General features: G+C 36.0%; 1 protein-coding gene across 1 annotated transcript; it reads left to right on the top strand.

Annotated features, from left to right (window-relative positions):
* Nucleotides 1-33,074: 33,074 nt before the first annotated feature.
* On the top strand, nt 33,075-70,188 carry CRISP1 (cysteine rich secretory protein 1). The gene is made up of 8 exons (XM_049092603.1): nt 33,075-33,141; nt 37,121-37,188; nt 43,734-43,862; nt 52,982-53,072; nt 54,191-54,345; nt 57,296-57,393; nt 59,524-59,612; nt 70,061-70,188. Exons 1-8 carry the CDS (start codon nt 33,075-33,077, stop codon nt 70,186-70,188), a joined length of 825 nt encoding a protein of 274 aa, XP_048948560.1.
* The last annotated feature ends 1,901 nt before the right edge of the window (nt 70,189-72,089 follow it).

The raw sequence follows: 72,089 nt of genomic DNA, 5'->3' as shown, positions 1-72,089 counted from the left end.
GAGGTCCATTTAGTATGCTATCTTATGTGATTTCACATAATATGTATTTCTCACTTTTTATTTTGAAAAAAAATTTGCCTTGCAGAAAACTGCAAAATTACAGTAAGTTCCCAGACACCTTTCTCCAGATAGGCTAATTGCAAACTCTTTGCCACATAATGTTTTTCCACTTCCACTCTCTCTTAATAGATATACAATGTATTCATATACTATTTTATTTATTTATTTATTGAATGAGCCATTTGACAGTGTTGCAAATCTAAAAATTTCTAAATATTTCAGCATATATCCTCATTGAACAAAGACATTATCTTACATAGTCACAGTATGCTTATACAATTAAAGAAATCTAAAATCGATGCAATGCTATTGTTAAATATAAAATCCATATTCAAGTTTTACCAAAAAGTGTCTCAATAATAATTTCACAGCAATTTACCCCAACAAGAATCCACTACACTACATTGTATTAGTTTCATATCTTCTTTGTCTCGTTTAATCTGACACCATTCCTAGGCCATTCGTTGATGCTCCCGACATATATTTTTAAAGAATTTTCAAAATTATTTAGGAATAAAGTTATAGTGTTTTCCTCAATTTCTGCTGTTTTCTTCCTGATGAATATCTGATACTTAAGTCTTCAGTTTTATACAAGAATACTGCATTAACTGTCCTTCTTAACACATCTCATCAAGAGGCACATAAATATCAGTTTTCCCCATCACTAATGATACTAACTTTAGAATCAAAATCTCCTTTAAAAAAAATCTCCTTTTAGAAAATCAGGATAAATGCAGAAAAGCAACAGGTATAACTCAGATTGCCAGAAACCTAACTTTGAGGATAGTCTTGATTGATTATGAATCCGCATACTAAATATTTTTTTAAGATTTTATTTATTTATTCATGAGAAACACACATAGAGAAGCAGAGACAGGGATCCCTGGGTGGTGCAGCGGTTTAGAGCCTGCCTTTGGCCCAGGGCGCGATCCTGGAGACCCGGGATCGAATCCCACGTCGGGCTCCCGGTGCATGAAGCCTGCTTCTCTCTCTGCCTATGTCTCCGCCTCTCTCTCTCTCTCTCAATGTGTGACTATCATAAATAAATAAAAATTAAAAAAAAAAAAAAGAAGAAGCAGAGACATAGGCAGAGGGAGAAGCAGGCTTCATGCAAAGGAGCCTGATGTGGGACTCAATCCCAGGGCCCTAGGATCACGACCTGAGCCAAAGGCAGACGCTCAACCACTGAGCCACCCAGGTGACCCATCCACGTACTAAATATTAAACACTTATGCTTGGAGTGGAAATAAGATAAGAGAAACTCATTATAGCAAATCTAATGATACATATGGCAAATTGCTTAATGTGGGGATTTCTTAAAGAAGTGTACTACCTGCATTGTGGATAGTTATATGTTACAACTTTGATAGGCAAAAGGCTTTCATATCAGTATACTGTCTTCTATATGTTGCTTAAAAAACAGGTATGATTCCTCTGTAGCCTTGAGTGACGACGGTGACTGACAGCTACTCTTAAAAGATGAGCACATATTTCTTTCTTAAGAGTCTCTTTTCAAGGAGCTGCCACATAATTTTAATACAATTTAATCAGAAAAGGGCTATCTGGGTTGACTTCATTATACATTCACACATTCAATCACACCAACATCACTTTTCAAATACCATCTCTTACAAATGAATGCCGTTAACTTTCTCCACAGTAAAGGCACGGCATGTGATTTCCACCCATCAGTAGAGACTTAATAAATCACCCAACATATTACAGTTTCACGCCAAGTTAGCACCTTCATCAGGGAATGAAATTAGCAGAGCAAATCCTGGCTAATTGTGAAAGATGCTAATTACCCACTCACCCTGTAAAATAAGGCATGAGTGATGTGTGGTGAGCCCTGCACAAAGTCATGAACACTTGGAAGTGCAACACTTAAATAAAGCCTAAAACTGCTTATGCAGAGAGAAAAGGAGACCAGACAGAGAGTAAAAATATACAGCCAGCAAAGGAAAAAAGAATTTGCAGGGATTTTTTTTTTTTCAGGGATTTTTAAGATCCTGTTTTCAAACTGTAGCAAGACTAGTGGGAATTCAGATAACTCCAGGGATGCATTATGGAGCCTTAACTTCTAGGTCCAATGCAAATCCCTGCTGGATCATTACTGGCACAAGTCCGCACTGGATAATAACTCTTCACAGCTGGGATATGGGGTAGCTGTGAAAGAGGTGACCTCAGTTCAACTACTCCTGGGTGGGAAGGGTCCACCCTACAGACTTGCAGTAATTAGCTCCCCTGATGGTGGTCTCTGCAGAGAGGCCAGTTGCTGAACAGGCACGGGATGTGAATCATGAGCAGGCATTTCTGAGGCTGCCAGCTTCTGCCTGGCCGAGATGAGCTGGTGTTTGTGAGGTGGGAGGTTTAGCCTTGTCATCGTCAATCTGGTACCCCCAGCTCTGGATGGAAGACTCTTTTCCCCAAAGTTGCCAATTTGTCATCTTTCACCAACACAGAGTTCACATGAAGAAGGAGAACATGCTCTTTCTGAATAATGCTGTTTAGGTGTATGACTTTAAAAACAAAAATGCTATGACATGTACCATCTTTTTCTACTCTTTCTAGCTCCTCTAAAAATCTAATCACTTAAGACTTCAATACCTCCAAACCCAAATAAACAAAACAAATACTCTTATTTTTCAGTCTGTCTGTTAGGTCTCACACACTGAATTTGCTTATGTTTGTGAAAGACAATTCTCACTTTACATTTAATTAAAATGTCCCTAATGACTTGTGCAAACCAGTAAAGCAGTTATACCATTTACAGTTTGCAAAGGTAACCCGCAGAAGGAGATTGTTTTGTGGTTAATTTGTGTAATGATGCAAAGGTGATAAATTATTAAATCCTCAAAGAAGCAATATAGAAATTCCCAAAAGATCTTTGTGACATAATTTCAAGCATCATCATGACAAAAAAAAAAAAAATGAAGAAAAAGAAAAGAAAAAGAACACGTTAAATGCTCAGGAACTTCCAAGTCATCTCTTTTAACAGAAAATGAAGAAGTAATAACAAAAATGTGTTCATGTCATCATTTATAGGACTTCTATGTGATTTATTTAGCTGCAGAAAAACCAAAAAGTAGAATTCTTCTTCCATTTAAAGTTTCTTTTTGGTAGTTATAAGTAACAACAAAATTCATGACAAGATAAAGCCAATTGCTCAGTCAATGCATTTCTCTGACCACTGCTCCTAGAATGGTAGACATTTTCTGATGTATTCCATACTGTGTTCAAGTGCTTCAATTTCAAGCCTGAATATCTGCTCCCCAGCACAGAAAGAACAGCACAAAGAAACTCTAGATAAAAACTAATCTACATAAGTGATAACCTTGCCCATTATTTTGTATGAAAAATAATAACTTGATCACTTAAGAATACAATAAAAATTGTGACTTATTCTGTTTCACCAGTTTTTCTTTGTCAACAATGTGTTCCTCTAAAAATAAAAAAAGGCTTAAAATGACAATTTTTATAAAGTTTTCTCTACCTACCTCAACATTCAAAATAGGCCCTGCACAACCTCTGATTTCAGAAAAAAAAAAATGAATCTTCTTTGTAAAATGTCCTGAGTTTTACAAACTGTGATACATTAGCAACACTTTCACTGCTCTAGAAATAGCTTCTACATAAATTTTCCATTTGTTGGAATTCGGCTATTCCTTTAACTCAAGATCATGAAGCAGATTCTAATTCTCCTCCAGTCTCAACCATTCTTTACTTATTAAAGTCATTTTGACTTGTTGTGAAACTTCAAGAGAATTTACTTTTACGTTTTAAATTAGATTTCAGTTGTTTCTACATGTGTCTTCTTCTTCTAACAATTCTTAACTTAGAAGCTTAAACCCTGTCAAGACTTACCACACTACCTCATAAAGAATGAGTACTCAAAAGTTATAGGATAAATATATCCTTATGTTCAGGGATTTAGTTGAGAATAATCTCATCTCAAATAATGATTCAGCTATTCTTACAAATAATATTCATATAGATTAAGGTCATAGAATCATGGATTTCAGGACAAGAAGGAGGTTTGATCATTTATTACAGTGACATCATTTTGTAAATGGAAAAATGAAGTCCAAAGAAAAAGAGAGGGTAGCTGGTAAGCCTGGATTTGAAATGATAAGTATTGCCAGTTTCTAGTTATAGTTTAAATGAGAATTTTCATTCTTATTTTTGTTTCATACAAACTCTAAGAAACTTGCTAACTACGTTTTTTTGCCTATCCTCTATTTGATAAGAACAGGGTAAAGTTTAATCTGTCTTTCTTCATTTGTTATTTATGTCCCCCTGGAATGAATCTCTCTTATCTTTAGCATCTGTTACATCTATATGAGATACAGGTATCAAGCTGCCAGTTTTCAGCCAGGTTTGTCTAAAGATAGGCAAGCATAAATACAAGTCCTCAGACACTTTAATAAGCCATTCCTCCCCACTTTTGTACACCCTGTTATGCTTTACTTTATAAGTTCTTGTCATTTACATAACTAAATTCATTGATGAACTCTAGAAAAATAATGATTTTTGAGGCTTACTATTACAGTGTATCATAAAAATTGATAATATATGGATTCTTATTGCTTCAAAAAGCATCTCAGTCACCTAAATATAATAGGAGGAGAAAATGATATATATATATATATTTTCCACCCATAATATGTCCAGAAATACAGAAACAAAGAATATAAACTCACATTTCCCTAATATAAGAAATAATATAAGAAATAATCATCTCAACAATCTAAACCTAGAACATCTAAATGGGATAAGCTTCTACATCAGGCATTGCTAATGCTGAGAGTCATTGGCACCTTTTAAGCAACAGTGCCATAGGACTTGAGACCAATAATTATAGATGACAACAAAGTACATGATCCTTCCTCCAGAATCAGCACACATTCCTTGTATGCTTTCATGTACCTTTTGGTATACTCTCTGTCAGCACATTATACTTCTTTCTTCCTTTATTTTGAATGTTTCTTATATTGTTTTACAGGTAACTAGGTACTAGAGAGAAGTAATTAATTTAGCAGTGTAAAACTGAACATGATGGTTATTCATCTTGATATAGTCTTTATTCACATACTTGAAAAGACCTCTAGAGCTTAAGTCAAATATTTTCAAATATACAAATTGTTGAAAATGGTTTGCACTGGGATGTACTCTGTATAGAATCTCTTCCCTCCTTGGAAGCTAGCCATCCTTCTTGTTCTAACTTATATACCACTGTGAGTAGTCCACTTTCTGATGTCAGAATCTACTATATAACACTTCTTTTATAGGTATATTCTTTTTCTTAACTCCTTGATGTATATATATTTGGGGTGGGAATTTAATTGCTAATTGCTGCAATAATACCTGGTCTTTTGAACCCTTCTGTTGTATTTACACCACACATCTGTTGAAAATATCAATCTTGGGGTGCCTAGGTGTAATCTGGCTTCCGTCACTACTAATTAAAATCACTCACTCTTGGGGGCACCTGAGTGGCTCAGTCAGTTAAGTGTCATCTGCCTTTGGCTCAGGTCATGGTCCTGGAGTCCTAGGATCGAGGCCCTGCATCAGATTTCTTGCTTAGCAGGGAGTCTGCTTCTCCCTGTGCCCACTCATGCTCATGCTCTCTCTCTCTCAAATAAATAAATAAATAAAATATATTTAAAAAGAGTCTCTCTTGATGTCTAGCTATATCTTCACAATTTAATAATTCATAGAAAACAAATATACAAACCAAAAATATTCGCTAAATAGTAATATATATTGTTGAATAAGTTAATTTGTATTGATACCTTCATATCATTATCAGAACACTACAGTTCTATTCTATAATACACATGAATTGGAGATACCAAAACATATATACAAGTATTTGAGTATTTACATGTGTCAGAAACTGTCCTAAAGTTTTTATATGCATTTTCTTGCCAGGCACCACGGCCATCTATGAGTTAGGCAATATTATCCCAGTTTATAGAGGATGAAGCTGGAAAGAGGCTCAAGATCTTGCCAGTAATCAGCCAGGTAGTTATACTATGGGTGGATTAGATTAGATTAGGATTAGAACCCTAATAGCCTGATTCCAAATCCCATGTCCTATATGCCACACCCCTTTGACCCCTCGTTTGTTACTTGACAAGCTCAGGCTGAATCTTGTGGATGTGTTTTCTCATCAGATAAGGATCCTTAAGTTTCCAGAACAGGTTCAAATCTGCATTTTTAGGAATCAAGCACTGACTAAAACAAATGTAGACTTTTTAAGATCCAATGGTGCACAGAGTTACGACATAAGAATATGTATAAATAATACAAGACTGGATTGTCTATGTGTCTAGTGAGCAAGTATTTAAATAATGTTAAAAGAATTGTCTTGAGGAAAACTATCAACAGTTTTACTCAAATTCTTTATGTCAGAATTGAATGTATTAGAACTTTGGACAGCTGGTACAAAAAATATATATGGGTCGCAGGGGGCAGGGTGTTGAGAAACATAAATCCCAAGGGTGAAATAATAAATCATGAGCACTTAACAGTGCATTCCCATGAAAAGAATCTGTTGATCAGACTAGACTGTACAATTTCTTAGCAATGAAAATATTTGCTCTATGTTCTGCAAACTACCTCCAGAACACAGTAAGTTTTCAGTAAATCATTATTAGCATGTGCTTAATCTCATTAGGATGGCAAAGAAATAAAAACACTCCCTCAAGAAAATTCTTCATTTTTAATTTAACAGTCTTAATACTCCTTACAATAAAAAGAAAGAAAACACATTCTACTGTGGGCACACCATATTGCCAGTTATTGCTCAATATGCCAACTACTCCCCTCAGCAACCCAGAGGGTTGGTACATATATGAATTCATACATCCACAGGTGATAGATAGAGCTGCTCTTTTGTGTGTGTGTGTGTGTGTGTGTGTGTGTGTGTGAGATAGATAGATAGATAGATAGATAGATAGATAGATAGATAATTTAAAATCTGCCCAAGACATTAGGTCACACAGGTACTGCAAAAACAGAAATTCTTTTGACATTAAAAAAGCATTTTCAGAACCTTATTAATTTCATGATTTGTGTTCCTTATGGTAGATTTTGTTGTTAACATATAAGCAAACAAATGATATCTAACCTACAATCTTAATAAGGAAAACAAATTGCAAAACATGTCCTCATAATACTATATGAACTATGTCATCACAAAATTAAAGAATATCAATTGCATTCAGTAGTCATTTTCATAATTGATTGATTACTTAATAATCATTTATAATGTTCTTGTTGATGAATGCCTGCCTTGACAGAATATTGTCACTTCTAATAGAACAGATTGAGTCAGATTTGGTTGGTTCCTTAATTATCCTTTACTTATATCTTTGGGATTTTTTTTCCCTTTCCTTGACTATAAGCATTGAATATTGGCATAAACTCCAAAGCTATCTGACCTTACATTTGTACTGGGTAGCTACAGAAATAATTTAGTGGTAGAATTGGAAATACAATTTTGTGAGCTAAGCAGAAGGCTGAATCTCTTCTCAAATCCACATTAATCTCATTTACCAGTAGAAAGAAATATAGCTGTGGAAGATAAAGCATTGTCTCTACCATATTTAGTTGTAGTCGTCAGCCTGCCTCTGATCCCCCTCTGTCTCACACAAGCTAAGAATGTTTTCTATTTGGTTCCTAGAAGATACTGCAAGGCTGTTTCAAATAGACCTACTTGTGATTCCTTGTTCTGACAAGGACCAGAACAACAGCCGTGGTGTCCTTCTCATCATCAGTATCACTGTCAGGGAAAGAAGAGTGCCAGCACTGAGCAGGCTGCTCAGGCCTCTCTTGGCATCAGCAGCCGTGGTGCTGACAGCTTCTTGGCTCACTGAACATTTCCAACATACCACACAATCCAGACCCTGAGGGCCTAAATGGGCTGTACTTAATGTTTTTCTTCTTATTTAGCATTAAGTAGAGTCATGTATGCACAAATGATTTAACAAATGTTCTGTAACCATTTAATCTATTGCAATAAATACATTCTTTAATGAAAAAATAGTGTTCCAATGGTCATCTATCAGCTGACTTTCTTTCCCTAGAAATATTTTCTGGGTGGAATGGTAGTGGCCCAGTTAGCATGGAGGGCCCTGCAGGTAACAATGGATGGCCCTAGTTAGGCAGAAGGCTGAGATGCATGGCTATTTCAAGTAGACGACTGTGGAGATCTTAGATATTAGAAAACCCAAGTGCATGGCCATTTTACTTGACATTGAAATAAATCCTTGAGATATATGCTGCTCTTCTTTTCCTCTTAGCTCTGGTCTTCATAGAATAGCTCATACCAATGCAGGCTTTTAAAAAATATATTTAAATACAATTTAATTGACATATAGTGTATTAGTTTCAGAGGTAAAATTTAGTGATTTATCAGTTGCATATAGCACCCAGTGCTCATTATTACATCAAGTGCTCTCCCTAATGCCCATCACCCAGTTAACCCATCCTCCCATCCACCCCCCTGCAGTGACTCTCAGTTGGTTTTCTACAGTTAAGAGTCTCTTATGGTTTGTCTTCCTCTCTGGTTTCATCTTATTTTATTTTTTCCAATGCAGGCTTTTCAGAGCATTGATATATTAAGGGGTGTTAGTCTGGATTGGGAGGAATTACTTCACTGATATAGGAAATCTTGACATATAATCTTAGTGGTTTATTTTTTTTATTTTTTGTTCTACCAGGCAGAGTCAAAGCTTTATTAAGGGTGTTTCAAATTGAGGGTTGTTTAGTGCATAATAACATTGTGAATCCTTGGCCCTTTCATGATAAAATCAACTCCATCCATTTAATCTTGAATGAGCTGAAGATTCCTTATGCAAGTGAGGGATCATGCATTTGAGTGACTATATTTCCTTGTTTTTGAGATTACTAATGTGTTCTTTTTCAAATTTCCAACAGTTCTTGATACATATCCAACTGTTTTTGTTTCATAGCCTTCTGTTTATTTTTAGAATGCTAGTCATATTTTTGAGAAGCTTATTTAGCTTTATTTTAATTCTTTTTTAGATTACTCTTTTATTTATGTTACCTCAGGAGTAATTTCTTATTGGGATCTTTTCCATTAAATTAATTTTTCTTATGACAGCCATATTTTGGGAAGAAATTTCTTGGCCGACTGGTTGTTTTCTCTCCACACTTACTCCTCCATGTTTGTTTGCTCTGCACTTGTTTTTTCCAGAGCCCCAGAGTTCTTATATGAAAACCAGATTTTATATTTCTGATTCTGTGTTGTCATTTTACAGAAATACAAACAATCCATTTCCAGAGTTAGTAAGTCATTTGGCCCAGTTCATGATTGTGGTATTGTCACTGCCCTTCCTTGACATTCCAGAGATGTTGCTTATCATAGGTTACCCATCCTAACTAGAGTCAAAGCTACTTCCAGTCTCCACTTACAAACCCATGTTCTGTGCCTTTATAGTGGTAGAACATTGTTAAATCTGCTCCTTGTAGGAGTTGAACACAAAGCTGCTGCACATTATTATGATGTCCTGTAAGCTTGCCTCTTTGAGTTGCTATTTTGTGTTTTTTTCATACTATTTCTGTCCCCCAGATAAAGTTAACTGCTTTTGACCACAAGTGTGCTTTTTAAAATGTGTATTAATAATGTTTCATCTTCATGTGTGTTTTTTAGTATTGGGATTCAGTGCATTATCTCAAACATATTTATCAGAAGACCTTTCAAAAGTATTTTCTAAAATATATATTTATGTAACCTTGGGCAGGTTTATAATCAATTATGTTCACTACAAAATCCAAAGGTCAGAAAAAATACAGAATATATTAGGTCTCAAATAAAAGCAGGATATGTATTTGAGCATGAGGTTCTAGACACAAGTGTGGAGAGACCTAGATTACTTTTAAGAGTGGTATACAGAATATTTTATAGTTTTAATATATTTAGTCCATGGATACAAAATTCAATATGTCAAAACATACCTATTAGGATCTATTAATGTATAAATTGTTTTAGTCTTCAACAAAATACATGCTCAGAATACTATCAATACATACAATTGACTTTATCTTGTACAAATCTTACTTCATAAAATATCTTAAAGTATCATCAATTAGTATTTGAGACAAAAGGTTTTTTTAAAAAATCTAATATCTCATTAAATGACCTTATTGCCTCAGTACAAAAATATACTTAAATTGGTAATATGAATATTCAGAATAAACATAGCATAAATCAAATTTCTTATTAGTTTATTCAATTTAAAACTGCAGAAACAAAATGAGGAAATATACATGCTATTCAGAAATGGATAGAATAGTTTTTTCCTCCATTGGAAAGAAATGATTTCTTACAAATATTTATGTATTAATTTTACCAATGCTAGTAACACTAGCATTATGCCCAAATTTAGCATTGTGTCAAAATTTAATTGTGCCCAAACTCTCAAAAATTTCTGTTCTAGTCTTCCTATGAAAATGGGGCAATATATAAAAAATAAATAAACTTGAACCATTCTTTCACTTAGCCAAAAGTATTTGGGGGCAAATACTACTCTGTATAGAGCATGGCTAAGTTCTATGTGGAACACAAAATAAATCACACTTTTTATCTCTTATTTTTATTTACGCCACATCGTCTTCTTTGAGGGATTTTCTAGCCCATAGTGCATTTGAACCTGGAATGTTATCTTTCAATGAGTAGGGTTCTATCAAGATTTACTAAATTATAACATAAAGATTCATTCTTACAGTGTGATTTAAGTCAGATGACAAATGTAAAGAACAAGAATTTGAACATGTAAGAAAAATATATACTTTATGGAGAGAAGAAAGCCATGAAAATAATTACATTATATCTGATATTTTAAAAATAGTTGGCCACGATAGCCAAACTGTGGAAGGAGCCTCGGTGTCCAACGAAAGATGAATGGATAAAGAAGATGTGGTTTATGTATACAATGGAATATTACTCAGCTATTAGAAATGACAAATACCCACCATTTGCTTCAGCGTGGATGGAACTGGAGGGTATTATGCTGAGTGAAGTAAGTCAATCGGAGAAGGACAAACAGTGTATGTTCTCATTCATTTGGGGAATATAAATAATAGTGAAAGGGAATATAAGGGAAGGGAGAAGAAATGTGTGGGAAATATCAGAAAGGGAGACAGAACGTAAAGACTGCTAACTCTGGGAAACGAACTAGGGGTGGTAGAAGGGGAGGAGGGCGGGGGGTGGGAGTGAATGGGTGATGGGCACTGGGGGTTATTCTGTATGTTAGTAAATTGAACACCAATAAAAAATTAAAAAATAAAAATAAAAATAGTTTTCTAAGAGTGAACATAAGAAACAAGCTTTTACATTAGAAACGACAAATACCAACCATTTGCTTCAACGTGGATGGAACTGGAGGGTATTATGCTGAGTGAAATAAGTCAATCGGAGAAGGACAAACATTATATGGTCTCATTCATTTGGGGAATATAAAAAATAGTGAAAGGGAATAAAAGGGAAAGGGGATAAATGAGTGGGAAAGATCAGAAAGGAAGACAGAACATGAGAGACTCCTAACTCTGGGAAATGAACAAGGGGTGGTGGAAAGGGAGGTGGGCAGGGGATGGGGGTGACTGGGTGACGGGCACTGAGGGGGGCACTTGATGGGATGAACACTGGGTAATATGCTATATGTTGGCAAATTGAATTAAAAAAATACATAAATTTAAAAAATAAAGGGTGTACAGATTTTTTAAAAAATAAAAATAAAAAATAAAAATAAAAATAAAATAAATAAAATTAACTTTGGTAATATTAGCTTAAGGCCTGGCTGTTTAGTAGATTTCAATAAATACTTGTTGACTTCTGGATGAATATATAAGTAAAATCCTAATTAGTTTTTCTGTATCATTTCATGTTCAAATAAATAATTTGATTTATTTTGGCAAAATATTCCAGGTATTTGTAAGCATGAAATAAAACTAGACCAATGATTACTAGCTAATAAATAAGACTTAGTTTGGAAATAAAAAAAAAAAGAAACAGGCTTTTATATATATAAAAGCCAGTGGTAAGAAATTGTCAGGCATTCAATAAATGCTTTTTGAATTTAACGGACTACATTCTGTAATATTCCATTTTGGGGAATCTTAGTATTCTATTTTAGGACAATCAGCCACCAGGTCCTCACTTCTCTTCTATTTTCTCTCTTCTAAATTTCTGTGCTCTATCCTTAATAACAACTTTGAAGTATGTATATAACTTAAAGATATATACTGTGTTTTGTTTCCGTTTTTTTATTATTTTTTTAAATTTTTATTTATTTATGATAGTCACAGAGAGAGAGAGAGAGGCAGAAACACAGGCAGAGGGAGAAGCAGGCTCCATGCACCGGGAGCCCGACGTGGGATTCGATCCCGGGTCTCCAGGTTCGCGCCCTGGGCCAAAGGCAGGCGCTAAACCGCTGCGCCACCCAGGGATCCCTTTTTTTTTTTATTATGTAGCATCTGCCATCACTCCATATTTGTGTAAGGCAGTGTCCTCCTAAGATTGACTCTGACATTTTTTTTTTTTTTTTTTTCCAAATAAGTTCTAAGCCTAATGCAGGGCTTGAACTCACCACCCTGCAATCAAGAGTTGAATACTATACCAAATGTGTCCCTGACAGGGACTTTTTTATGTCAGTATTTCTCCTGGTTGCCCCAAATTTTATCCTTTTCATTATGTTTACTTAAAAACAAGACATATATTTATAAAGGGGGTTGTGTTGAGATTTCTAAGCATATTAGAAGTCTGTTCTTTTCTTGAAAATACCAAGGTATACACATCTGCATTTAGTTTTACCTCCTTGCTTTCATTATCCCAAACTTTCACATATCAATAAAGCTGGTTCCCATTCTAAAATGAAAGGTAAATGTGGATGGCAAGAAATAAAAGACACCATTGAGTTGATCAGCATTTTGTTGGCTACTAAAGGCTATATACTACTTTGTGGAGATGTTTTAAAAAAGAAGAGGACTCAGAAGTCAAATGGAATTCATTTTTAATGCTTTACAAGATTATATCTTTTTATAAATATTTATCTTTCTCAAACAACACTCATAATAAAAACTTCCTATACCCAACCTCTTATTAATTCATTATCCTGCCATTTCTTTCCCTTTTATTGTCAGGCTGAAGGAAGAGTTAAAATTACATGCAAATGTGTCACTGCAGTAACCAAATTTCAAATACCGTGTTGGGAGATAATGTGATTTGATTAGTACACTAATAGTGAAACCTAAATCAAAAAACAGTAGAAGCTTTCTGTGCAATCTGATCCATAAAATGACGTGAAAAGTTGGTGCTCACTAGTCAATCTGGGCACTATTAATAACCAATGTTACTACATAGAGGTTAAATATTTTAGGTATTAATGCGCTTTATAAACTTGCTTTAAAATAGGAAGAATAGGACAGCCCGGGTGGTTCAGTGGTTTAGCTCCGCCTTCAGCCCAGGGCCTGGTCTTGAAGACCCAGGATCAAGTCCCACATCAGGCTCCCTGTAGGGAGCCTGCTTTTCCCTCTGCCTGTGTCTCTGCCTCTTTCTCTCCTCTCTGTGTATTCTCATGAATAAATAAATAAAATATTTTTAAAAATAAATAAAATAAGAGAATAAATCTCATTAGGTGAAAGAAATCCAACATGCTTGCAGTGAACAAAATTAACTATACATTTCTGGACACCTGGGTGGCTCAGCAGTTGAGTGTCTGCCATCAGCCTAGGACGGATCCTGGAATCCTGGGATTGGGTCCGCATCGGGCTCCCTGCAGGGAGCCTGATTCTCTCTCTGCCTGTGTCTCTGCCTCTGTGTGTCTCTGTGTCTCTCATGAATAAATAAATAAAAACTTTTTAAAAAATTAACTACGCACTTCCAATACTATATGTTTTGATGTCTATGTCAATTCTTAATTTATTAGTGGAAAGCATGGCTCTTTGACTTTCATGAAAATATTGGTATCTAGACCAAAAAGCCTAATATGAGAAAAATGTCCATAAGATCAGATCAGTGTCATGCCCTGGAAAGATCATGAGCAGAGAAATACAAAACTCTGGATTAGAATCCTAGTTCAAAATTTACACAGCTATGTCTTTGGATAAGAACATAATCTCTTTGTCTTCTGTACAGTGAACACACTCCAGGGTTGTTGTTAAAGTGGCTAGCTGAGCATTTGGCAGTAAAGATACAAAATGAGAGATGACATCATAGTCACTATTATCTTAAAAACTACTCTAACAGTATATGTTATTTCTTTATTCCTTCATTCAAAATTCAGACAATGAGGTATTCTGAATATATATTTTGTTCACAAAACATTTTGCAAAGTGCTTGCATATTCAAGACTGAAGACTAAAACCTTTGCATTGTAGGTATACTCATAAAGACAGGTTTGTTTTTGCTTTTTGTTTTGTTTTTAGACAAAAGGGAGAATGGGAACAAGGGGTGAAGCAAGTGGAGAGGAAGAGAGAATTTTAAGCAGGCTCTATGCTGAATGAAGAGTCCCACACAGGGCTCAATCTCATCACCCTGAGATCATGACCTGAGCCGAAATCATGAGTTTAACACTTAACTGAGCCACTCAGGTGCCCCTAAGACAGGTTCTTAACACTAAATGTAAACTAATGAGTCTTCATCTTACCACCTAAGTTCAGACATGGTGAACATGTTTTTTGAGTTACCTATAATGAAGAGTAAGAAACATATTAGAAAGTTGGTAAATAAGAAAATCCTTCTGAATAGATAGGGAAAGTTTGGTTGATTACAAGAACAAATGTCATGTAATTTTTTTTTCTTAAGGCTTTCTTAAAAATAAGTCTACAATGTCATCTGTGGACTTACTCATTAGATATGAGTAGATTAGTTTCAGTTCTTTTACTTTATTAAAAAGTAAATATCTGTAGCAAATTATGGATGTTTTTACTAGTGAATTGAATCCATTTTGCAAGCATAATCTCATATTTTATGAAAAGTACTTTAGAATGGGTTCCCCTAAAGTAAGTGAGCTTCTTATAACCATACCTATATGTCTATAAGTAGAAACAAGTTTAACTTATCAAAATAATGGCACAGATCCACCAGATGTAAAAGGACCAAATAAAATATAAAATTAAGAATTTAATATTCTGTTTAGAATAAACTTCACCTTCATCAAGTCAAATGGCTCCTCTTTATCTGTAAATCCTCTTAAGAGATGGCTTACACATAACATAGGTGTTAAATACAGCCTATTCTTTTGGTTATTTACTTTTAGGGTTAGATATAGTCATTGGCCTAAGAAGCCTTGACACCTTATTGGTTAGTGAAGAACAGGAATTTTAGAGGGATATTTTAGCCTAAGCCAAGATTAGCATGCCTTGGCTTCTATTACTCAAAGGACTGCCAAATCTATTTGGGGATATGACCTGCCATTGTGTCATCACCTCACATCTGCTAGATGCTGACAATAACCCATTTTGGGGCTAATATCCTGACAAACAGCACTCTCTCATGATTATTTTTGGCATATTTGAAAGTATTCATGAACATTGCCAGGAAAATAAGTTATTCCTAAAGGAATTCCTAGAATTAAAATTAATTATTTCCTTGGTTATGATTATCATATACTGATAGAAAGTTATGAAGCAAGAAATTTTGTGGGCAAAATAAGCTCTTAATCAAATCAATTACATATTTATAAAATATTAGCCATATTTTCATAATGTGCCCCTGAAATCATAAGAAAAGCTCAGAATTTTATAAGAAGCAAGGAATACATTCTCATGAATGTGTTTTATGTAGAGTGTTTAATAATTATAAATAAAAAGTGACTCTTTGCTATTCTTTATTTAGACTCTGCATGAGAAAGAGGGATTCTGCTGGAATTTTGCTAATTATGGATCCTGATATGACTAAAACCTGGTTCTTAGAAGCAAAGGAGACAGAAATTTCCACCATCTAACTTGGCTGTTTCAATTGTTTGTATTTTAAAACCAGGAATATAAAGTCTCATTGTGTTAAGAGAAAAGCAGAGTAATTTACAATTACCTATAAAAATAAAGATATATAAATGTCAGAAGTATTTCCTTAAAAATCTGTGATTTGAAGACCATTTATTAAGTGAGAATCCTTATAAAAAACTAAAATAGGGGATCCCTGGGTGGCGCAGTGGTTTGGCGCCTGCCTTTGGCCCAGGGCGTGATCCTGGAGACCCGGAATCGAATCCCACGTCAGGCTCCCGGTGCATGGAGCCTGCTTCTCCCTCTGCCTATGTCTCTGCCTCTCTCTCTCTCTCTGTGACTATCATAAATAAATAAATAAAAATTAAAAAAATTAAAAAAAACTAAAATAGATTATAAAAGATGAAATTATATACCTTAAAGTGTTTGAAAATTAGGTCAAAATTTCCCCTTCCGCTTAAATACTTCCTATAATTACATGACATTTTAGGCAAATTATATCATGACAATATTCTTGAAATCAAAACATGATTTTGTTGGATGTATTTCACTGAGTAACACTAAATACTCATCTATTTCCCCATACTTCTCAGCCCTCATTCATCTCTAGCCATTATACTGTGAACAAATACAAAATGAATTACTTCTGATCCTAAGAACATAAACATACTAGCAAGCAATACTCCAACTGTTTCTTCCAAAGGCACAGTGATTCAAGAATTCACACATTGCAAACGATAAGCTTAAATTATCGTCTTTACCATTTTGTGCGCATGTGTGTTTCATTTAATATTCTCAGGTATAACACTATGGGGTAATGTCATATACATTTTATGAATTAGGAAATTGAAGATAAAATCTGTTGCCACTGGCCATGATGGCCATAGTGATTAAGAACATGGAAGACTCCTAACTCTGGGAAACGAACTAGGTAGGGGTGGTGGAAGGGGAGGAGGGCGGGGGGTGGGGGTGACTGGGTGGCGGGCACTGCGGGGGGCACTTGACGGGATGAGTACTGGGTGTTATTCTGTATGTTGGCAAATTGAACACCAATAAAAATAAATTTATTATTAAAAAAATCTTTAGAAAATAATAAAAAATAAAAGATTACTGTAAAAACAAAACAAAACAAAAAATTTATGTGTTAGTCTCCAGAGTTGAGAAATCACTGTTCCTGGCTTAGAAGGTCAAACTTTAACATTTTAACTACTGCGTTTTTAATAATAAAATCATAGAAATGAAAAAAAAGAATTTATGTGTTGACGAAAAACTTTCAAGTCCTTTCTTTGCCACTTACTTCTTACATGATCTTGGCCAGGATATTTAATATTTTATATTCTCAGATTCTTCATCTGAAAAATGGAAATTATTTTAGGACCTCCTTGTAGAATTGTAGTGAGAATCAAGTGACATTACATGTTAAGTTCTTAAACATTTACTTACGGAGAACTATTTTTCTTATCACAAATTCCCAAATTTGACAACTTTTAATCTTTATATAAAATATATATATAGTTTAATATATATTTATATATATTAAATATATATAAATATATATTTTATTTATTTAATCTTTATATTTAATATAACATATTGTATATAATCATAAAATATTATAATATATATTTAGGTAAGAATATTGAGAAAATCAGTTTTTTATTTTTTTTAAGATTTTATTTACTTGAGCAAGAGAGAACACAGGCAGGGGAAGGGGCAGAGACAGAGTGAGAAGCAGACTTCCCACTGAGCGAGGAGCCAGACATGGGGCTGTTTTCCAGGACCCAGAGATAATGACCTGAGCTGAAGGCAGACACTTAAACTGACAGAATTACCCAGGAACTCCAGAGAAAATCAGGGACATTTCAGATAGGACATTTTCATATCACAGAGAATCAAATACAATCAAGTTTGCCAGCATGGCACAAAGATATAAATTCCTTACATGAATAACATTTTTCTTTGCTTCTTCTTCTTCTCCTTCTTCTTCTACTCTAATGTGGACAAAACACTTAACTACTCTTGTCCTAGGAATAAAACACTGCAGAAATACAAATTATGGGTCCCATAGTAAGTTCTTTTAAAAATATTTATTTTTTATACTTTTATCAATCTTAAAAGGAGCACATTTTGAGGTAGGAAGATGGAGATGTGAGAAGAGATCCATTGTTAGGATTCCTTTGTTCAGATTTCAGGAGTCTGAACAATATTTATATGTAAGAATATCATGAATGATAAAGGTGATCTTTCTAAAGTGATTGCCTAAAGCTGTCAATTGCCTGAGTAAACCTTTCAGTGTTTTAATTTCTTCAATAATAAGATTTAAACTTTTTAGCATTTGGCTATTTTGACTTGCCCTAGGTTGATATTTATTTATTTATTTATTTATTTATTTATTTATTTATTTATGAGAGACACAGAGAAAGGCAGAGACACAGGCAGAGGGAGAAGCAGGCTCCATGCAGGAAGCCCAATGTGGGACTCAATTCCGGGACTCGTTCTGGGACTCCTGGACCACTCCCTGGGCCGAAGACAGGCGCCAAACTGCGGAGCCACCGAGGGATACCACACTCTGTTGATTTTTCAGGCCCATCCTCATCTTGGCTGAAGTTAAAAGTTCAATCAAGCTATGTTCAATTTCTCAAATGATCCATACACATTTCTCCCACCATTGCCAGCCAATGAAAAAGTCCCTATTGCAGACCTGGGGATGATCGTTTTCCAGGAGAATATAACCTGTTGGAAGAGTCATTAGTAAAGAAATTATTTGGAAGGTAAAGCTTCCTGCTTTCTAGAGAGAGGCTCAATGAAGACAAGCGAACCTGAGAAACGGAAAGAGAAGGAGAAAAGGCATCAGAGCTTCTGGATCTAGCCATATATAACCTCAAAACCATCCCATCTGACTTCCAATCTGCAGACAATGAATATATTTCTTTCATTTGCAATTATACTTTATTTCACTCATATTTTCATCGTTTCTAATTCTCCCCAACTATCCTTAAGATGAGGACCCTAAATTTAGTATGAATAAGAATCCCTGGAGAAGCTTGTTATTGACAGAAACCGGTCTATGTCTTCACTCCTAGAATTCCTGATGTAACTATTTCAGGAAAGAACTCAGGAATTTGCATTTTTAAAGTCAATATCCTGTGCGTTTCTTATACATCTGAAGGTTTTTATGCCTTAAGGAAAACTAGTTTTAAGGATTAAGAAATTACATGTTTTGGTAGTGCTTGAGAAACATCAACAATGCTCCCTAGTGCCAATATTAGGTCTCTTTATCCTGAAAGGATACATGCAATGAATCAGTGGCTTTAGTCAATCAGATTACTGAAAATATGAAATCAATGACTATTTTTACAGAGGTATCCTCTGATCAATGACCATTAGTGGTCTTCACCTAAACTTCCATACCAGTGCACACAAATAAATGATCATTGAAATTAATGACTTCATATTGTACGACGTTCAGGACAGCTGTTGTAGAATTTTCCAAAGTGAACTTGTACTTCTCACTGCTGATAGCTGCCATGGCCTATGTCAGTGTACCATCTGCTCTGTGCTCATGCCCCAGCAGCTGCCGTTCTTGCTTTGGCACCATCTGCCTGGCTATCTTGGTATCCCATCTGTACCACTCTTTGGTGCTGCTAAAATTACAGCACATTTCCCCTCTACTCCTAAACAGAGGAATTCCTGAGTCATTTCTCTGTTTAGACTCAGGGAAGCCCTTTGTAGAACATGTAGAGGGCTCCCTTTAAATATCCTTTTTTTCTCACACTTAAAAAGTTTGTACTATTAATGATGTTTTCAAATTCAGAGAGGAACTCAGTCTGGTTTGCCACAGTAGAAATGCAAAGCTCAACAAATGCAAGTATAAAAATACTTGAATGATGATGCCTGTCCTTAAAATAATAATAATAATAATAATAATAATAATAATAAATAATTTTAAAAACTCAAAATATCTTACTATATATAAAAGAAGATAACAAGCTCTTAGAGATTTTTGCAGTTTATAGGTATAAACCAATATGGTGACTATAAGCTTATCACATATTTGATCAACAAACAAATATGCCTACAAGTCTTATTGCTACAATCAGTGAGAAATATAATATTTTTAAAATGTAAATTTATAGCCTAGTCTGGAAAACACAAATATATATAAATATTTGATATACAAGAAATAGAATAATTGATGAAAGCCTTTATTTAGAAGAGCAAAACCTCTCCAGCCCTTCTTCGGTGTTCTTTGTCTCTACAGCCAGATCCCCCACACACACTGAAAATGAGAGATTTATAGGTTGGAGAAATTGAACAAAAAAGCTTGGGATTCAGGAATGCAAAATGAAGCACAGAGCAAGAATAAATTATAAGAAAAAATAAAAAGATGTTACACAGTAATCTCTATGTACTAAGTCAGAATTCTAAATTCTAATCTTCCTCCTTGCTTCTAGAATACCAGCAGCCAATTCTATCACTTACTCTTTAAATTAAAAGATTTTTCCCTTGGGGAGGAAGGCTTGTCATATTTTGACATTTGTGGTGTTTAAATTTTTTTGAGAGAAAATTATGGCTCTTATACAAATGTAATTATGTCAAATCAGTAACAAATCTGGGCTTAACAAAAACAGATTCAAAAAGATTATTATAAGGAAGAGGGAGAGATTTTTGCAATGGGGGAGAGACTAGAACAAAGGCAACTGATTTACTCTGAAGTGGAGAGCTGTAGGATTTTTAAGGTCCAAGGTGAGCTAGAAGAAAAGTAATGGACAAGATTAGAGGGAGGTCATATGTTGCCTCAGTTTGCTAATTGTTTTTTTCCAAAATAAAAATAAACTTCTCAAATCTTTATAACAGGTAATTTTATAATGTGGAGCAATGCACCCTGTCACAATTAGGCTCCTACGTCTCACAGAGACAGAGAGCTAAGTATGTTAATTCCTTCAAAATAATTAAAAATATTTCTGGTAAGAAAAGGAATCTTCATTATCTAGGCATATTACATAGAAGGTGAATAATAATCTTTCCTAATGGAGAGGAAGGCATTTACCAATAAAACAAAGAAGGAAGCCCATTGAAACCAAGAAAACTTTGTAAAAACATTAATCTATGTCATGGCTTCTTCTCCAATTCAACTGTGATAAAATAGTTTTGCCTTCTTTGTATATTTCCGTCAGTGTTGCTCCTCATATAAACTTCACTAACAATATTATTTATAACTTTTAATCAAAATAACCTTACTTCTATTGTACAGAGAGGAACATGGAAGGTATAAAGAAGAATTGAGTGTCATACACAAACATGTTGAGAGATTAAGTGAACACATGTAATTGTGAATGTTGAATTTTATCTGAGCACTGTTTTCCTAGAACAACAGTCAAGGAACCCCCCAATCTGTGTGTTCCGAGAAAAGCCTCATCACAAAGGACCATCCTGCTCTCATATTTAGAGATATGACAATTTTCCTTCCTTCTTCACGACTCTCATACACTGATGACTCCTTTATTTACCTGCTTCTAAAACCCCAGACTCATCCTTTTCTTTGAGATGTTCCCCATCCCTCTTTCCTTATTGCAATAGACTGAATAAAATTATTTCTTTAATTGTTCTGTGACCTTCTTTTTCACATAGCACACTTTGTACAGTCATGCACATCCCTTTTTTAAGAATTTACTAATAATTTTTGGAGGTAGGGACACATTCCATAATCACACAATGCAAATCAATGCTTTTCTTGATTATAGACATATAGACTCACAGATGTGCAAATACATCCAGAGCTTATAGCTTCAGTGCTACAACTTCAGCCAGAGGTCACAAGTAAACAAACACAAAAACTCACACATTCCTTCACTAGAAGGCATGTAATTATTCATCTATCTGAGCTTGCAAAATGACAAATAAATGAAAATAACTAACAAACTGGATTCTCCATCATCTCTCACCCAGTAGACAACAGATTTCTATTCTCCATCAACCAAGAACACCAAATGATCAGGAGAGAAAATTTAATTCTCAATTATTGTTACCACCCACCAATGTGGAATAATTTACTGACTGTGCATGAATCAGAAACAAAAAAAATCAAGGGAGCCTGGGTGGCTCAGTCGGTTAAGCATCTGCCTTCAGCTCAGGTTATAATCTTGGGATCCTGGGGTAGAGCCCTTCGTAGGACTCCCTGCTCAGCTGGGAGTCTGCTTCTCCCTTTCCCTCAGTCCTTCCCCACTGTGCTTTCTACTCTCTCTCATGCTCTCTCAAATAAATAAACAAAATCTTGAAAGAAAGAAAGAAAGAAAGAAAGAAAGAAAGAAAGAAAGAAAGAAAGAAAGAAAGAAAGAAAGAAAGAAAGAAACAGAAGAGAGGAGGAAAACAGCAAGAGTAAAAAGTCATAAGCATTAAAATTTCATTGTTGATTGGAATTCACTTTGGAAACCAAGAGAAGCCATACCTGGACTTAAGCATCCCATAAGATATCCTTCTCCATCAACACAGTTTACCTAACTCTGACAGGTAAATTGCTCAGTATCTCAGGGTGACCTCCAAAATAAAAGCCCTTCTGAAGTGTGATTACTCTATGGTCGTTTAAGGACTGCTAACCCCCCACACACACACATACTATGCTTCCAGTCAGCATTTGCATGGCTTCATTCTCAAATATGAGCTGACAGCCATAGATCAGCAAATATTTTGGCATAAAATAAAAGGTACCAAAGTCAAAAACAGGAAAAGTAATTATACAGTAAAAAGAGCCAATTAAGTTTACAGGTTTTTTTTTTTTTTTAATGGAGTAAAATGACTATATGTTAAGTAAACATGCTCCTTGTGTTATCTCATCCACCCCTACCAGAAGCAGCTAGGAAATGATTTACTCAACAAACAAAAGCAGAGATTTCCAAATGAGGTTTAAGAAGTTACAAAAGCGGGATCCCTGGGTGGCGCAGCGGTTTGGCGCCTGCCTTTGGCCCAGGGCGCGATCCTGGAGACCCGGGATCGAATCCCACATCGGGCCCCCGGTGCATGGAGCCTGCTTCTCCCTCTGCCTGTGTCTCTGCCTCTCTCTCTCTCTCTCTGTGACTATCATGAATAAATAAATAAAAATCTTTAAAAAAAAAAGAAGTTACAAGAGCAAATTGGAGCAAAGAGGTAGGCAGGTCCAAATTTTGAAGGAAGTAATTTATTAACTAATGATATAAAATATATCATAAAATCTATGAAGACACACTGGGGGATTCCACTGGGACACAATAGCATAGGAAGTGTATTCAGAAGTTTTGACATTATTGAGTCAAATACATTACAGTTTTACTTCATGATTTTGTAGTGCACATCCTGAGAAAAACCAAATGCTTAAAACAAGGCACAATTTACCTCTAAGTCATTTTTTTTGTAGAAGTTAGAACCCATATTTTCTTCTAGAATCTAGATTTTTAAGATGTAGGAGTACTGATACTTGTGCTATGTAATCCATGTGGGAATGATCTTTCCACTTGCCAGGCTTAGTTAGTAAAGGCTGATGGAAGACGGGCCTCAGGAGAAGTACAAGGGAGCAAAAAGCAATTCTGTAAAGGCCAAACACAAGAGATGAATTAGGAAAAGACTCAATCTGTTTAATTGAAAGTGCAGAAAAACTGGAAGGTTTTTTTTCTTACATTTCTAGTTAAAATCAAATGTCACTACTCTTAGAAGGTTATCATTTACAGTTTGAACTTTTCTGGCAGAACACAAAGAAAAAATGTAATTCTTTTGAGTGTCTTCAGTTATCTGAAATCAGATGGGTTTATTAAAAAAAGAATTTATAGCATTGAGCATTAATATCTGCCTTAAGAAACTAAATATTTTTTTTAGTTTTTTTTAAAGAATTTAATTTATTTATTCATGAGAGACACACACAGAGAGAGGCAGAGACAGGCAGAGAGAGAAGCAGGTCCCCTGTGGGGAGCCCGATGTGGGACTCGAAACCAGGATCCTGGAATCATGACCTGAGTGGAAGGCAGATGCTCAACCCCTGAGCCACCCAGGGATCCCAATTTTTTTAGTTCTAACATTATGAATTGCCACGTTTATTTTTCAAGAACTGCTGAAAAATAATCAGATAATCCGTCATTGGTAGGAAAACATATACATTAGTTTCGGGTTTGCTAAAGCTCTATCATTGACTAGAAGTGTGCCCCTCTCATATAGTTATTTTTTCCTAACAAGACAACTTCGGGACTGTGGGGAAATGCTAAAAATTCAACATGACGTATTTTCAAGCAGAACACTCTTGTGGAGCATATATTCCAATTTCTTTATTTTAAAAATAAGGAAACCAAAGTCTATTTAGGCCAACCAACTAATTAGTTATAATTAGTCATAAATAGGTATTTGCTTGTGGCTACCAGTCTGAAAACCTTTAAAATATATTAGTAGCTCACATTAATGGTTCAGTCCACTAAAATTAAATTATTTAGAGAAATGAAATCTGGAGATGAAGGGGGTTTCCATTTATATTTTGTCACCTGTGTCTGCTAAGCTTTAAAAACAACTTTAAATCTTCCATCTACTGTTAGGATAATTTCATTACAAATCAAAACTTTAATAACAGTATAAGTCGGACATATTAGGAAAAAGAACACTCTTATATTTAACATAACTGAGTTCTCAGTACATTGTCCCTACTCATTTCTCTTTTTGCTGTTGAATAATATAAACTTCATCCTGAAATATCATAAGTCTGACCACACATATATAAGAACAAATTTAAATAGTGTATTCCCTACATACAGAAAACAGCTCAACATGAGGATATAGGAGGAATTTTCAAGCTCACTATTTAGGATGCTCTCACAATGTCCTGGTGACCTATTTCTAGTTCATGTTCTTCAACATGGATTATCACCTATCTTATTGACTTCTTGTGTAGCATCCTTCTTTTTGTTATCATTATTGTATCTGTTTCCTGAAGCCATGAAATCACTGTAATGTAGTCTCCATTCTCAAAGGGTGGCTATTTGGTGCACAACCATGTCTTCATCATTTTGTAGGCTACCTGGTATGGAATTGTCACTCAGTGTTCATTAAATCAATGAATGCATCATGTTGGAAGGAAAACACCAAATTCTGTTTCTACATAGTAAATACACATGTCATGTTTCCCAATTCATGATATTTAATCGTTATTTCAAAATAAAGTTTCCTGTATTTTTCTTGCTATCTTTCTTCTCTCAGGTTGTAGGCCCTCTCACGGATATTAGATTTATGGTAATGATGACAATCAGAATAACTAATACTTAATGCTTGAAACTCATCATGGTGCTTCAGGTATGTTAAAATAATCACTAGAGAAACCCTGAGAGATGGGCATTGTGATTACGTGTTTATGGAAATAAGGACATTGGAGCACAGAGATGTTGAGTGATAATCATCCTAGTAAGAAGCAGCCACAGGATTTGGACCCAGCCATCCTCACTCCATAATTGACTTCTCATCCACTCTACCCTACAGCCTTTAAGCACTTGGACCTACTTCAGGCAACCCTTTAATTTCAGGTTGAACTCTACCTTTAACTCTTCTTCTCTCCCAAACTTTCATTCTTTGGCAAAACAAAGCTCTTTTCTGCCTGGTTATTAATGCAGTCTTAGAGTTTTCTGTCACACACAGTAAGCTTTGCAACTTTCCTCACCAACTCAAATGATAAACATACACTTTAGGTCCTATTTCAGTCCTTGTTCCACATGAGTGAAATATATCTGTATGCAGTGTGAGTCATAGTAAAAGAATGGATGTTGACATATGTCTATGCAAACATGTGGGTGTTGGGAACACAAACTAAGGTTTGCATAGACTACCTAAAGCACAATTTGGGAATTGATTTGAAGCAGAACACAATTCCCTTCAAAACCTAAGAACAGGAAATGTGATTGGGTCTCACAGGGAACTAAAGTTAAGAAAGTAAAACACACATGTTTGCATAATTCCGGTATCCGCAGTTTTTCTTGAATTGGGCCTCAGGTTGAGTTGGCCAAGGTTGGGGTGTTTATTCCTTCACCTCCCTCTCTGAAGGATTTTCACACCTGGTTGTGTTCCTATACCCAAGAGTACAACTCCCTGTCAGGCAGCCCTTTTCCAAAGACTCTCTTTCTCCCTTTCTGGCTTCCTATAACTCCACTTTTCCCTAATCCATTCAGGCTCAGTGTGATAAATTTACTTACCATTACTGGCTATTGCATTGTCCATAGTGGTCTCTTTACAGCCTACCCAGACCTTCAGAAATTCTCTTTATTAAGCTCTCTTCAAATTACCCTACTTGGAAATGCCTTTTGTTTCCTGTTGGCCCCCTGACTGATACAAATTAACATATCTCAATCTCTATAGTAATCTTTTAGAGAGATCTATACAATTTTGGCACTTTGCATTGCTTAGGAAGTTTTTCAGTGGGTTATGGGTACATTTCATCTATCTGTCCTTCCTCTGCCATTTAAGTTAAAGGCATAATGTTAAGGACTTAACTTCTGAGAAAGAAGACACAGACTTTTATACCTCTAACTTCCTACTGATGTCTATCTGAAAACTGGAAAGAAATTACAAACCTTTAAGTTGGAGACAGAAAAACTGGATATAGAAGTAGAAAGAGCATGGAATTAGGGGTTTGCTGCAGTTACTTCCAAAATGGCTCCAGCAATCCTGTTACCTACATCTTTGTGTGATCTTGACTGAATCAGGGCTAGTCTCTGAGACCAATAGAATACCATTTTTTTTTTTTTTTTAGGAAGGAAACTGAGACATGATTCTTGTCAGCAAAGACCCAACAGTTTGAGAGAACAACTTTTTAAAGGTCACAGTTTGAGTATTTTTTTAAGATTTTATTTATTTATTCATGAGAGATACAGAGATACAGAGAGATACACGCAGAAGGAGAAGCAGGCTCCATGCAAGGAGCTGGATGTAGGACTCGATCCCGGGACTCCAGGATCACGCCCTGGGCCAAAGGCAGGCGCCAAACTGCTGAGGCACCCACGATGTATATGAGCCACCCAATACCATAGTGTGTGACTTCCAAGCCCATCATACAAATTATTGCAGCTTCCCCCTGAAGCTGTAAGGGCTTTCTTTTTCTTTTTCTTTTTTTTTTAATTTATTTTTTATTTTTTATTTTTTTTATTCGTGAGAGACACCCAGAGAGAGAGGCAGAGACAGAGGCAGAGGGAGAAGCAGGCTCCATGCAGGGAGCCCGACGTGGGACTCCATCCCTGGTCTTTAGGATCAGGCCCTGGGCTGAAGGCGGCGCTAAACCGTTGGTTGAGCCACCGGGCTGGCCCTGTAAGGACTTTCGCCAATCCATAGAACTACCAAAGTTTCCCACCAACAATCAGAAGCAACCTGAAAGTCATATGAATGAGTCAACTTGGAAGCAGGGAAGCCACCAGAGAGATAAATGCCTACAACCTGTAGATAATTGCATCTGACTATAATCAATGGGACACCCCAAGCTAAAACTGTTCAGTGAATCTGTTCTCAAATTTCGGATCCCCCAAAACTGTGAGGGGTCATATTTATTATTTTAAGCCACTTACCTTTGGGGTAATTTATTATAAGGGTAAAGAACTAAAATGAAGCTGAATAGAAGAGTGTATGCAAACTTTCATTCCAGATTACGGAATTGAGGGAGGTCGAATATATGACTCCAAAATGTGTTTTGTCATGTGGTTTTGAGCTGAAGGCAATTAAGGCCCAGCAGACTCAGGAAAACATTTTGTCTCTCTTAACTGCCTAAAGGAATTTAGATAGGGGACCTCTAGCAGGAAAACAGCTATTACCATAGATAACTTTTTATATCAGAAAGACTTATTTGCATGGGCAGGGCAAACATCTGTTTACCAAATATTGCTTTTGTGATGTTTCCGTGACTTTTCTTCCCCTTTGAAGCCCCAGACACCTACCTCCTTGCCATTAGCTCCAGATGGCATCTAAAACCTCAATTGCCTATGAGGCTCATATTTTTATGGGACTCAGTACACAGAAATTTGTTTTTCTCCTGTTAATCTGTCTTATGTCAACTTAGTTATTAGACTAACTAAAGAAACAGGGGAAGAAGGGAAAAATTTTCCACCCCTAAGAAGCTAAAATTATTGGACAAGAAGGGGAAAGTTCAAAGGCTGTGACATCCAAGAGGTTGCTTAGAATAAAATTCAAAAAATTAACTTGAGTTTATTCTGTATGACACATATTTGGATTTCAGAGTCTAGAGAATTTCAAGTGGTTGGGCCCAAGATTCCAGGTAAGTCTAGAGTTGTTGAGGCCTTGCAACAGAAAAGACTTTGAAGCCTAAGTACAATTTTCTTGAATGATGTGAAAAAGGAATTAGCCTCATAAGATTTCAGCCACAGTAGAAGAGAAAAGAGAGGAAATCTGGGGCCAGTGAAAAATGAGAGTGAAACCTCTGAATTGGAAATGATGTGTGTGTGTGTGTGTGTGTGTGCGTGCTCGCGTGTGCACGTGCATAACAGCATAAATCCCACACAGGAGATATTACCAGGTAGTCTCTTGCCCTTAGGGTGTTATAGCCATAATATATGTAACTGTTCTTGTACAGGCTTCATTTTCAAATCATGTTTAACACATAGATCTTGGTTTCTTCCTTCTCTGTGGTTATCTGTTTTATGTTTTCTAAGTAAATAATTGATTTTTTAAAGTTTTTCTTAAATGCATATATTTTCACAAACATCATGTGCTTACAAACACATTAGTCTTCATCTATCTCTTGAGAGTTTTCTGGGATAGTTCCAATTAAAAATATTCCATCATGTTGTTATATCATATGTTAGACCAATGTGTCTTGATTTTTTGTTTTAGAAAAAAAGTCATTGCAGATCATTTCTTACTATGCTAAGAAGCTTAAACAGAAAAAGAACAATGTATGAAAATAGGAGAGATGTGAACAGAAGCAGCCAACTGGCATCCATGCTTGGGGCTCACATGCAAATCAAGTTATTCTTTGCTTTCCAACACTTCCCAAATTCCTTTAAAACCATATTTGAAGCTGGTTAGCAACTCTATATGAAGACATCAGTGATATAAATATGGGCAGCATTGTGTTGGGTAGAGCAATGCCAGGAATTGACAGGACCAGCAGATAAAACCAAAGCAATTAAGTTTCCATAAACACTTGCTATTGAATCAACAGTCTTCTTTATAAACAACAGCACAGCAAGAAGTCAATGACAAATTATACATTTCCAATACATAGACCATACTGGTTTGATGAAGCAACAGAATCCTTTTCAATTTTTCTTTTTAAGATGTGGGAGGAAAAAAAAAATTGCTCAGACATTTGTGAGCTTTACTTCAGAAGTCAAGTTTTCTGTCTGCAAAATGTTAAATCTCTTACCAACAGCAACAGAAATATTCGTATGAAACAGTGAGCAATTTTTGAGTGATATTTAATCCTCCTTTCCCATAGACCATTTTCCAGGTACTCATTATGAACTCTTTGATGAGACCAGAAAATTCTGTCTCCAGAGCCTCCAACTTCTGTTATTTTTTATTTCATATCTCCCACCTCAACACATAATACAAAATAGCATATGATTATACACTTTTTACCTTATTTTGTTCCCTGTAGATATTCAACTGACCTTTCTCAGGAAGGATCCGAGGAAAACTTTATTATTAAATAACAATGTCTTCTTTCTTCCAGAGAACAAAGAAAAAATCTGCAATGGGGAAAAAGAGAGAAAAAGAAAAAGATGCTGGTTAGTCATGTAGATAGAGACTTCAACATAAAATGGCCACGCACTCATAAATACAGACGTTTCCCAAGTTTTTAGAATAATAAATCAAAAACATCTGATGATACTTAATTTTAGAGTGGCTTTTCTACTACCATAGCTGATTTCTGTTTGTGCCATTCTTCTTTGCTGTTAAGGTCCTATTTATTTATTGTCATCTTGCTCAAATAACATCTGGAGTATTTCATATTTTACTATTTAGTATGTAGTATAATATGATTTAGTATATCCAGATTTTTCAGTTAGTTGTTTCCACATAACTTCTGGACAAATTTCTGATACAATGCTCCCATATTACAGGCAGTTTTCCTATTGGACAAGAAGTTCCCAAGGAAAATAGATTATCTTTTCATTTCTAGAACCTCAAAGTGCCTGGCATTCATAATACATTTGCCATAAACACACTGACGGTACAGTATGCAGGGAGTGGAGTGCAAACTTCATAGGATTGTGAAGTTTAAATTTGGTTGTTCAATGTGTCTCCAATGTCTACAAGAAGGCACAGTTCCTAGTAATACCTCAATAAATATTTATTGAATGATTACATGCATGCATGTAATAAAGCTGATAAATCGTTTCTCTTATCTGGGCCACGGGGCCACTTTCCCTTTCAGTGTTCTGGTTATCTGATTGCGGCTCCACTGAATCATGCAGTTAATCTTTGCAACTTGTTCCATGTGTGGAAGTTTAAGACTGGTGAGGTCCATTGATGATGTGGTCTAGATCCTAAACTTGAAATGCATACACAATCATGACTTGCAATCTTCACAGTCTTTAGATTTGTTCTCATTACTATGCACTCATGTTCTTTTTCTGCTGTAAATTCCTGGATCTCTTATAAGCATTTTCTTTGCACTGACTTCCTCATAGAGCAAATCTTTCCTGCAGGGTATTGTTTAAAAGCCAGAGCACACCATATAGCCAAATATCTGGTTCTCATTCAGGACACTGAATTTTACACACTGTATGAACTTGGTAAGTTGTATACTGTCTTTAAGTGTCAGTTTACTTATTTGAAAAGTGAGGTTAATGACAAATGAGTATGTAATCACATTGTCACAATGTAAAATAAGAGAGCATACGTGGTCTTATTTTAACACCATCCATTAAATCTAAAAGTAAATGCTTGTTATTTCCATGCTTTTAGTAAGGGATTAATAAACTTACACATACATACAAAGGTAAGGTAATATTAGTAATTCAGATTATTCCCATAAATTTCTTGTAGTAGATTGAAGAAAAACTATTTTTCATGTAGGGCCAATTACCATGTAGTTACACAGATCCTAATGTATGAAGGTAGGTCTCTTCTATTTCAGAAATTAGATGACACTGCTGCCAAAATAACCCGCCAGTCAAACTCAAATAAGCAATGACCCTCTGTCTCTCTTTTAATTAAAGGTAGGCTGTTTTCACATTTTACCTTGGGGAGCCACCAGGTATTTCATGAGTTGTCATAAATCAGGTAAGTGTATAAATGAATCTGTTTATGTATTCCATTGTATTGCCTTGGTCCATGTCCATACTTGTGCCTCTAGTACTTGGTCTTAATTACTACAGTATTATAGTAAATCTTAATATCTTACAGTAGAAGTCTCCAACATTTTCATCAGTGTTGAATCAAGTTTCTAGAAGAAAATAGTTTCATGACTCATGACTTTGGGATGATGGAAATTTCTTAAATAGGATCTCTCTTACTCTCTCTCTTTCTCCCATATGTGCACACACACACATGCACACACACACACACACACACATTAACCATAAAAAAAGAAAGACAAACCAGACATACTTAAATTAATATCTTTTGTTTAACAAAAGATACAATTAAGAGTTCAAAAAATAAGGCACAGACTAACAAGATATTTGCAACACATACATTTGACAAATACTTCATATCAAAAACATATGGAGAATCCCTACAAATCAGTTATAATAGTAAAAAAGACAATCTAATTATAATAACAGGCAACGGATTTGACAGAGACTTCACAAAAGGTAATATATAAAAGTTTATATCAAAGTGGCTAATAAACATATAAAGATACATTCAATAACATTAGTAATTAGACAAATATAAATTAAAAACTATGATGAAATACTATTACAAAAACATAAGGGATAAATTTTAAAAAAAAGCTGAGAATACAGAGTATGGGTGAGGATGTAAAGTTGATAAAAGTATAAATTTCTAGAATTCCTTTGGAAAAGTATTTAATAATACCTACTAAAGGAAAACTCATGTATATCATTTAATCCAGTAATTTCACTTTTGGGTATCTATCCCCCCCCTAAAAAAGTGAATAATAATATGCACCAAAATCGGCAAAATGTTTATGTAAGTTTTATTCATAATAGATCTAAACTGAAAATGAATGAACCTTCCATTAACAATAGAATGGGTAAATAAATTGTATTGTCTACACACAGTAGGATACTGCACAACTATTAACAAAAATAAACATTGCATGCAACATGAGTGAATCTCCCAGGTATAATATTAAGGAGAAGGGGTTAAACACCAAAAATATATATACTCTACCTACATGAAATTTCAAATTGATAAAATTAACCCACAGTTATGGAACCAGAATGATTTTTACTCTTGGAACTTAACTGAGTAAAAAGGGGAATGAAGGATCCTCCTAGTTGCTTTGATTGTGGTTGCACAGGTATATACATATTCACAAATTTGTCAATTTGTACACTTAAAATTTAGGTACTTTACTAAATGAAATTTTTACCTTATTAATTTTTTTAAATTGACAAATTCACAGAAGCAAAGAGGATAAAAAATATTGATGTTGTATTCCTTATAGAGTTTATTCATATGACTTCTTTGGTTCTGACAATGAAGGGACTTCATGTAAATGCTTTTTGGGAAGGTCATGATCTAAAAGTTAATATGTGAGAAGGCATTCCCAAGGGCATGTTAGAAGGCCATAATCCATTCTCCTCAGTCTTTCCTTCATTCTTGATCTTTCCTCTAAAAATTTGCAAATATCCATGTTCTAGTTATATATTAAGAAGAAATACAATCAGAAAACAGAAATATAAGGAAAACAAATTTAAATGATCAGTGTATCAAGTTTCTGGTATTATTATCTGAAAATATTTTAAGAGTTTTGGCTTAACATTGCCTACTGCATGTGAAATGATTGTGTTAAGTAGGTACTGATACTGAAGTCAGGGAGGTGATATATCTGCTGTTCCCGTAATACTTCTGTTCAGAAAAACTGCCCTTCCCTGAGTCTATGCATCTAAAATTCCTTGGTTAAAATGACCCACTTGGTTCCTAGGTTTGCAGTCCTTCAAGCAATGGACAATCATTCAGACCGTTCTGGAGGTATAGCCCTGGTCCAGGCCATAGGACCAATCCTGTTATAATACTCTAGTGAATATGCCTCAGTCTTGATCCCCAAAACCTCTCACTCTGGATGCACTTACTTTTCCCACCCCTACAACCTCTACTTTACCTCTGAGACGTGCTCTCCAATTCTAACCTCTCTGTCTACACCTTTGTACAGGATTACTTCTGCAGGATTCCCTGTTTGCCAAAATCTCTGCCTGTTGCCTGTGGTTTACATCCCTTCAGCTTGACCCTCAAATTCTGTCTCTACAGACCCCAAATCTGTACTTCATAATAATTCTTGGCCAACAGAATTACCTTCATAGTTACCTGCATTCAATCCTCATCCAAAAATGCTTCACATACTACTGATGCCCAAATGTAAACCTTACCTTCATGTTTTGATTCAGTTGCTCCAAGTGTATGTCTGACTCTTAAACAAAGGTATCCTCCTCCTTTCCTTGTAGCCTCTGTTCTCTGAGGAGTTTTTGGTTGAGTGTGCACATTTTACCTATTCATAAACCTCAAGCCAAAACTTGGACTCAAAGACCTGAGGGTTCTGTTTTAGCACTTACCCTCTGGCTTAGTCCCCTGAATTTTGAGTTTGCTTTTGTTTGCCCTTACCTTTGCTAAGCGAAATAAGTCAGATGAAGAAGGACAAATACTTCATGATTTCACTTTTACACAAAATCTAAAAACCAAAACAAACAAAACAAAACCTAGAGTTGTAGATATAGAAAACAGATTGATAGTGGCCAAAGGGGAGGTCGTGAGGGGTGAGTGGGGATGGTGAAATGGGTGAAGGAGATTAAGAAGTACAAATTTCTAGCTGTGAAATGAACAAGTCTTAGGGATTAAAGCATAGGGAATATAGTTAACATTGTGTTAACTTTGTAAGATGACTTTTTGTAGTGACCATTTTATACTGTATACAGATGTCAAATCACTATGTTGTATACCTGAAACTGATATAATATTGCATGTCAATTATATATCAATAAGAAAATGAAGGATGTTTTACACAGCCACCAAGGAAGCTATAGCTAGTAATTAATAAATTATATGCTACTGAAATAAAAAGTCAGAGTTCCTTGGAGGAGCTAAAAATGCTAAGGTAACTGATTTCCATCGACACTAATTTTCCCATAATTATTCTCAAGAGTCCTGATAGTTATCTTGTGATTGCTTTCAATTCTTGCTTAGGATACAGATCCTGGCATTAAATCATCCCTATACAGGATTGTATCAAATTCCTTATGCATCTTATACCATTAAATAATGATTTTTTAATTTGTTTATCACAGAAGAAAGATAAAATATTTGAATATAAAATATCTTAGGTGTATTTATATATTTACAAGTAACGTGGGCAGTACTGTATGTTTTCAAAGACCTTCTGTCATAATTAATTAGAATCTGCTTATAAAATATGATATACTCTTAAACTTGGATTATGAAGCCCATTAAGCAGATTGCAGCATTCTGAAAAAAAAAATTTTAAACTCTAAAGAGCTGATTGTTTTATATAGTCCTGATATGCCATCTGTATTTCCATCATATTGGATTTCATTCTAAACAAAAGGAAATTGATTTTCAGAGAATTCGTGTTATTTGCCAGCATCATAAGTAATAGGAGATCCTAGGATAAAACTGTAGTATTTTAGCTCCAGGACCAGTATAAGTTTTATTATATTGCACTATAGTGAATTATTAGATTGTGTGTGTGTGTGTCTGAATTAGCCAGTTATTTCAACTGTGCAAAACTAATTTATTAAATATCTATTAAACACTATTATGTATCAGGTACACTTAGAAAAAAAATTAGATTTATGTCATCTTTAAAAAAACTCTAAAAAATTCAGTTGATTTCAAATTTGGAGTGCAAATCCTGTAATTATTCTTTAAAAAAATCCTAAAAATGGCTTGATATTTGTTTTAAAATATGCATAAGGTATAATAACAATGAAGTACAGTATAATAATTGAAATTCTGGGAAAAAGAGGATACAATATTTTATATAAATTTTTCTATGTGTAAATCTAAGTACTAAATTTGTACATAAGGAAAAAAATACTTGAAAGATAAAATCTAAATTATTAATGCCAATTGTTCAATTGGTGTGAAACAAGTAACTTTTTTTTAGTTCTTAAACCTTTTATAACAGCTTTTTTGAGGTATAATTAAGGTACATGTTAGTGTATACTCAAGAAAAAATTATAACTATTAAGACAATGAGAATATACACACCATCACATCATATTTCCCCTCAGAAAACAGAACAGAAGTTATAGACAGCTTCATTATGGGGATCAACTTGAATAATAACACTTAAGTGTGGGTGGGGTATAAATATTAATGTGTTTGTGAAATATATATCAATCTATATTGCAGAAGCTCTTTTTAAATTTTTTTTCAGTTAATTCAGAGGGAAAATGTCTGTTTTACTGGATGTTTTGAGGATTAAGTAAAAGAATGGAATTCATATTTCATGATTTATATTGCTATATTACTATGAATCTAAAAGTTTTGAGGGTATATGACATTTTAGAAGGAGAAAGTGAAGAAGGGAAAGAAAGAGTTGAAAAAAAAAGAGTGATAAAGAGGAGACTGCGTGTTCATGTTTCCTGAAAGAACTGATTTACAGAATCCCCCTCTTTGGCAGTGGGCAGGAGAAGCTTGAGGACAACAGCAAATCACATCATGTGTATTATTCTGCACAAGTCATTCCATCTGTTTTTTTGTTTTGTTTTGTTTTGTTTTGGTTTTTAGTTTTACCTTAAAATATGAACTAAACTATTGGCTTTTAATGCTTTCCACTCAGCAGGATGAATTCAGAATAAGCTTGGCAGATTGCTAAAAGAAGGTGCTAACCAAATTTAATAACCTATACTAAGTAAATTTAATAACCTATAGTCAGAAACCTTATCAAGCAGAAATAAAGGAGAGGGTATATTAGCTCTGATTTTCCTGTCTCACGATGACAACCATGCTTAGCAGAGTGATCATATATACAGAATATCTCTAAGTCGTGTATCTAAGTTACTAAGACTATGATCACATCTCTTCTCTATAGGCAATAGAGAACTCAAATATAATCTTATGTTTTTATATTAGTTTCGTATTGTGACTGTAACAAATTACTATAAACGTAGTGTCTTAAAACAACACAAATTTATTATCTTAGAGTTCTGGAGGTCAAAAGTTCAAATGGGTCTCCCCAGGTAAGCTAAAATCAAGATTCAACAAGGAAGCACCAGGGAAGAATTAATTTCCTTGCCTTTTTCTACTTCCAGAGATTGCTCACATTCTTTGACTCATGTTCCCTTCTTCTGTCTTCAAAGGCAGCAATGATGGGTCCAGTCTTTCTCATGATTCATCACTGACATTAATTCCCTCTTCTAAATGTAAGTACCCTATAAGCTCACATGGATATTCCAGGATAATCTCTCTACTTTATTTGTTTTTAAAGATTTATTTATTTTAGAGAGAGAAAAAGAACATGTATGTATGCAGTCATGCAAAAAAGTTGGGAGAGGGAGAGAGAGAATCTTAAGCAAACTTCCCACTGAGCATGGAACCCAAAGTAGGGTTCTATCTCAGGACCCTGAGATCATGACCTGAACTGAAATCAATAGTCAGACACTTAACCAACTGAGCCCCCCAGGCACCCCAACCTCCCTACTTTAAAGTCAGCTGATTAGCAATTTGAATTCCATCTGCTACCTTAATTCTCTTTGTCCTATAATGCAACATATTCAAAGGTTCTGGGCATTAAGACATGAAATCTATCCTTCCCACCACAGTTCTGTCTTCCACTGTTGGTTCCACTGATTAACATATTCAATTTTGTCCTGATCCTGAAGATTTCTTTTTGCAGGAAATGCAAATACACCACACAAGTGTTTTGAAAAAAAGGTTTATTATAAAACACAATCCCAGAAGTTGACAATAATCTAAATTTATGTTTTCTTTTCAGGGGTGACAATGAAATACTTCTTGTATTTGGCTGCTGCTGCTGGCTTCCTGCCTATTTTGATTATAAGAGTATGTGAGGATTGTATGTTTCAAAATTACTTTCCAGAAAAGGATAAGAGCTATCCCTGTAGAACTCATTTTGTTACAGACACTGTTGTGAGGACACTTGGCCCATTATTCACCTCGGTCTCACCATAGGCCATGTTGAGCAAGTACTATTCTTAATTTCCCATTGCAGAGAAAAGACCCAAAACACAGGGAAGGGAAGTAATTGGCCAATGTCAGATAACTGGGAAGTGGAAGAACATGAAAGTTAACCTAACCAGTTTGGCTTCCTGGGCTCATGCCAATTTCATTATAGCTCCTCTGGATGATTCAAAAAACTGAGAATGTAGAGCAGGAATAACTTCTTTATAATGTAACATGCATTCCTCATGACTAAATGGGAAAAATACTGTTGTGGGTTTTTTGTTTTGTTTTGTTTTTTACCCAAAAAAGCAAGTATTCCATAAATATCCCAATTATACTATCTGATTTGTGACTGTAACAAAAATTTATCACATCAAAATTAAATATAAAATGAAAGTGTGAATAGCAAGAAGAGAAGTGTGAGGAACTGTAAGCCTGTAATCAATATATGAAGCCTGCCCCTCACTACTTATTAAAGACAAGAACTTCACCAATCACAAAATAAAAACAAAACACTCAATGGTGTAAAGAAGAAGTCCTTAATATTTTTGGTCACCCAATGATATGTACCTCTAAGTAGCCTCAATGACAAAAATATTACATTTTTTTCAGAATACCCAAAATATTTTTATGATGAACTGAAGTCAATAGCTTTGGTACAGAAAATGAGTGATTTTTATGTTTTCATGTGCTAGATAGGAGTCAAAAATGGGAGGCATTTACCTTTATAAATTAAAACCTATATACATTTAATTTTATAAATTAAAATATACATACATCAGACTATTGGGGTACTGATTTAGGTTTTATCACTCACCTCTCCCCCAAAGAACCAGGTAGAACTCTTATCCAATAACCAATAATACTCAAATACAGTGGAAGTACAATCTTAAAGAGTTCTCCTTCCTCCCCTTTGGCTCTATTCCCATTTTATTCCCCCAGTGTGTGTTTGTTGGGGGGGGGGGGGATGTCTTCACACTTCACAGTAAGGAAAAGCTAATCTGAAGTATAGACACTATCAGAGAGAAAGAAGAAAGTGAGAAAGCAACTTTTGCCTTTCAGACCTAATCAGTACTTGGCTGGTGTATGTCACTTAGCCCACATTCAAGGAGACAGCCTGGTATCTGGCATCACTTGGTAGAGCAAGCTGAAAAAGTATACTAATGAAGAGAACAGCCTTGAGCAAATATTCCAAGGCAGAATAGAAACTGGAACATTACAATGATTAAAAGAAAATCACTGAGACTAAAGAAAAGTAGGGGAGCATGTCTTCAATAGAGGCTGAGAGGTCAGCAGAGTTTTCATAGGCCTTGTAAAAAAATAGTTTTTCTTTCTAAGAAATTATTGAAAGACTTTTAAAAGGAAAGGGACTCCATCATTTCAGTATTTTGAAATGTTTACTCTGGTGGATGACTGGAGAATAAATTGTGAAAGACTGGATAGGGGAATAGGAAGGAAGGTATAGAGGTGATAGGATGTATTTGAAGGCTAGAAGGCCAGTAGGAGGCCAGGCTATAGCTCGTCAGTCCAGGTGAAGAACAAGAAGTCTGAGAGATAGGAGAAAAATTAGAAGAATGTGTTGTCCCTTAAATGGAAAGACTATTTCTACACTGGGAGCTTAGGCATCGGAGTTAGCAGCCAACAGATCAAATAGAATGAAACAGTAAAAAAATATTGAATTTATAAATTAAACTTGTTAGTGACCTTAATAGGAGTTGTTTCAAAGCAAAGTATCTCAACTTCAGAACTACTGACACTTTGTTATGGAATAATTATTTTATTAATAATAATTCTCAGGGAGTCTTTCCTGAGCCTTTTAAGGATGTATAGCAAAATCACTGGCCTCTATCAACAAGATGGTGGAGTACTCATCCTAATTCAGTCATGACAACCAGAAATTTCTCTAGACATTGCTTATTGCATGGGAGGAGGAAGAAGTTATTTAAGGAGGAGGTATACCATTCCTGGTATAGAACGTTGGTTTTAGTGGAACACATAGGGGAAGGATGAATGTAGACAATATTACTTAGAGGGTGGGAAATTAAAGACAGTCAGTACTTGCAAATTTTTCAGGAATTTTGGTAGGGAAGGAAAGTAGAAAGTCCATGATGCAATAGGGAAGTGAGATAAATGAAGAGTTTTGTTTGTTTAAGTTACGAGCAACATTATCATGAATAAATGCCAACAGAAAGGATAAAAAAATGGTTGGAATGATAATGAGTAATAGGAGATTAATTATAATGGAAAAATAATGAGTAATGTGAGATTTGGGGAAATGTGGAAGAAAATGGAGTAAATAACATTGGAGAGAAATAGTGTTTTTTGTTTTTTGTTTTTTGTTTTTTTTTAAGATTCCATTTATCTATTCATAGAGACCGAGAGAGGCAAAGACACAGGCAGAGGGAGAAGCAGGCATCATACAGAGAGCCCGATGTGGGACTCGATCCGGGGCCCCCAGGATCACACCCTGGGCTGCAGGCGGCGCTAAACCACTGCACCACCGGGGCTGAGAGAAATAGTTTCTGAAAGAATGATCTGCTTTTAATTTTTTTGAGGAACTGTCCTACTATTTTCCATTATGGCATATTTTCCATTATGTCTTTTTTTTTTTTTTTGAGAACCACATTGATTTTATCTCCCCTATTGTATGACAGTTTAATTATTGCAGGCAGATTAAGTTAGAATTTGCTTTACAACTTTCTAGACCAAGAGTTGGCAAACCACAGCCAGTGAACCCGCCAAAGAATCCAGATCCTTCACCAAACAATCAGAGATTGATTTGCTTACATGAGTTTTTACCAATTCTTTCCTTGGTGAAGAGGAAATACATATTACTTTATATTTTCTGGATATGATTATGGTTTTATCAGTCTTTATGTTGCACTTATTCTCCTTCCTAACACTATGTTAAGCTTTTATACAGAGTGACTCATTTAATCCTCATATAAACCCAACTTGGTAAAGATGATTATTCACATTTTATAATTAGAAGAGTGAGGCACAGAAATTTAGGTCACTTTCCCATTATGTCTTAACAGTTTACAGGGTTCCCTTTTCTCCACATCCTAACAACACTTGAAATCTTATTTTTAATAATAGCCATCCTAACAGGTATTTGGTGATATATCATGGTTTTCATTTTCATTTCCCTGATGATTAATGAGGTTAACCACATTTTCATATATATATATTGGCCATTTATGTTTTTTTTGGAAAAATGTCTGTTTAGGTTCTTTTTTTTTTTTTAGAGAGTTATTTGTTTTGCTGTTTTGTTTTGTTTTGCTGATAGGTCATATGAGTTCCTTTTATATTTTGGATATTAACTCCTTATCAAATATATAGCTTGAAATATTTTTCCCATTCATTAAGTTGCCTTTTTATCTTTCTGATTGTTTCCTTTGCTGTGCATAAGCTTTTTAGTTTGATACAATCCTACTTGTTTATTTTTTCTTTTATTGTCTGTGCTTGCTAAGATAAATGTCAAGGAACTTTTTCCTTATTTTTTCTTCTAAGAGTTTTATGGTTTCAGGTCTTACATTTAAGTCTTTAATCCACTTCAAGTTAATTTTAATTTTTTTTAATTTATTTATGATAGTCACAGAGAGAGAGAGAGAGGCAGAGACATAGGCAGAGGGAGAAGCAGGCTCCATGCACCAGGAGCCTGATGTGGGATTCGATCCCAGGTCTCCAGGATCGCGCCCTGGGCCAAAGGCAGGCACCAAACCACTGCGCCACCCAAGGATCCCTCAAGTTAATTTTAATGTATGGTGTGACATAAGAGTCTAATTTCAAGCCTTTGCATGTGGAAATCCAGTTTTAAATTTGCCAAGAGGGTAAATATTATATTAAATGCTTTTACAACATACACAAGATAATAATAATTAATTGTAAAGAGGGCAGGAGGAAACTTTGAGAGATATTGATATGTTTATCTTTTGCTTGTCTTGATGGTGGTGGTAGATTCATAAGTGTATACTTACCCAAACTCATTGAATTGTTTACATTAAACATGTATAGCTTTCACATGTTAATTATACCTCAATAAAATGGTTTAAAAAAAAACAAGAAAGTATAATCTGTTCAGTAGTACCACAAGAGATAAGGAGGAAAGAATGAGAACAGATAGAAGCCTATAGGTAGACCGGCCAAGAGAAGTTGAAACAGCTGCCTTCAGATAGCATCTCTTTACTGAGGAAAGGAGGAAATACCAGAATCTATTGAGAGAGGTTAATGTAATTGGGTTGAGTGCACAAGTTTTGCAATAACACTGTGAAGACAAAGTGAGTTAACCAGATAAATTAGTAGAATTGATGAGCAAAATTCAGGGACAGTTTGAGATTAGACATAGGATTTGGGATGATATGCCAATATCTGGCATTTTGTGGGATATTTATCTGCCAATGTTTATCTTATTCTGTGCAGGCAGGGAAATTTTTGATCCCTTCCAAAGTGGGAGTGTTCTTAAATGACGATGAGCAGAAAAGTATTCATTATTTTAGCAAGAAAGTTGTTGAAATAAGAGAACATGAATAGAAAAGAAAGAAAAGACAATATTGAAAATAGAGAAAATGAAGAACGAACTAGAATGCTATATTATGTTGAAAATAGAGTGATGACCTTAGCTATCTGGAAAGCAGGAAATCATGATCAGATAGGGAAAAGTTTGACCAGGTAATTTGGCATTTGGAGTGATTATGAGATGTAGATTGTGACCATCATGGTGGAGACTAAAGAGACTTGGAGAAGAGGTTTAAGAGAGGAAGAATTCAAAGGCCTGAGATATGAGATGGCTGGAATCATCCATGTGAATGCTGAAATCCCTTGAGTTAACTACCAAAATGGAAGTAGACAAGATGAATTTGTTTCAGGAGACCCAATTTCAATGAATAAGAAGAAGTGACAGGAAAATGTTAGGGGAATAAATTTTCAGGTATGAGATGGTAGAGGAATATGTTGTGAGTTTCCCTGGAGCAGAGTTCAGAGGAGCGAACGAAAGTAATAATCTGGAAATGATAAAGGGATTCTTGTGGTTCCCCACTTCTCCTCTACTCTAGACCAGAGCTTCTTGCAGTAGGGAGCAAAATAGTACCACATGAGTATGCTTTGAGGAAATAATATCCACAAGAGACAGTCTCTAGAGGGATCTTCTGGATTCCATATTTATGTTTTTTCCCCATTCCTATTTTATGTTGATATAAAATAAATGACAATAACTACTATAATTAAGCAAGGTTGGTACTGGATCCTATCCATTCAGAAATTACTAATAGCCCTATGGTACTTGAGGAATAGATACTACTCAAATTATACTACATATGTTTTGCCACTTTTTAAACAAAAGTAATGAAGTGCATGTGATATAACACACACACACACACACGCACAAGAAGCTGCTCTTTATAGCAATTAATACTAACCTAAAATATTAAGGCTGTTTAGTTTTCTTCTTAGTTGCAAGATAAAGGGTAAACAAAATAATACTCATGAATTCTGGATTGTAGCTGATCTGAATTCTATTTTATACTTATACATATGTATGCAAATGTGAATGTTTTTTCATATGCAATAAGACAAAAAGGTAGAATCTGAGTTGAAGACACTGGAGGCTTTGTACTCAATAATTAATATCTTAAGTTAGACACATCCTTTAACCTCTTTTCTCTTTTTTAAATTTTATTTATTTATTCATGAGAAACAGAGAGAGAGAGAGAGGCAGAGACACAGGCAGGCTCTATGCATGGAGCCTGATGTGGGACTTGATCCCAGGACTCCACAATCACACCCTGGGCCAAAGACAGGCACTAAACCGCTGAGCCACCCAGGGATCCCCCAGTAGCCACTTTTCAAGTGCAAGTGATTTATCTAGGAAGCAAAGAGAACATCTGCAGGAAATGGGGTGGGATAGGAGCCAAGAAAGGGAGTTAGTCAGTAAAGGTGTGATATCAAGATACCTTCCACTGTGGTTTATATTGCTTGATTAAAAGTCCTTTAAGATGGCCCAAGGTACCAATTACAAATTTGAAAAACCCTAATCACAGAATATCCGGTACTTATATAATGTCAGATGACATTCAGAAACTCACAAGATAGGACACTGGTGGCTCAGTGGTTGAGCATCTGCTTTCAGCTCAAGGCGTGATCTCCCTTAGGAGCCTGCTTCTCCCTCTGCCTATGTTTCTGCCTCTCTCTGTGTGTCTCTCATGAATAAATAAATAAACTCTTAAAAAAAAAAAAAAAGAAACCCACAAGACTAGCACTAGAGAAATGGAAACTAATCCTTTGAGCAATTATAAATTTTTAAATGCTAAATATTATTGTCTATTCAACATAAATTATAAATTCATATTGATATAGGCCTATAAGTAACATACATGAGGAATTACACATAAAAGAAGTAAGACTAATAAATAATTTTCTGATCACAGGCAAAACTAGCTTCAGTTCCATATAATACACTCCTCACTGAATTGGCAACTGTCCAAGAAGAAATCCTGACTGTACATAACACCCTCAGGAGAGGAGTAGTTCCATTAGCCAGCAACATGCTGAAGATGGTAAGATTAATTCAACAGCAACAACAATGTTAATAATAGCAATAGTATTTACTTACTTTTTATTAAGTTCTATTCACTTTCAGTATACTAAAAGCTTGATCTTCCCAAACAAACCTATGACTTAGCAGAAGAAGAAATGGAGACACAGAGGTGGTAAGCAACTCTCCCTGAATCACATAGTTGTTAAATGACAGAGCAACAATTCCAATTCAGGCAGTCCAACTGCATTTATAATTTACCCCAGGACAGTGCTTCTCAAACTTGAGCATACTAAGAATTACTTGAAGAACTTGTAAAGCACATTCCCCTGGGCCCCACCTTCTGAGATTCTGATTTGGAAAGTCTGGGGTGGAGACCACTACAAACTCCCAACTGCAGCTGCTGCTGCTGCCAGTATTGTCAGCATAGCAAGCTTTAAGTTAGAGAGGCAATTCATAACTGTCTTCATTGGGCAGCATCCCAGAGGCTAGACACTCATCTGAGAATCAAAATGTCCTGATTCTACGTCAGGTGGTGCTGTGGATAAACCAATATTGACAAACATATTTCCCAATTCCCCTGCAGCTTATAGAAAGAGAGAATTATCTTTCAACTATAAACCTGGTGTGTTAGCAGACGAAGTGCTATAAAATAACAAATTTAGGAAAGTCTCAAGAGTACTATGTGATACACTGCATATATATTATCTCCCAGAAGAATCTCTCAGGTTTTGGGCAACCTTATCCTAGTCCCTTTAACCTTGGATTGGCCTAGAAATAACACTGGCTCTGGAGAGTGATTCCCAAGGATAGCTTCCTCATGTAAATGATGAAGAGTGGGAAGCAAGTGAATAAAAAAATTATTTTGAAATTTATCTCTTGGTGATCTTAAAATAGAAAAGGGTTTTGAAACAAAACAATATAAGTCAGTAGCTATCACAGGCCTTCTTGCATTGTGAGTGTTGATACCTGATGTATGTATTGCACTTACAGTTGACAGGTGCTCTTTTAGAATCCCCAGCAGTGCAATTGCTGGGTCATAGGGCAGGTCTATTTTTAACTCTTTGAGGAACCTCCACACAGTTTTCCAGAGTGGCTGCACCAGTTCACATTCCCACCAACAGTACAAGAGGGTTCCCCTTTCTCCACATCCTTTCCAACATTTGTGTTTCCTGTCTTGTTAATGTTCACCATTCTCACTGGTGTGAGGTGGTATCTCATTGTGGTTTTGATTTGTATTTCCCTGATGGCCAGTGATGCGGAGCATTTTCTCATGTGCATGTTGGCCATGTCTATGTCTTCCTCTGTGAGATTTCTCTTCATGTCTTTTGCCCATTTCATGATTGGATTGTTTGTTTCTTCGGTGTTGAGTTTAATACATTCTTTATAGATCTTGGATACTAGCCCTTCATCTGATATGTCATTTGCAAATATCTTTTCCAATTCTGTAGGTTGTCTTTTAGTTTTGTTGACTGTTTCTTTTGCTGTACAGAAGCTTTTGATCTTGATTAAGCTCCAATAATTCATTTTTGGTCTTGTTTCCCTTGCCTTCATAGATGTATCTTGCAAGACGTTGCTGTGGCCAAGATCAAAAAGGGTGTTGCCTGTGTTCTCCTCTAGGATTTTGATGGAATCTTGTCTCACATTTAGATCTTTCCCCCTTTTTGAGTTTATCTTTGTGTCTGGTGTAAGAGAATGGTCTAGTTTCATTCTTCTGCATGTGGATGTCCAATTTTCCCAGCACCATTTATTGAAGAGACTGTCCTTTTTCCAGTGGATAGTCTTCTCTGCTTTGTTGAATAATAGTTGACCATAGAGTTGAGGGCCCATTTCTGGATTCTCTATTCTGTTTTTGTGCCAGTACCACACTGTTTTGATACCACAGCTTTGTAGTAAGACTTGAAATCCAGCATGGTGATGCTCCCGGCTCTGGTTTTCTTCAATATTCCCCTGCTATTCAGGATCTTTTCTGATTCCACACAAATCTTAAGATGATTTGTTCCAACTCTCTGAAGAAAGTCCATGGTATTTTGATAGGGATTGCATTAAATGTATAAATTGCCTGGGTAGCATTGACATTTTCACAATATTAATTCTTCCAGTCCATGAACATGGAATGTTTTTGCATCTCTTTGTGTCTTCCTCAATTTCTTTCAGAAGTGATCTGTAGTTTTTGGGGTATAGATCCTTTACGTCTCTGGTTAGGTTTATTCCTAGGTATCTTATGCTTTTCGGTGCAATTATAAATGGGATTGATTCCTTAATTTCACTTTCTTCAGTTTCATTGTTAGTGTATAGAAATACCACTGATTTCTGGGCATTGATTTTGTATCCTGCCACACTGCCAAATTGTTGCATGAGTTCTAGCAATCTTGGGGTGGAGTCTTTTGGGTTTTCTATGTACAGTATCATGTCATCTGCAAGGAGGGAGAGTTTAACTTCTTCTTTGCCAACCTGAATGCCTTTTATTTCTTTTTGTTGCCTGATTGCTGAGGCTAGGACTTCTAGCACTATGTTGAATAGCAGTGGTGAGAGTGGACATCCCTGTCGTGTTCCTGATCTTAGGGGAAAGGCTCCCAGTGTTTCCCCATTGAGAATGATATTTGCTGTGGGCTTTTCGTAGATGGCTTTTAAGATGCTGAGGAATGTTCCCTCTATCCCTACACTCTGAAGAGTTTTGATCAGGAATGGATGCTGTATTTTGTCAAATGCTTTCTCTGCATCTATTGAGAGGATCGTATGGTTCTTGTTTTTTCTCTTGTTGATATGATCTATCACGTTGATTGTTTTATGAATGTTGAACCAGCCTTGCATCATGGGGATAAGCTCCACTTGGTCATGGTGAATAATCTTCTTAATGTATTGTTGGGTCCTATTGGCCAGGATCTTGTTTATATTTTTGCATCTGTGTTCATCAGGGATATTGGTCAGCAATTACTCCTTTTTGGTGGGGTCTTTGTCTGGTTTTGGAATTAAGGTGATACTGACATCATTAAACGAGTTTGGAAGTATTCCGTCCCTTTCCATTTTGGAACAGCTTTAGTAGAATATGTATTGTTTCTTCTTTAAACGTTTGATAGAATTCCCCTGGGATGCCATCTGGCCCTGGACTTTTGTGTATTGGGAGGTTTTTGATGACTGCTTCCATTTCCTCCCTGGTTATTGGCCTGTTCAGGTTTTCTCTTTATTCATTCCAGTTTTGGTAGTTTGTAGTTTTCCAGAAATGTATCCATTTCTTCTAGATTGCCTAATTTATAGGCGTATATCTGTTCATAATATGTTTTTAAAATCATTTGTATTTCTTTGGTATTGGTATGATCTCTCCTTTTTCATTCTTGATTTTATTAATTTGAGTATTTTCTCTTTTGTTTTTAATAAGGCTGGCTAATGGTTTATCTATCTTATTAATTCTTTCAAAGAACCAACTCCTGGTTTTGTTGATCTGTTCTACAGTTCTTCTGGTTTCTATTTCATTGAGTTCTGCTCGAATCTTTATGAACTCTCTTCTTCTGTTTGGTGTAGGTTTTATTTGCTTTTCTTTCTCCAGTTCCTTTAGGTGTGAGGTTAACTTGTGTATGTGAGTTCTCTAATTCTGTGAAGTTTTGAAGGATGCTTGTATTGCAATGTATTTCCCTCTTAGGACTGCTTTTGCTATATCCCAAAGATTTTGAACGGTTGTATCTTCATTCTCACAGTTTCCATGAATCTTTTTAATTCTTCTCTAATTTCTGGATTGACCCTTTCATCTTTTAGCAGGATGCTCTTTAACCTCCACGTGTTTGAGTTTCTTCCAAATTTCTTCATGTGATTGAGTTCAAGTTTCAAAGCATTGTGGTCTGAAAATATGCAGGAGACAATCCCAGTCTGTTGGTACTGGTTGAGACCTGATTTGTGACCCAGTATGTGGTCTATTCTGGAGGAAGTTCCATGTGCACTTGAGAAGAATGTGTATTCAGTTGAATTTGGAAGTAAAGTTCTGTAAATATCTGTGAAATCCATCTGGCCCAGTGTTTCATTTAAAGCCCTTATTTCTTTGGTAATGTTGTGCTTAGAAGATCTGTCATTCGTAGAAAGCACCATGTTGGAGTCTCCCAGTATTAGTGTATTATTATCTAACTAAGTCTTTACTTTGGTATTAATGGATTGATATACTTGGCAGCTTCCACATCAGGGGCATAAATATTTATTATTGTTAGGTCCTCTTGTTGGATAGATCCTTTAAGTATGATATAGTGTACCTCTTCATCTCTTACTACAGTCTTTGAGATAAACTTTAATTTTTCTGATATGAGGAAGGCTACCCCTGCTTTCTTTTGAGGACCATTTGAATGGTAAATGGTTCTCCAACCTTTCGTCTTCAGGCTGGAGGTGTCCTTAGGTCTAAAATGAGTTTCTTATAGACAGGAAATAGATGGGTCTTGCTTTTTTATCCACTCTGAAACCCTGTGCCTTTTAATGGGATTGTTTAGCCCCTTCATGTTCAGATTTACTATTGAAAGATATGAATTTAGGGTCACCATAATACCTATTCAGTCCTTGTTTTTGTAGATTATTTCTTTGGGTTTCCTCTTTCTTTTATAGGGTCACCCTTAATATTTCTTGCAGACATGGTTTGGTGGTCACATATTCTTTCAGTTTCTGTCTATACTGGAAGCTGTTTATCCCTCCTTCTATTCTGAATGAGAGCCTTGCTGGATAAACTATTCTTGGCTGCATGTTCTTCTCATTTAGGACCCTGAATATATCCTGCCAACCCTTTCTGGCCTGCCAGGTCTCTGTGGAGAGGTCTGCTGTTAATCTAATATTTGTCCCCATATAAGTTATGGATCTCTTGTCTCTTGCTGCTTTAAGGATCTTCTCTTTATCTTTGGAATTTGCAAGTTTCACTATTAAATGTTGACGTGTTGAACAGTTTTTATTGATTGTAGGTGGGTACCTCTCTATTTCCTGGATTTGAACCTGTTTCCCTCCCCAAATTAGGGAAGTTCTCAGCCATGATTTGTTCAAATATGTTTTCTGGCCCTCTGTCCCTCCTGCTGCTCTCTGGAACCCCAATTATACATAGATTTTTTCCTTCTCAAGCTGTCATTTATTTCCCTTAACCTTTCCTCATGGTCTTTTGTTTTTCTCTTTTTTCCTCATCTTCCTTCCTTGCCATCAACTTGTCTTCTATGTCACTCACTCTTTCTTTCTTCTCATTAACCCTCATCATTAGAACCTCCAGTTTGGATTGCATCTTGTTTAATTGACTTTTAATTTTGGCCTCATTAGATCTAAATTCTGCAGTCATGAAGTCTCTTGATTCCTTTATGCTTTTTTCCAGAGCCACCAGTTGCTTTATAATTGTGCTTCTGAATTGGCTTTCTGACATCGAATTGTAATCGAAATTCTGTGACTCTGTGGCAGAGAGTACTGCTTCTGATTCTTTTGTGGCGAATTTTTCTTTCTAGTCATTTTGCTCAGTGTAGAGTGGCTGTATGAGTGGGCTGAATTAAGAGTATCAACCACAACCTATGTAAATTTTACCCTAGATGATTCTGACAAGGTCAGGGACAAGAAATTGAAAAACAAAGATCAGAATGAAATAAAACACAAAGGCCACTAATGTGAATAACAAATTGTACAACAAAGTAGTAAAAAATAAAAGGCCAAGAATCCTAAAGAAGAAGAAAAAAGAAAAAATAAGAAAAGAAAAAGATAAAAGGAAAAAGAAGAAGAAGAAAATGGGAGGCACTGGGAGATGGTGATGACAAAGTTGTAGTGGAGGGGAATGTAGCTTACCTGTGGGGTCCTACAGGGTGATCCTCTTGGTTCTGAGTGTATTAAGTTCTGTATGTTAGAAGATGCTCAGTTGCAAATTTATATAAACCAGAAATACTTGTAGAAAGCCCCAACATTGACCACCAAAACCTAAATGAGATAAAAGAGGGGGACAGAATGGGACTGAAGAATCTTACAGAATGAACCAGCACCGTATACCACTTGGTTCTGGGTGCATACTGGTCATGTTTTAGAAGATATTAACTTCCACCGGTGTAGAACAAAATGAGGCAGAGAAAAAAAAAAAAAAACACAAAACAAAACAACAACAACGAAAACATATCTTGTATATCTCACAAAATTAAGTTGGGTATATTGAAGGACTCTAGAAGTGGAAAATATATCTAGGACCTGTAATCGTAGAAATATGAAAGTCAAAAAGGAAGAATCTTCAAAATGAAAAGCTGGTAAAATATTGTAGTAAGGTGGGAAAAGAAAAATTGGAAATTTATAGTCTGATATAAAAAGGAGTTGTACTGGAAAAAGGAAGAAAAAATAGGAGGAGTACCCTCTAGTTCTTTATACTGTAAATCCCTCGACTTCCCCTGGAGCTTTCCAGCACTGCTGGGTCCAGAACTTGCTCTTCCCCTGTCCTTCCTGCTGGTCTTCTGGGAGAGGGGCTGCTGTGCTGACTCTCAGGGGTGTGCAACTGGGGGAGCTGCGCCTCCCCCCCACTGGGTGCCAGGCTTAGTGGGAGCTGGTTACCCCATGAGGCCCCTGTTCCCTGGTGCCCGCCCCCCCCCCCCCCAGGGCACAGGGTGACACCAGGAGGAACAACCCCATGGCGGCGTCCAGCCCTCCAGCCCTGGAGTCAGCTCCGGCAGTAACTCCCGCAGCTCCCAGACCGCAGGGGCCTGGATGCTCCCGGGCGGGGGTGCTGACCTGCACAGCTCGGGGACCTCCGTGGCAGGAGCGTCCTCACCGTCCTGTGTCCTCCCCGCCTCCGCCTGTCCCGGGGGGACCACAGGATCCTGGGCTGTGTCCCCTGCGCCTTTGGTCCAGGGCCTGCGCCGCTGGCATCGCTTGCGGGGCTGCAGCTCCCGAAGGCAGCAAGGCGCAGCCCCCTCCGCCCGGAGCCCCCCCGACCCCCGGCTTCTCCTTGAGGCCCCACCAGGCGCTCCAGCCCTTTACCTCTCTGGGCCCCGGGGTGTGGGGCGCTGTCCCTGGGGCACCTCCTGTTAGTGACCCCGGGAGGCTGGGGGCCCCACCGCCCTCCTGCGGTCCTGCCCGGGTTCCCAGCTGAGCACCTTTCCCTCCGGGAAGAGTCCGGTGCGGATTGTTAAAGTTCCTGCTTCTCTGGGGCGGGCTCTCCTGTCCCGGGCTCTCCTGTCCCGGGCTCTCCTGTCCCGGGCTCTCCTGTCCTGGGCTCTCCTGTCCCAGGGACATTTAGATCTTTCATCCATTTTGAGTTTATCTTTGTGTCTACTGTAAGAGAATTGTCCAGGTTCATTCCTCTGCATGTGGCTGTCCAATTTCCCAGCACCATTTATTGAAGAGACTGTCCTTTTTCCAGTGGATAGTCTTTCCTGCTTTGTCAAATATTAGTTGACCATAAAGTTGAGGGTCCACTTCTGGATTCTTTATTCTGTTCCATTGATCTATGTGTCTGCTTTTGTGCCAGTACCACAATGTCTTGATGATCACCGCTTTGTAGTAAAACTTGAAATCCAGCATGGTGATGCCCCTGGCTCTGGTTTTCTTTTTCAATATTCCCCTAGCTATTCAGGGTCTTTTCTGATTCCACCAAAATCTTAAGATTTTGTTCCAACTCTGAAGAAAGTCCATGGTATTTTTATAGGGATTGCATTAAATGTGTAAATTGCCTGGGTAGCATTGACATTTTCACAATATTAATTCTTCCAGTCCATGAACATGGAATGTTTTTGCATCTCTTTGTGTCTTCCTCAATTTCTTTCAGAAGTGATCTGTAGTTTTTGGGGTATAGATCCTTTACGTCTCTGGTTAGGTTTATTCCTAGGTATCTTATGCTTTTGGGTGCAATTGTAAATGGGATTGATTCCTTAATTTCACTTTCTTCAGTTTCATTGTTAGTGTATAGAAATGCCACTGATTTCTGGGCGTTGATTTTGTATCCTGCCACATTGCCAAATTGCTGTATAAGTTCTAGCAATCTTGGGGTGGAGTCTTTTGGGTTTTCTACGTACAGTATCATGTCATCTACAAAGAGGGAGAATTTGACTTCTCCTTTGCCAATTTGAATGCCTTTTCTTTTTGTTGCCTGATTGCTGAGGCTAGGACTTTAGTACTATGTGTAAAAAAAAAAAAAAAAAAAAGTGTCATCCAAACTTATTCTAAAGAGTAAATGAATGATTTGTGTCAAAGTCTGTAGTGAAAAAACAAAGTCTACAACTTTTATTGGTGATGTGTTGTATGCAGATAATGGGACAGTCTTTTAAGTGGATGTACAAAATGTGTAGATTATAAAGTGTTAGGGAGAACATTTGTCAGTCCCAAAACTAGTGAGAAACACTTTCTGCCTTTCAACTTACTTGGGGATACACCTGACAAAATGCTTCAACTCAGCACAACTGACACACATTAAGAGTTAAGAGCACATATTATGAAGACAGAATAACCTAGATTCTCATTCTTCTGGGGGTTCTTATTGGTTGCGTTATCCTGAGAAATAGTGCAACATCTCTCTGCCTCAGTTTCCCCATTTGCAAATGGAGCTAATAATAATACTTGCCTTGTAGAGTTGCTGTGAGTCAAAATAAGAAAAATATACATACAGAATTGGTAACAAATGTTGGCATATGGTTTGAGCTACTATTTATTATTATTACTTATAATTTTATATGGAGATATGTGACACAATACATAGCCATTGTCTATTTATTGAGCACATAGTATAAGATTTGTCATATCACAGTTGCAGTTCATGAATTATTACATTAAAACTTTAGAACAAACCATTAGGCATGAATGATGGGTCACATTTCACAAATAAGAAGAGGTTCAAAAAGATTAAATAAAACTACTAATAAATAATGGAATGGATTTCCAACCCTGATCTGTTTTACTGAAAGCATTTACTTAAGCTCTTTCACACTTCTGAGAATGTATATATGAATGTTATTATCAGATTTTGATTCTGATTTTGTAAATTCAAAGGTTAACATAGTGAGTTAAAGGTTTTATCTTCCCCTTCCAATCAGGACATTTAATATAATTATTTAAATTGTTAGCTTATAAAATAGAGGATATTGCTAGCCATGGATTTTTAGAAAGAACAAACTAGAATACTGTAATGAAAATGCTGATAAGACCAAGTGCTTCTATTTTACTCTTCCACTGTAGAATTGGAGTGAAGAAGCTGCACAAAATGCCAGAGTGTTGTCAAAGCAGTGTGAATTAAGAGAGAGCAGCTCACTTAAGAGGCGAATTACAAGTAGGTATATGTCTACATGACTCACCTCCATACTCAAAAGTCCTTAAGGATTATTAAGTAACCTGGCAAGGGTAAGTTAAGTCATTCAGTCTATGACATGGCCCCATAAATAGCAGTGGATTGTGGCCCACTGAGCTCCTTTCTTGTTAATTTTTAAATTTGGGTATTCAAGTTTCAAATTCCAGATTCTGGTGGTCAGAAACAAGAATCAAAGCTCTCAATATTACAGAATAGTTGAGTAATACAATGATAACTGGTGGACAACTGGATAACTAGAAGCTTTCCACTCTACATAGTTATTTCAGCTACACACAATATCACCCTAGGGTTATCTTTGGCTCTGAAATACTAATACAGTTGAAAGGTGACTTCTATTCAACTCTACTGAGCTGTACATGAGAACAAAGGTGATCAAAAATGTCTCTATCTCATGGTATATATATTAGGTGGATCACTGTTAGTTTCCAGTAAAGCTATTAGTACCTCCTACACAAGGAGACATTATTAACGCTTATGAGATCCTTATTACAAAATATTTTTAAAATATTAATGAAACTTCCATATTTATAGGTTATTGGACATCTTTGCCCAATGTTGTTGACCCATGAATAAGCAGTGTGAGTTTTTCCTGCCCCAGAGAAAGGTAGATCATTCCTGAATACCATTTTTTATCAAGAACCCACATCACAAGTGGATGGCTAAATGAACAAATGTTTATTTCAAGGTCTTTGCATAATGAATACTTCTGTGTAGCTGTTTTCAAGTCACGGGTCCTGTTACAGCCCATAGGCTACTTGGATAGGTTTCATCCTCCTCAACAGCTTGGAAGTGGCAGACACTGAAATGTTGACCTGATTTCCAAGTTTGCACATCATCTCTTGCTGTCAACTTCTTACCAAATTTAAGTATCAAAAATTCACTCATCAATGAGAAAGATGAATGCCAGCAGAGACACAGCTGAGTTTGCTTTCTTTTATAAGACATTGCTAAAAAAAAAAAAAAAAAGACATTGCTTGGATGACCAACGAAATATTTGTAAAATGAAAATGAACAAAATATCCTTGTAATATATTTCTAAGTTTCTTTGAGTATGATCCAGACTTTTTTCTCCCTTTCAGATACTTTTTGTGGAGAAAACATGCATATGACAACTTATCCTATCTCATGGTCAAATGTAATTAAAATCTGGTACAATGAATCTAAATATTTCAAGTATGGGGAATGGACACCAATGGACAGTGACATTGAGCATTATACTCAGCATTATACTCAGGTAACCTGCATACTTGCAAATATACACATTGTTTAAGTGGCTATAAGTATGCATGGGAAATAGGTAGCTGAGAAAATCATTCTACCCACTTATCACAAACTTACACTTGACCCACTGAGTTTCTGTTATAATTTGGAACACAAGAAAATGTGATTCCCTCAATAGATGACTTGGAAAAGCTGCTTAACTGTTTAGTCTTTTTTATAAATTTGGACTTTGGGGAGTTAACGAAATCATAAAACATCAATGTCACTTATAAATTGCATTTAAATCTTTGTAAAGAATGAAAACAATAGTACCTTATAATACAGAGAATCCTCTACATTTTTTATTTGTTATTATGGTAAGATTATATGTATATATGCATAAAAGATATACACAAATTATTTTAATGTACATATCTATCACTATATAACACATAATAATTATTTATATATGCATAGATGAATATACTTTATAAAATTTGCCATTTTAATCATTTTAAAATTATGTAGCATTAATGTTCAGTAGCACTAACTACATTCAAATTGTTATGCAGCAATCACCACCACATATCTTCAGATCTTTTCACCTTCCCAAACTAAAACTCTCTACCCATTAGACAATGACTTCTCATCCACCCCACTGCTCTGGCAATCATCATTCTATTGTCTGTGTCTATGAATTTGATTACTCTAGATACTTCATATTACTGGAATCATACAATTTTTGTCCTTCTGTGTCTGCCTTATTTCACTTAGCATTATATCCTCATTTGATGTTCATCCATGTTTCACATATGTCAAAATTTTATTCCTTTTTAAGGCTGAGTAATATTCCACTGTATATGTATGCCACTTGTTTACCTATTCATCCACTGATGGATATTTAGGTTGTTTCCACCTTTTGACTGTTGATAATAATGCTGTTATGAACATTGGTGTGCAAATATCTGTTCAAATCCTGCTTTCAATTTTATGAGTATACACCAGAAGTAGAATTGCTAGATCATATGGTAATTCTGTTTAATTATTTGATGAATGGGCATACTGTCTTTCACAACAACTGTATTATTTAACATCTCCAACAGCAATGAAATTTCTGATTTCTTCACATCCATGCTGTATTGGTCTGCTTGGACTTCCATAACAGAATACCACAGGCTGGGTGGATCAAACAACAGAAATTTATTTTCTCACAGTTCTGGAGCCTGGAAGTCTGTGAACTTCTGCAGCATAGTTTTGTGTTTTTCTCTTCCTGTCTTCTTTTCACTATGTCCTTTCATGAAACTTTATTTCCTTTCCTCTGTGCATGCTTGCAGAGAGAGAGAAAGAGTAAGAGCATGAGTGCCAGCACTCTGGTGCCTTTTCTTATAAGGACAAGAATCCTATCATATCATGGTCCCACTCATGATTTCATTTAACCTAAATTACTTCCATAGAGGTTCCATCTCCAATTAGAGTTGCTGGTTTGTATCAAGTTATTTGGATTTTTGTTGTTGAGTTGTAAAAGGTCTCTATATATTCTAGGTATCTATGCTTTAGCAGGCATATGATTTGCAAACATTAATTCCTAGTACATAGACTGCATATTCACTCTAATGATAGTATCCTATGAAGCAGAAAGGTTTTAAATTTTGATAAAGTCCAATTTATCAATGTATTTTTGTCTTTTCTGTCTACTTTTGGCATCATATGCAAGAAATGACTGCCAAATTCAATATCATGAAGTGTTTTCCTTATGTTTACTTCTAAGAGTTTTTTATGGTTTCAGCTCTTACACTTAGGTGTTTGATCCATTTTGAGGTTTTTTTTTTTTTCTTATATGGTGGAAGGTAAGATCTAACTTCATTTATCTTCATGTTAACATCTAGTTTTTCCAACGTATTTGTGGTAAGACTGTCCTGTTCACAGTGGATTGTCTTAGCACCCTTGTTGAAAGTCTTTTGACCATATTTATGAAAATTTATTTCTGGGCTCTAGTTTATTTCCTAGATTTATGTTTATTGTCCAGTACCACTGTTTTAATTACTATAGTTTTGTCTTAAGGCTATTAGAAAGCATACAACGTCCAGCTTTGTTCTGCTTTATTTTTTTTTTTTGTTCTGCTTTTTCAAGACTATTTGCCTAGTTAAAAATCATAGACTTAAACATTTATGGACATCAATGCAAATGTTCTAAATAAAAGACTAGCAAATAGCATTCTTATTGTACAAAAAGATACATTCTAGGAATCCAAGAATGTTATAAAATTTCTATTCATATAATTTAAATATCAAACAGTGGATAAAAATAAAATGATCATCCAAAGAGATAAAAATCTGACAAATTTGTAACTTCAATCCTACTGTTTACTTCTTTTAGATAATGGTGGACTAACCCCACTATTTACAACCAGACCATTTGTTCCATCACATTAAGATGGTAACTTAATATTTCTGCTTCTAAACACCTAAAAAATTTATTATTCAATTTCCACAATACATCTAGGATGTAGAAGATAGTATTATTTTATTCCATTTTACAAATTAGAAAAAAAGAAATTTCAAAACATAAAGTAAATCGGTGAGTACCATACAACCAGTAAGTGATAGAGATAGAATTTGAACCTGAGTTCTTTAGCCTCGATGGCCAACTCTTAACTCTATACCATGCCTATTCTCTGATTGAGTAAAGTTCCTCCCATGCTTTGATTCTTATATAATCACCAAGCAGCATTCATCATGTTACCTGATTTTTCATATAGATTTGATAACAGAATCAACCAGGATCAAGGACAGCCAATATGTGTACATATATGTGTGTGTTATCCAGACACATGGAAATCTTTGTTTCTAGGACTTCCTAATAAGCCATGTTTAAGGCATCCTAAAAACAAGCATGTTTATTTTCAACCCCGGATAACAATATTCATATTGTAATCATTTAGCAAAAGTCAAATTATTAATTAAATATTCTCTTTATCATTACAGGTTGTTTGGGCCACTTCTTATCTCATTGGCTGCGGAATATCATCATGCCCCAAAAGAAAGTTGACTCAGTATCTCTATATTTGTCACTATTGTCATGAGTATGTATTATGCAGCTTGGTTTTTCACAAAGCCTTTAGAAATACATCTTTCTTCATAACTCAGTTTCTCAATCCATATAAAAGAAAACTCAAATAAATATTTCACTTCAGTTAAGCAGAACTTTAGAGATAAATGTCATTTAGCCAATACCTAAAATCATTACACGCACACACAAATTTTTGTTATATTTTTTAAATAAATTTATATTTCATTAATAGAATGTCTAAATTCAAAGTTATTGCCAGTAGTCTTGCTTTGTGCTATTAGTCAGCATAAGCAAAGAAACAAGGATATTTATTTCAACAATTCAAGAGTATATTTAGAATGCTAGAGCAGAAATACTGTGGAGTATTAAGACTAAGCAAACAGAAAAATTGAAGTGTTCTTGTATTTAGCTTTTTAGTCTAATTATTGGTATATGTCTTTTCCTTAGACATTAAATTTACATGTTATCAAGATATGAGTAACAACTTCTAGAAGAGATCATCTGATTGTTTCAGTGAAGGGCAAGTGGACTCTTTTACCCTATCAACTGTGGTTATATAATAAGATCAATTTCAGATAAAGGTGATTGCAGAAGCCCACAAGAGCACACTGTGTGATCCATTAGTAATGATGAGAAATTAGAGATTGTTCAGAGCTGGATATAGTCCCATAATAATTCAGTACAAATGCCTGTTTAAATATACTCTGCTAAGGAAAGTTAATGAATAGTCTTCATGTGTGTCCTTCAGCTATCTGTACTTAAAGAGCTCAATATGCAAATTTTTCATAATAATATGAGCTCCAAACATGACATTTAACTACTATCCCCCATGTGTGTTGCAAAACAAAAGATAGTCAATATGAATCAGTTAAAATTATTTATCTGTTAATATGCTACATATTTATACATTAAATGAAGTCTGTAGTATTAGAATAGATTCAATAGATATATTTATATAATACTTCTAGATATTTTCTGATCTTATCATTTCTTGATTTTAGTAGTTAGTATTTTTTATTATTTTATCTATATAATTAGTACTGAAGACAGTAAGATCTCTTTGCATCCACAACACATCAGTTGTACTAAATCCTGGTGGTGGTCTCTGGTGAACTGACAATTACACAAAAGTAAAACATACATGGAGCTGTGATAGGAGAATTTTCTACAGCAAAGATAAGGTTAAGTGTCTGACAAAATCCCTTAATGAATTAACTAATATATTTATTTTATAGAGTGAAACTTTGGGCACCTGGCTGGCTCAGTTGTAGAGCATGTGGCTCTTGATCTCAGATTCATGAGTTCAAGCCCCACATTGGACATAAAACTCACTCCAAAAAGAAAAAAATAATAATAATAAAGAAGGGAAAAAATAAAGTGAAATACTAAGAATTCAGATATCAAATGGAAAAATATCAACTAGAATACCGTTTTAACCAAAACATTTACCTTATTTTTCAAGCATATTAAGTAAGAATAAGCTATAATCCATATTGTTTTCTTAGCTATCTGCAGGTAAGACTGTCATCTCTGAATTTCATATTAGCTTAGAACTAGAAATTCTCATCTACTCTCTCCCCCTCAACTCTACCACTTTAGATTTAGCCATACTGAGGGTTTTTCATCTTTTATAATGCTCCATGTGTTTCTGAATGAGAGTAACATATATCATTTCTCATGATATCATACAAAATGAAATAGAACATCTCCAAGTTGACTCACTTAAAATTTTCTTAGCATGCCCTTTTACATGACTGCCTACCAAGTTCCTATGGGAATAAATAAAGAAAAATGGGTATAAATAAAGAAAAATGACCAATTATTAACAAGCTCTTCTGCTTGTTAAAACCTGACTGTTCATAGGTACCAATCCTGTTAAAACTTAACTCTCTGAATAGGGTAAATTCTTTCAAAACATTTTCAAAACCCACTATTGCCTGTTATACATTCAAAAAAGATAAATTGCCATCATTGCAAGTCTAGAAATCTTAAAGCTATCTTAAAGATTATCATCATTATCTAGAAGTGGTTTTCAAAAATTGTTTTTAAAGTTGATTAGAAATAGTAAGTAAAATTTTATATTCATTGTCCAAGTATCAATTTTATTATATCACTTTTTCCTATATTTTTTTTTTATTTTAAGGGGAAATGATCCTGCCAAAAGGAATGAACCTTATAACGCAGGAAGTCCATGTGGAGACTGCCCAAATGACTGTGAAAATAAACTTTGTAGTAAGTTTTACATTCAATTTGCTTAATATTGACCATTGACCCAGGAGCCATGTATCCTTCAAATTAAGCAATTGAAAATATTTCACTTTTCTATAACTTTTTCTGATTCATCACACAGGAAAGGTCAACATTATTTCTTACCTCGCCTCTCTGAATTATCAAGAAGGTGATTGATTAAATCTATTGGAATGGATATTAGAATGTTTAGGCCAAAACTCAGCTTACCACCACCACCACCCAAAGTTTAATGACACTCATAGGAAAAAACTGGATAAGATGTTAATATAAGCATACATTTTACTCTGCTCTATTAAAAAGTTTCTGGGCTCTCTATTGCAGCCCTGAAATTAGAAATATTGTTTTCAGGATATCAGTGTTTTCAGCTTACTTGCTGCTCCATAACTCCCCTACCTTCCTAACCACTTTTTAGGGCATATAATTTATTACTGAGTGACCCTTATTCTTCTATGTTCCTACTGACAAATCGGAAGATATTGGCTGATGGTCACACTGTCCCCTTACAGCATTTCCTTTTATTTCTTAAATAAATCTAACTACAATGTAGTATTACTCAAATGAATTCCAATTACATGTTCATTCTACTAGATCGTGAAAGTTCCTTTTCAGAGCTTCCTGAAAACATAATTCCTAATCCCTGAGTATAAATTTAATAAAATAATTTTCAATAAGTTTGTAGAGAAATAACTAACCCAGGAAAAATACCCTTTAACTTCAGACTTGGAAAGCCAGAAGACTTATTTTCCTACACCTGACCAAGTCACTCTGATTATTCTTAAAGTAAAGAAAATAGATTTTCTTTCTCAAATTACCTCTCTCTAGATAAATAGATAGATATGTAGATGCATGGATAAATAGATATTTTTCTTTTTAAATCTCCTTTATTCTTTTGCTTTCTTTTCTTTCTCTTACTTTCAACTTCACTTTTTGCACCCCATTTCTGAAAAGAACTGTAGCTGGAGAAAAATAAAATATCTACTAACTATCTATGCTGGGTTAATGGGGTAGGTTTTTAAAATCCAAGATACAAAAGCAATGTCTATAGTGGTATAAAAAATGTAATAGAAGTAAAATCAGAATAGGAAAGAGAAAGTATTACTCAAGAAGATTAAATCTGTGACATAAAAATGCATATCTTAAACTTTTTGCCCATATCTATAAATGCATGAGAAGAGAAATATTTTTAAAATTCTCCGATTTGTTCACACTGGAATGGAGACAATGCTAAAAGCATAAGACCTAAATGTGCAGACATAAGCAGCTTAGTGTAATTCAAATAAATTTCATAAAAACAAAATTTATATTATAAAATAGGGGAACTATACATAAATATAATTACATGTAAATTATAAATTTATAATAAATTTTATAAATAAATTTTAAATTTATATATAAATTACATATAAATTAATAAATTATATATAAATATAATTATATATAAATATCATTAAAGATAAATGACATAGAAAAATCTTTAGCTTAGTCACACTTATAAGAAGAAGGAGTGGAAGAGGAAGAGGAAGAGGAAGAAGGAGAAGAAGAAGAAAAAAAAGAAGAAGAAGAAGAGAGGAAAAGGACTCATTAAAAAGAAGACATTAGGGGGAGGAGCAAGATGGCGGAAGAGCAGGGTCCCCAAATCACCTGTCTCCACCAAACTACCTAGAAAACCTTCAAATTATCCTGAAAATCTATGAATTCGGCCTGAGATTTAAAGAGAGACCAGCTGGAATGCTACAGTGAGAAGAGTTCGCGCTTCTATCAAGGTAGGAAGACGGGGAAAAAGAAGTAAAGAAACAAAGGCCTCCAAGGGGGAGGGGCCCGCGAGGAGCCGGGCTGAGGCCGGAGCGAGTGTCCCCAGGACAGGAGAGCCCCGTCCCGGAGGAGCAGGAGCTGCACCGACCTTCCCGGGGGAAAGGGGCTCGCAGGGGGTTGGAGCAGGACCCAGGAGGGCGGGGATGCCCTGGGGCTCCCGGGGACAGTAACAGACACCTGCGCCCCGGGGAGTGCGCCGAGCTCCCTAAGGGCTGCAGCGCGCACGGGGGACCCGGCGGGACCCGGAGCAGCTGAAGGGGCTCGGGCGGAGGCTCCGCGGAGGGGGCTGCGCGGCCCCGGGAGCAGCTCGGAGGGGCTCGGGCAGAGGAAGAGGCTCCGTGCAGAGGGGGCTGCGCGGTTCCAGGAGCAGCTCGGAGGGGCTCGGGCGGCGGCTCCGCGGAGGGGGCTGCGCGGCCCGGGAGCGCGAATCCAACAGCGCAGGCTCCGGAGCACAGGGCGCCGGGACACAGCCCAGGATCCCGCCTCCCCCGGGACAGGCAGAGGCCGGGAGGGCCCAGGACAGCGAGGACGCTCCTGCCCCAGCTGAGCAGATCAGCGGCCCCGCCCGGAGCCTCCAGGCCCTGCAGACGGAGTTCCTGCCGGAGCTGATCCAGGGCTCCAGAGCTGCCCCGCCACTGGGGCTGTTCCTCCTGCGGCCTCACGGGGTAAACAACCCCCACTGAGCCCTGCACCAGGCAGGGGCACAGCAGCTCCCCCAACTGCTAACACCTGAAAATCAGCACAGCAGGCCCCTCCCCCAGAACACCAGCTAGACGGACAACTTCCAGGAGAAGCCAAGGGACTTAACACAGAATCAGAAGATACTCCCCGGTGGTTCTTTTTTTGTTTGTTTTTGTTTTTGTTTTTGTTTTGTTTTGCTTTTTGATTTGTTTTGCTTTTTGATTTGTTTCCTTCCCCCACCCTCTTTTTTTCTCCTTTTTCTTTCTCTTTTTCTTTTTTTTTTTTTCGTTTTTTTTTCTTTTTCTTCCCTTTTTTTTTCTCTTTCTCTTTTCTTTCCTTCTTTCTCTCCTCTCTTTTTCTCTTTTTCCCAATACAACTTGCTTTTGGCCACTCTGCACTGAGCAAAATGACTAGAAGGAAAACCTCACCTCAAAAGAAAGAATCAGAAACAGTCCTCTCTCCCACAGAGTTACAAAATCTGGATTACAATTCAATGTCAGAAAGCCAATTCAGAAGCACTATTATACAGCTACTGGTGGCTCTAGAAAAAAGTATAAAGGACTCAAGAGACTTCATGACTGCAGAATTTAGAGCTAATCAGGCAGAAATTAAAAATCAATTGAATGAGATGCAATCCAAACTAGAAGTCCTAACGACGAGGGTTAACGAGGTGGAAGAACGAGTGAGTGACCTAGAAGACAAGTTGATAGCAAAGAGGGAAACTGAGGAAAAAAGAGACAAACAATTAAAAGACCATGAAGATAGATTAAGGGAAATAAACGACAGCCTGAGGAAGAAAAACCTACGTTTAATTGGGGTTCCCGAGGGCGCCGAAAGGGACAGAGGGCCAGAATATGTATTTGAACAAATTCTAGCTGAAAACTTTCCTAATCTGGGAAGGGAAACAGGCATTCAGATCCAGGAAATAGAGAGATCCCCCCCTAAAATCAATAAAAACCGTTCAACACCTCGACATTTAATTGTGAAGCTTGCAAATTCCAAAGATAAGGAGAAGATCCTTAAAGCAGCAAGAGACAAGAAATCCCTGACTTTTATGGGGAGGAGTATTAGGGTAACAGCAGACCTCTCCACAGAGACCTGGCAGGCCAGAAAGGGCTGGCAGGATATATTCAGGGTCCTAAATGAGAAGAACATGCAACCAAGAATACTTTATCCAGCAAGGCTCTCATTCAAAATGGAAGGAGAGATAAAGAGCTTCCAAGACAGGCAGCAACTAAAAGAATATGTGACCTCCAAACCAGCTCTGCAAGAAATTTTAAGGGGGACTCTTAAAATTCCCCTTTAAGAAGAAGTTCAGTGGAACAGTCCACAAAAACAAGGACTGAATAGATATCATGATGACACTAAACTCATATCTCTCAATAGTAACTCTGAATGTGAACGGGCTTAATGACCCCATCAAAAGGCGCAGGGTTTCAGACTGGATAAAAAAGCAGGACCCATCTATTTGCTGTCTACAAGAGACTCATTTTAGACAGAAGGACACCTACAGCCTGAAAATAAAAGGTTGGAGAACCATTTACCATTCGAATGGTCCTCAAAAGAAAGCAGGGGTAGCCATCCTTATATCAGATAAACTAAAATTTACCCCAAAGACTGTAGTGAGAGATGAAGAGGGACACTATATCATACTTAAAGGATCTATTCAACAAGAGGACTTAACAATCCTCAATATATATGCTCCGAATGTGGGAGCTGCCAAATATATAAATCAATTATTAACCAAAGTGAAGAAATACTTAGATAATAATACACTTATACTTGGTGACTTCAATCTAGCTCTTTCTATACTCGATAGGTCTTCTCAGCAAAACATCTCCAAAGAAACGAGAGCTTTAAATGATACACTGGACCAGATGGATTTCACAGATATCTACAGAACTTTACATCCAAACTCAACTGAATACACATTCTTCTCAAGCGCACATGGAACTTTCTCCAGAATAGACCACATATTGGGTCACAAATCGGGTCTGAACCGATACCAAAAGATTGGGATTGTCCCCTGCATATTCTCGGACCATAATGCCTTGAAATTAGAACTAAATCACAACAAGAAGTTTGGAAGGACCTCAAACACATGGAGGTTAAGGACCATCCTGCTAAAAGATAAAAGGGTCAACCAGGAAATTAAGGAAGAATTAAAAAGATTCATGGAAACTAATGAGAATGAAGATACAACCGTTCAAAATCTTTGGGATGCAGCAAAAGCAGTCCTAAGGGGGAAATACATCACAATACAAGCATCCATTCAAAAACTGGAAAGAACTCAAATACAAAAGCTAACCTTACACATAAAGGAGCTAGAGAAAAAACAGCAAATAGATCCTACACCCAAGAGAAGAAGGGAGTTAATAAAGATTCGAGCAGAACTCAACGAAATCGAGACCAGAAGAACTGTGGAACAGATCAACAGAACCAGGAGTTGGTTCTTTGAAAGAATTAATAAGATAGATAAACCATTAGCCAGCCTTATTAAAAAGAAGAGAGAGAAGACTCAAATTAATAAAATCATGAATGAGAAAGGAGAGATCACTACCAACACCAAGGAAATACAAATGATTTTAAAAACATATTATGAACAGCTATACGCCAATAAATTAGGCAATCTAGAAGAAATGGACGCATTCCTGGAAAGCCACAAACTACCAAAACTGGAACAGGAAGAAATAGAAAACCTGAACAGGCCAATAACCAGGGAGGAAATTGAAGCAGTCATCAAAAACCTCCCAAGACACAAGAGTCCAGGGCCAGATGGCTTCCCAGGAGAATTTTATCAAACGTTTAAAGAAGAAATCATACCTATTCTCCTAAAGCTGTTTGGAAAGATAGAAAGAGATGGAGTACTTCCAAATTCGTTCTATGAAGCCAGCATCACCTTAATTCCAAAGCCAGACAAAGACCCCGCCAAAAAGGAGAATTACAGACCAATATCCCTGATGAACATGGATGCAAAAATTCTCAACAAGATACTGGCCAATAGGATCCAACAATACATTAAGAAAATTATTCACCATGACCAAGTAAGATTTATCCCTGGGACACAAGGCTGGTTCAACACCCGTAAAACAATCAATGTGATTCATCATATCAGCAAGAGAAAAACCAAGAACCATATGATCCTCTCATTGGATGCAGAGAAAGCATTTGACAAAATACAGCATCCATTCCTGATCAAAATTCTTCAGAGTGTAGGGATAGAGGGAACATTCCTCGACATCTTAAAAGCCATCTATGAAAAGCCCACAGCAAATATCATTCTCAATGGGGAAGCACTGGGAGCCTTTCCCCTAAGATCAGGAACAAGACAGGGATGTCCACTCTCACCACTGCTATTCAACATAGTACTGGAAGTCCTAGCCTCAGCAATCAGACAACAAAAAGACATTAAAGGCATTCAAATTGGCAAAGAAGAAGTCAAACTCTCCCTCTTCGCCGATGACATGATACTCTACATAGAAAACCCAAAAGTTTCCACCCCAAGATTGCTAGAACTCATACAGCAATTCGGTAGCGTGGCAGGATACAAAATCAATGCCCAGAAGTCAGTGGCATTTCTATACACTAACAATGAGACTGAAGAAAGAGAAATTAAGGAGTCAATCCCATTTACAATTGCACCGAAAAGCATAAGATACCTAGGAATAAACCTCACCAAAGATGTAAAGGATCTATACCCTCAAAACTATAGAACACTTCTGAAAGAAATTGAGGAAGACACAAAGAGATGGAAAAATATTCCATGCTCATGGATTGGCAGAATTAATATTGTGAAAATGTCAATGTTACCCAGGGCAATATACACGTTTAATGCAATCCCTATCAAAATACCATGGACTTTCTTCAGAGAGTTAGAACAAATTATTTTAAGATTTGTGTGGAATCAGAAAAGACCCCGAATAGCCAGGGGAATTTTAAAAAAGAAAACCATATCTGGGGGCATCACAATGCCAGATTTCAGGTTGTACTACAAAGCTGTGGTAATCAAGACAGTGTGGTCCTGGCACAAAAACAGACACATAGATCAGTGGAACAGAATAGAGAATCCAGAAGTGGACCCTGAACTTTATGGGCAACTAATATTCGATAAAGGAGGAAAGACTATCCATTGGAAGAAAGACAGTCTCTTCAATAAATGGTGCTGGGAAAATTGGACATCCACATGCAGAAGAATGAAACTAGATCACTCTCTTTCACCATACACAAAGATAAACTCAAAATGGATGAAAGATCTAAATGTGAGACAAGATTCCATCAAAATCCTAGAGAAGAACACAGGCAACACCCTTTTTGAACTCGGCCATAGTAACTTCTTGCAAGATACATCCACGAAGGCAAAAGAAACAAAAGCAAAAATGAACTATTGGGACTTCATCAAGATAAGAAGCTTTTGCACAGCAAAGGATACAGTCAACAAAACTAAAAGACAACCTACAGAATGGGAGAAGATATTTGCAAATGACGTATCAGATAAAGGGCTAGTGTCCAAGATCTATAAAGAACTTATTAAACTCAACAGCAAAGAAACAAACAATCCAATCATGAAATGGGCAAAAAACATGAACAGAAATCTCACAGAGGAAGACATAGACATGGCCAACATGCATATGAGAAAATGCTCTGCATCACTTGCCATCAGGGAAATACAAATCAAAACTACAATGAGATACCACCTCACACCAGTGAGAATGGGGAAAATTAACAAGGCAGGAAACAACAAATGTTGGAGAGGATGCGGAGAAAAGGGAACCCTCTTACACTGTTGGTGGGAATGTGAACTGGTGCAGCCACTCTGGAAAACTGTGTGGAGGTTCCTCAAACAGTTAAAAATAGACCTGCCCTACGACCCAGCAATTGCACTGTTGGGGATTTACCCCAAAGATACAAATGCAATGAAACGCCGGGACACCTGCACCCCGATGTTTCTAGCAGCAATGGCCACGATAGCCAAACTGTGGAAGGAGCCTCGGTGTCCAACGAAAGATGAATGGATAAAGAAGATGTGGTTTATGTATACAATGGAATATTACTCAGCTATTAGAAATGACAAATACCCACCATTTGCTTCAACGTGGATGGAACTGGAGGGTATTATGCTGAGTGAAGTAAGTCAGTCGGAGAAGGACAAACATTATATGTTCTCATTCATTTGGGGAATATAAATAATAGTGAAAGGGAAAATAAGGGAAGGGAGAAGAAATGTGTGGGAAATATCAGAAAGGGAGACAGAACGTAAAGACTGCTAACTCTGGGAAACGAACTAGGGGCGGTAGAAGGGGAGGAGGGCGGGGGGTGGGAGTGAATGGGTGACGGGCACTGGGTGTTATTCTGTATGTTAGTAAATTGAACACCAATAAAAAAAAATGAAAGAAAAAAAAAAAAAAGAAGACATTACAACTGATACATGCAAACAAAAAGGGGCATAGGAGTATGCTATGAACAATTGTATGGCAACAAATTGAACAACTAATTGGAAGAAATACACTAAAGTTAAAAATAGACAACTTACAAAGACTAAACTATGAAGAAATAAACATAAAACCCACCAAGATTGAATCATGAATAAATGGGAAATCTGAACAGACTAAGTACTCGTAAGGATATTGAATCAATAATCAAAATCCTCCCAACTACGAAAAGCCCAGGACCAGATGGCTTCACCAGTGAATCTACCAAACATTTAAAGAAGAATTAATACTAATAGTTTTAAAACTCCTCCAAAAAATAGGAAAGAGAGGAACACTTCCAAACTCATTTCATGAGGCCAACATTACCCTGATACTAATGTCAGACAATTACACTGCAATAAAAATTAATTACAGGCCAATATATCTGATGAACATAGATGCAAAACTCTCAATAAAATTTAGCAAACCAACTGCACCAGTACATTGAAAAGATCATACACCACAATCAAGTGGAATTTATTCTAAGGATGCAAGACTGGCTCAACATCCACAAATCAGACAATGTGAAGAATAAAAATCATATAGTTATCTTAATAGATACAGAAAAGCATTTGACAAAATTTGACGTTCTTTCATGATAAAAGCTCTCAAATTTGGCACACAAGGAACTTACCTTAACATTGTAAAGGTCAGATATGAGAAGACCACAACAAACACCATATTCATGATGAAAAGTGAAAAGATTTCTAAGGGCCTGGACAAGACAAGAATGCCTACCCTTCCCATTTTAATTCAACATAGTTTTGGAAGTCCTAACCAGAGGAATTAGGCAAGAAAAAGAAATACAAGTAACTAAAATCAGAAAGGAAGAACTAAAAGAGACTCTACTTGCAGATGACATGATAGTACATATAGAATACCGTAAAAACTCCACCAGAAAATTATTGGAATTAATAACTGAATTCAGTAAAATTCCAGGATATAGAATCAATATACACAAATGATTTTTATGTGAACTACCAACAGACTATCAGAAAAATATTTTTTTTAAAAATCCTAGTTGTAATTGCATCAAAAATAAAAAATATATCTAAGAATAAATTTCACCAAGGCAATGAAAGATCTACATACTGAAAATTATAAGATATGGGTGAAAAATAAGAAGATACAAATAAATGGAAATATATTCCATGCTCATGGATTGGAAGAATTAATATTTTTTTAATGTCCATACTACCCAAAGCTATCTACAGATTCAGTGCAATCACTACCAAACTTCGAATGGCATTTTTGATAGAACTAGAATAAATACTCCTAAAATTTGTATGGAACAACAAAAGACCCCAACTAGCCAAAGAAATCTTGAGAAAGAAGAATAAAGCTAGTGATATCACACTTCCTGATTTCAAACTGTATTACAAAGCTACATATAGTCATCAAAATAGTATGGTATTAGCATAAAAACAGACACATATATTAATGGAAAAGAATGGAGAGCCCAGGAATAAACCAATGCATATATGGTCAATTAATTTATAACAAAGAAGCCAAATAAATACAAAGGGAAAAGACAGTCTCTTCAATAAAAATGAGACCACATCTAACTAAAAAGCTTCTGTACAGCAAAGGAAACCATCAACAAAATTAAATGACATCCCATTGAATGGGAGAAAATATTTGCAAATCATATGTCTGATAAGATGTTAATCTCCAAAATATATAAAGAACATATAAAGCCTAATAAAAAAATCCAATTAGAAAATTGGAAGAACTAAACTGATATTTTTCCAAAGAAGACATCCATACAGCCAACAGTTAGATGAAAACGTGCTTAATATCATTGATCATCAGGGAAGTGCAGGGATATACCACATATTCGTTAGAATAGCTATCGTCAAAAAAGAGATAAGTGGGGGTGTGGGGGTGATGAAAAGGAAATCCTTGTGCAATGCTGATGGGAATGTAAATGGGTACAGTCACTATAGGAAGCCATTTGAAGCCTCCTCAAAAATTAAAAATATAACAGTCATATGATCCAGCAATTCTACTTCTGGATATCTATCTGAAGAAAATAAAAACATTAACTCAAAGAGATATTTAAACCTCTGTGCTCAGTGCAGCATTACTTACAATAGTTTAGGCATGGAAACACAGTCCATTGGCAGATGAGTGGATAAAGAAAATATGATATACATGTATATGATATATATACTATGTAAACTGCTCAGCAATAAGACAAATGGAAATCTTATCATTTATGACATAATGGATGGATCTTGAAGGCATTATTCTAAGTGAAATAAGTCAGATATAGAAAGACAAACACCACATGATCTCACTTATATGTGGCTAAAAAAGAAAAAAAACCTCACAGATACAGAAAACAGATTGCTAGTTTTCAGAAGCACAGGGGGATAATTCCTTTTATGTCTTTAAGGAGATTATCTCTTTCTTCAGCAATGGTGAATTTTTGAGATAATATTTTGAAAACATGTTTTTTCCTTCCAGCTAACCCCTGCCTCTACTATGATGAATACAGTAACTGTCAGATACAAAAACGTAGTTTCGGATGCAGCCCACAGTCAGTTCAACAATTCTGCAAAGCTAGTTGTCTCTGTGACAAGAAGATAAAGTAATCTTTGTTATTTGCAACTATAATGTGCTTTTGGGAAAATGTCTATTGGATTACATCTTTTACCTTACTTTGCTTCAGTAGTTTCTGCTAAGTTTCATTTGGTTTCAATTATACTTGAGATCCTAAATTTTACTAATCATATATGGGCATCAATAGATTTACATCAATACCACCCACTCCTATCCTGACACTTCCTGAAACACTATTTTATTTATTTTTTTTATTTTATTTTTAAAAGATTATTTTTATTTTTATAATAATTTATTTTTTATTGGTGTTCAACTTACCAACATACAGAATAACACCCAGTGCTCATCCCATCAAGTGCCCCCCTCAGTGCCCGTCACCCATTCACCCCCACCCCCCGCCCTCCTCCCCTTCCACCATCCCTAGTTCATTTCCCAGAGTTAGGAGTCTTCATGTTCTGTCTCCCTTTCTGATATTTCCCACACACTTCTTCTCCCTTCCCTTATATTCCCTTTCACTATTATTTATGTTCCCCAAATGAATGAGAACATATAATGTTTGTCCTTCTCCGATTGACTTACTTCACTCAGCGTAATACCCTCCAGTACCATTTGCTTCAACTATTTTAAACTTCCTTACTCCAGAAGTGAAATGTCCAGTTCAACACCTGCCTCATGTTAAAATCATGTGATTTGTAGCTCTCAGGTTGACAAAATTCAACTGATGGTATAAATGGCCATCTTGGCAAAGACCTCTGGAAGAGGAGGATCTATTTGTCCCTGTTAACACCTTCTCCTACTTTCCTGTGTCTCCAATCCCCATGATGTTTGTCTTACCAGCCTGGCTAATATGCAGTGTAATTTTTTATTTCATAACTTTACTTCTATTTTAAACTGATCATTAAAATAATCCACAAAGCAAACAAAAAGTCAAGTCTTATTACTTGCAAGTCTTATTATTTGCTTAATTGGAGGTGTTTAAATGCCTTATTATTTCATCAGTATGTCTATATATATACATTTGTGAAGTGGGAGGAAAATTGTGTTCCTTAATTTAACAAAATGTGTTTTCAGCACTGATAACATACAAAATGTAACATATATGTAGAGGATATTGTCTCCTTTATTTCAAGTGAAGATTTAAATATCAGTGAATCTGAACATAAAAGAGAGGACAATATAATTCTGACATCAGAAAAATACAAAGAAAACATCAGGAAGTAATGAAGGAATGAATTCATCTAAGTGGTAAAGTAGAAAGGTAGGAGAGATCATACGATAGATTAAGTGCACAGTGAAACTGTACATTGCAAAGGAGAAAAGGGAGCTGAGCTCTTCCAGGAACAATGCACAGGACATAGTAATAAGCTGATAGAATTAGCAGCAGTTAATTAAAGTAACAGGACTAGAACTGAAAAGACAAACACAACAGCCAGGCAGAGGTTGTTGTTGTTGTTGTTTGTTTAAGGAAAAAAAAACTCAATGCATAGGGTTAGGATATGATAAAATAGAACCACTCATTAAGACCAGAATTTATGTCTTACTACAACCGTGCTAAACATGGGTGTATCACCTAAATATGAGTATCATGCTAACATTAACAGAGGTAATATTTAGAGATCTTTTTTAAAGATATGTGAACTGTAAACTATATAATCCATATTGCAGGTAATTTGCCCAATCAGATAATCAGACTCTGGTAAAGATTAGCATGCATAATGTTTACTGGGGGAAGATCTCCAGTTTTATATCTCCTTGTGGAGGTAGTGAGAGAAGCAGGATTGGAGAAGATGAGTTAGGATGGAGTCAGAGACCTAACAGCCCCCACAACAAGATACACAAAAATATATATTGCTTGCCATTTACAGTTTCCACATCAACCTGTCTTGAATGCGGATTTTCCCAAGGAAAGGATTGCTTATGGTAAGTCCAATTT

This window comes from Canis lupus, chromosome 12 (assembly GCF_003254725.2).
Source record: "Canis lupus dingo isolate Sandy chromosome 12, ASM325472v2, whole genome shotgun sequence".
Taxonomy (NCBI): Eukaryota; Metazoa; Chordata; class Mammalia; order Carnivora; family Canidae; genus Canis; species Canis lupus.
This window is presented reverse-complemented; position numbering and strand designations above follow the sequence as displayed.

Bases quoted from the DNA above. Each gene is read 5' to 3' on its own strand.
- CRISP1 (XM_049092603.1), top strand. From the start codon at position 33,075: ATGACCCACTTGGTTCCTAGGTTTGCAGTCCTTCAAGCAATGGACAAT. The intron at 54,346-57,295 runs GTAACCTGCATA...TTATCATTACAG, and splicing joins ATACTCAGCATTATACTCAG to GTTGTTTGGGCCACTTCTTA. The intron at 59,613-70,060 runs GTAAGTTTTACA...TTTTCCTTCCAG, and splicing joins CTGTGAAAATAAACTTTGTA to CTAACCCCTGCCTCTACTAT.